Below are 72,089 nucleotides of genomic sequence, written 5' to 3'. Positions count from 1 at the left end.
ACTCAATAAACATGTTATGGTCATTTTTTAGAAAGCGTTTTTCAAAAATAAATTATAAATAATTCTGAAAAAGTCCAAGAAAATTTATGACACTGATTTATCACATTTTCTTAAATTAATTTCATACTTAAATTTATAAATCAATTCCATAATCTAAAAGTTTATTATGAAACTAGACTGCTCAAATTTTATTTTTTGTTTAGAAATTACCAGATTTGGTTTAATATAAAATTTTTAATGATTTTTCAAACACATAATGAAATCTGCCTATAACTCCAGATTTGGTTAAAAATCTGTATAACTTCGTACAAAACTCCATAATTTTTACAAAAATTCAGGGATGAAGTAGACATCATTCTAAACCACTTTGTAGAAGAAATCATCTTTAAGTTTTGAGTATAAAATTGTCTAAAAATTGGTACAAATTTTCTGGCAGATTCAAGAACCAAATAAATTCTTCAATCCTCTCTTTATTGGTATAAACTACACATGCAAGCCTATTTCCACAATAATACCATAACTTTAAGACTATTAATATTTTCAAATATTTGATATACACATCACATTATTTACATACACATATATAAAATTTCTATCTATAAATTAGTCATTTTATCATATGAATATAATCTGAAAATTTCAACAATTAAAAAAAATGAGAGGGTTGAGAGGGTTTTTTTACTGAATAATAGAATGGTGAAACGGTGGAAAATTTTAACTTCCTTAATCTCCCACTCCTCTTCCTCTCCTACTCAACTTAGCTACTTCATAGATTTCTTTTGTTTTTTTTTTCCTTTCTTCACCGAATGCTTGCTTGCATATCTATATACAATGAATGCTTGCATGCATATATATATACAATACTTGCTGAGCCCCTCTCTCTCTCTCTCTCTCTCTATCTCATCATTCTCTCTTCATTCTATGAGTTCAATTTCTCTCAATTCCAAGAGTATAATGGGCACTCCTTCCCTATAATAACATGCAATCCAACATGTGGAAAGTTGCCACCAAAAATCTGCAAGGTTTGATTCTCTCTTTTTTTTTTTCTTTTTTTTTTTTGTGTGTATTTGTGTGGGTTTCTTAAAATTGATACATTAAGATTTTTAACTAAGGTATTTAGTAAGAATAATTATCATATTGAATCCTAGTTAAAATAATGTCTTTGTTAGTGATTGAATTGGGTTAATTTAAAACTAACTTTTACACTAATATATATTTTTAGATAGACTCTGGATAAAATTAATTAATTAATTTATTTTCTTTTAAGAATAATTAAATGTGGGTTTTCACATGAGCTGCCTCAGCATTGCAGTTCTAGGTAGCGGAACCACGTGGTGGCCGAGTTGTAGACGGTTCGGCTACAATCGTTGAGACAAATGGTCCACGGGATCGCGATGTGTAGCCGAGATGACAAACCGTGCACCTCACCCGCTCCAGGTGATGCGGTTAAGGCTTCAACCGTATCATACTTCCTCTAGATAATCGGTTTGTCTCAGCGCAACGTGAAGGTGATAAAAATTATGCTTGTGGTGCACAAGTAATAGCTCGGTCTAGTATTCTACGTGGACCAATAACAAGAAGAAAGGAATCCACTCCTAGTACGCGTCAATACCGTTTGGCGGTGTGACAAATACTGTATGGTAGTTTTGGTCTCTACACGTGTAAGAAATGTAGAGGAGAGCACAGCCGCCTATCTAGAGAAGGACAGCAGAGGTAGTGCACCCACAATCTCTGAGACTGCATGGCCAGTCTTGAAAAGGAGGAGCATGAAGACGTTAAAGGTAAGCAATTTTGAAGTCCTTTGCTTTCTCTCTTTTCCAAGAAAGCTAACTTGACTGTCTGAGGGGTTTTCCAGCAAACCCACCCGCTGAGTGGCTCACCTTCATTTTGTCTACAGTGCGACGGAGTCCTAACGGAGTGCGACGAGCTTGGAAGCAAGGAGGTACGGAATGACGTGATTATTTCTCTCCCTTATAGTTGGCACCGTCTGTGGGAAGTTCTTCGACAGACCAACCTTGTTTTACAAGCTTTTTTGGCTGTTTTCCATGGCGAACATTGACGAAACATCATTGTCCGTCGTTGACGGTATCACTCTAGAGTCAGTCTGAAGAAGAGATGGCCTTTCCACCATTCTGACCATGGCAGGCCTAGAGACCTCCTCTAAAGGGCTATGTAGAGACGCGTGAGACAAACGCATGAGGAGCACTGACCATTCGCAGAGTCCTGAAGGGCGCCGGCGGCGAGGAGAATCACATGCTCAATGCTTAGAGCACAAGCTCAGAGACCAGGACGCCTTCATTCGGAAGATGACAGTTGAGATGGAGACGTTGAAGAAACAAATAAAAAAAAAAGGGTGTTGTTAGAGCGGGAAAGCACAGTGAGCGCACCCAACCTCGTTGCTCAGGAAACCAGCACCAACGGGGGACGCCCTTCCTCTCCATCACCAGGAGCTACGGCCTTGGAGATTCCAACCCATCGATGGAGAGATCATGCATGCGTGACAATAGCTATCGTCCCTCGTGTCTGTCAACGACGTCGAGATACTCTTACTCTGCCATTCGGAGGACCTGAGGGACGTCTTAGAGGAACATGCACGATGCAGAGAGGCCCAAAGAGTGTCGACGTTGCAAAGGCTGAGCCCCAGAATCCGCTGCAGTGAGGAAGTGGCCATGTCACTCCTCAGAATGGTGGTTCCAGCATCGGTGGATAGAGACTTGGCAAGACTCACCGCCACCCTGCTATCTCTTGAGATTGAGAGCACACCCCTCCCTGTCGAATTCCATCCACCTAAGTTCATGCTGTATGATGGCAGGACGGATCTGTACATGCACGTTAACCATTACCGGCAAGTAATGGCATGCCATCAGTGTAACGATGCCTTAATGTGTCTCATATTCCAAGCAAGTTTGGGAGAGTTGGGCCTGAAGTGCTTTGAAAGGCTCCGGGAGGGCAGTATCGAGCGGTGGTAGCAACTAGCGGAAGCCTTCATCACCAGATTTAAGACCAATACCAGAACACCAAAGGAGGTCGACCACCTCCTGTGCATCAAGATGGAATCGGGTCGTTCTTTGAAGGGGTACAATGCCAAGTATTGGGAGACCTACAATGAGATCCTCGGCTGCCCCACTAATTTGGCAATTGCCCAATACAAGCGAGGCCTACCAGTTAAACATATATTGTGAGACTCGCTTACAATGCACTAACCCATAACCATGGAATCGTTGATGCAGTGGATTAATGAACACATCTGAGTTGAAGATGATGCCGCCACCACCACCACCGCCATCGCCATCGCCATCGCCACTGCCACCGCCACTGCAATCGAGAAGGCAAATCTAGTTGCGGTGGACAAACATGTGGCTGGGAAGGCTCATTCAGTGGGGCAGGAGGAAAATTTCCCTAATAACCGAGCTGGAGAACAACATCGTGGTGCTAGCCGTAATGACAGAAACAAAGGCAGTGGGCATGACCGGGCTAATGCTCCTCACAATGAAGAGAAAGATGCCAAGAGAGAACTAAAGGCACGGATCGGCATCACCACCATTTTTAAGATTCAAATTTGTCGCATCCTCAGTGAAATCTGAGGTGAGCCATTTGTCCGTTGGCCAGCAAAATTGGGGAATACGCAGAGGGGCTTCAACTTAAGGTACCGCTGCATTTTCCATGAAGAAAGGGGGCACCGCATGGAGGACTGCATGTCATTGAAGCAACATTTAGAAGAGTTGGTTGTGGCTGGGCACTTGGACCAGTACATAGACGAAGGTATGAGGGCCGCTCTACAAGGACAAGCCGAGCCAAATGGGCTAGTTGTCCTGGATGCAGCACCTCAAGGAGTCATCAATGTCATTCACAGTATCATAGAACTACCTCGAGTATGCGAGCTCAGGGGAATGATTAAGAAGGCTGAGCACATGAGGGAAGTGCTCTCTGTTCAACTTATCGTGAAGAAGGGGAAGATTGAGATAAACGACATCATGACCTTTTCAAGTAAGGACTTGGAAAGAATTCAAACCCCTCACAACGATGCCTTAGTTGTAACACTTCGCATCAAGGACTTTGACATCAAAAGAATACTGATTGACCAGGGGAGTTTGGTCAAAATTATGTACTGTGATGCATTCAAACAGATGAAGTTGGATGACAAGGACTTGGCTTTAACAAAATCTCCTTTGGTCGGCTTCAACTCTCAACCGGAATGGCTGATCGGGAAGATCATATTGCCTGTCAAAGTGGGGTTAGTAAAAAAGCAGGTCAAGTTCTAGGTACTGAAGGTTCCATCAACGTACAACCTGATCTTAGGGAGAGGCTGGTTACACGCCATGCAAGCAGTGACTTCTACCTATCATCAGGTTATGCACTTTTCTGCCCCAACCGGGCAAATCTAAGAGATTTGGGGGACCATGTAATGGCCAAACAATGCTTCATCGTAGTAAATGGCAGCCGAGCTGCTATAGGTTTTGTCCAGATGATAGAAGGACCAGAAGGAAAAGAAGTCCTGGAAGATGTGGAAAAAACGATCGAGGAAAAATTGGTGGAGTTTCGGATTGATGAGAATGATCTGAACAAATTCTTTCTCTTGGTTTCATCTCTGACCAGCTCTGAGCGGCTAGATTATGAAAACTTTTTGGTTTCCAACATTGAAGTCTTCACGTGGATGCCTTACGATATGCCTAGTGTCGACCCTAGCTTCATTTGCCACCAATTGAGTGTCTTTTCGAACGCACAGCTGGTCATTCAAAGAACTCGGCGCTCAGCTTTATACCATGCTGAGGTAGTGGCCGAAAAGGTCAAAAACTTGCTGGAAGCTGTGGCAATTGAAGAGGTACATTACCCTAGATAGATCTCAAACAGGGTTATGATGATGATGAAAAATGAAAAATGGCAGGTATGCGTCGATTACAAGACGGTCAACCATGCCTGCCCCAAGGATAGCTTTTTCCTCCCAAGAATTGACCAGTTAGTGGATCTTACTGCTAGATACTGAAGGTTTAGCTTCTTTGACGCATACCGCGGCAATCACCAAATAGCCATGTATGAACCAGACCGTGAGATCACATCCTTCACCACGCCGAGAGGCCTGTATTGCTATAAGGTCATGCCTTTTGGCCTTAAGAACGCCGAGGCAACATTCCAAAGGATGGTGATAAAAATGTTTGCTCCTTTACATGGCCGCACCATGGAGGCCTATATCAACGATATGGTAGTCAAGTTTAAGGAAGAATCATAGCACCTTGGTGACCTAACTGATTTGTTCGCCATTCTCAAGTGCCACAAGTTGCGGTTGAATGCTTCTAAGTGTGAATGGGAACTAGAAAATTTCTGGGCTTTTTGGTCACCAACAGAGGAATTGAAGTTGACCTTTCACAGATCAAGGCAATCCAAGAGCTAGAACAACCAAATTCCACAAAGGATGTGCAACATCTTACCACAATAGCAGTCGCGTTGAACAAGCTCATCAGCCGGTCATTAGATTGTTGCGGGCCCTTTTCCAAGACTTTGAAAGCCAAGTTTTTCTGGGATGCAGAATCCGACCGCACTTTGGGGGACCTAAAGGCATATTTCTCTTTTGCCCCAATCTTGGTCACTCCATAACCAGGCAAAGAGCTTTATCTGTACTTGGCCATTTCTCAGCACGCGGTGAGCACAGTGCTCGTCTGAGCTGAGGGGATTTAGTAGCTTCCTATTTTCTATGTCAGCAAAACACTTCTTCCAGCCAAATCAAGATATCTTCTGCTTGAGAAATTAGCTCTAGGTCTCATGATGGCCTCTAGAAAGTTGGCACACTACTTCCACGCACACACAATAATAGTGCTAACCAAATTTCCACTGAAGGTGCTCTTTGAGAAGGCTGATTTTACGAGCATAATTTTGAAGTAGACGGCAGAGCTGAGATAGTACGACATCAAGTTCCAACTGTGAACATCCATCAAGGCACAAGCCCTGGCCAACTTTATGGTAGAATTTTCCCCTGGCACTCACCCTGTCTATGCTATTTGTTTATCTAGTGCAGACTTGGTATAGCCTGCGGTTTCAATGCCACAAAAGGAGGGTGATGTACAAACAATAGAAAGGCAAAATAGTATTGGGCGAATAGAGGAAGAGCTGGCCGACCCACTGAATGACAAGCTAGATGACCATGTAGAAAAGTGGCTTGCAAAGCCGACCTATGCCTTAGATTTAAGAAATTCTCAAAACCCATCTGACTGCTGGAAATTGTTCATTGGCGAGATATGGAAGCTCTTCATTGATGGAGCCTCTAACAGACATGGCGCCAGCCTGGGAGCTATATTAACCTCGTCAGATGGACTGACCATTGAGCATGCTATCACGCTTCGGTTCCCAGCGTCCAACAATGAGGCAGAATATGAAGCCCTCCTTGTCAGCCTGAAGAGCGCTCTGCAAGTGAAGGCATCAGAGCTTATGGTATTCAGCGACTCCAAACTAGTGGTCAATTAGGTCTCTGGGAATATGAGGCCAACGATGAAAGGATAGCCAAGTATCAAGCATTGATACGCGCTGAAATCAAAAAATTTACCGCAATAAGAATGGAGCAAATCGGCTACGGGGAGAATAGTCAAGCAGATGAATTGGCCGGCTTGGCATCTATGCAAACCACCTTTCCCAATCCTTTGATGATCGAGTTTTTACCTCGGCCTCGCATCGAAGAACCAAAGACGCCCGAAGTGCTCTGCGCCAACCTGGGACCATCCAGGATGGATCTTACCATCACCTTTCTAAAAGATTGAATCCTGCTCGTCCAAAAGAAGGAAGCCAACAAGATAAGGGTCAAGTCAGAGCGGTTTTGGATCTCTCTATTTGGTACCTTGCATAAAAAGTCCTTTACGGAGCCATTTCTGAAATACGTCCATCCCAACAAGGTTGAAACTCTCCTCTTTGAAATTCATGAAGGCATATGTGGTAGCCATATTGGGGGCAGATCACTGGCTTACCGAGCTATTTCTCAAGGCTATTGGTGGTTGTGCATGCAGGCCAACGTAGAGAAATATGTTTGCAAATGCAAAAAATGTGAAAATTTTGCCCCCCAGATCCACCAGCCAGCCAGAGAGTTGCTCTCCTTAACGAGGCTTTGGCCATTTGCACTTTGGGGGCTGGACACTATGGGATCACTTCCAACTGCTCCAGGTAATCGCAAATTTTTCATTGCCGCTAACGACTACTTCACCAAATGGGTGGAAGTCGAGCCATTGGTAGCCAAGATGCTCAACTGGAGAAACTCCATTCGCTTTGGCTTATGTCATGGAAACAGTCATACATCTAGAGATCGGCATGCCAACCATCCGGTCCGAGAACTTTAAGCTAGACTTGAAGGATGGAGCTATTGCCTTAGAAATAGACCTTGCTGAAGAAAGAAGGGAAAGGGTGCTAGTTCATATCGTGGCCTATCAACACGAGCTCTCCAAGAAGTACAACAAGACCGTGCATCCAAGACTATTCAAAGTTGGGGACTAGGTCCTGAGGAAGGTAATGGGCAATACACTAGTCCCTGGAGAAAGAAAACTAGGCGCAATTGGGAAGGGCCATACAAGATAATTGGCCTGGCTAGCAAAGGGGAATACCATCTGGAGGATTTGGATGACAAAGCTATCCCAAGACCATGGAATGCGGCCAACCTCAAATTGTATTACTTCTGAAATGTAATCCTTTTTTCTCATTCTAACTTAGCCTTTCGGTGTTGCATGTAATGTTTAATGAGCAATGAAAAGAAATGTTTTATTCCTCTTTGTATTTTGGCATTTTATGTAACCTTTTTTATTAAAGCCTTTCTTGATGTGTCTTGCCATTCAGAAAGTTAGGTGAAATAATGCCCAGTTTGGGGCTTAAGACCGAGCTGATTTTGCTCAACCCTAGGATTAATTTTTCCCGCCATGCTAATAGTTGGTGTTATCCCCAATTATTCTGAGTTGACTTTGCTCGTCCTTCCCGAGCTAGTTTCGTTCGTTGTAAGGGAAATTGGTGTTGTCCTCAATTTTGTCCATGCAAACCGAGCTGACTTTGCTCGTCACCCTGAGCTGATCTTGTTCGTTTTCCTGAGCTAGTTTTGCTCTCTTGGAAGCAAGTTGGTGTGCTGTCCAACTTAGGATTTGAAATGAGTTGGTTTTGCTCGTTGCCTCGAGCTGAATTTTTGCTCATTGGGAAGGCAATTAACGTAGTTCCTAACCCCAACCGAGCTGACTTTTGCTCAGGGATGTTGTGTTTCCCAAGATTGACAGATTATTTTGCATTTGCAAACATTTGAAAAAGTTATTGGAGCAGAAATTAGCTTGGCAAGATAAAGTGCATGTCTGCACACTATGAGCAAATTTAATCTCGGCGATATGCAAATTTAACACGATAGAGTTGAGTCGAGCAGTTTTATCTTGGCCATTATAAAAGATAGGATTACAATCATTTAGACAAAGCAGTAAAATTGAAGACGAGTGCATTGGGCTAGCAAAAAGTTGATGATTTTCATTCCTAATATAGACCAGTTACAAAAGTGGGGTTTAGAGCCCAGTTACATACACAAAAATGAAAACGCAATAGCCTATCTATGCCCTAATCCACATTTATAGCATCTTCCAAGTCGGCCACTTCCTCTTCAGCGACATTTTGTGTAGTCTCAGCACCGAAATCTAGCCCTTGGTCAGCATTTAGATTGGCCTAGTCACTGCTGGGAGACGTCTCTTCAGAAATGGCCGCTAGCACAGTGTTGTTCGTTGCCTCAGGAGATAGCTCCCCTGCCGCGCTAGTCGTTTGAGCTGCCTCAGTTAGCTTTTGCTGCACGGATGCGGCGTATGCCCGCATGCACAAAGGAATGAAGGTAGGTGGGAGATTGTTGAAGACATCAGACTCTGGCGTCTAGCCAAGTTTCTCTGTGGTCGCTTTCCAGCCACACTGGAAGAAAATATCCTTCATGCCCTCTACCTACTGTTTGTAAACCTTTTCGCCTTCTGAGAAGCCATGGTCCTCTGCATCTTGAACCTTTTTTTTAGCTTGGCTTTGTGAGCAACATAATGTTTTTGTAGCTCGATAAGATACCTTGCCTTCTTGGCTTGAATTGCCTTTTGCTTATCCTCCTTTGCCCTAGAAAGTTTTTCGGCCATCTGGTCTCGCTCGGCCATCAACGCCTCGTGCGTGGCTTCCAGTTTCTCCAGGTCGACCGTCTTGGTCTTATTGTCGACAACGGCCTCCCACTGTCACGACCCAAACCCGCCTCTATAGGTTTAGCATCGTAACTGGCCAATAATCCTTGGATTACCAAAGACCTCTGATTTGAATATCATAAAATGTAAGGGGCTGCAGAAGTAAATGTACAAAATACAATGTCCATAGAGCTGTGTAGACATATATGGGGATAGAAAATTTAAAACTTATATAATAGATATGTTGTCAAACTTCCATATGTCAAGCATCACCATATAGATAGCATCATAAGGGACTTAGCCCTATGTACATATATCCAAAAGCAAAAACAAATAAAGACCAAAATATCCTTAACATAAGCCACAACAAAACTTGACGTCTTCCAACGGAAACATCCTCGGGAGGCACAAAAGGCTGGCTCACAAAATTCAACTCGAGGCCATCAACTCAAGGCCTGGTCATGTGCTGGATCACCTACATACATAATATAAATAGTGAGTGCAAGCCCAGTGAATAATAACAAAGTAAAGGGGTTAAATGAATGATGTCCTATATTATCAGATTTAGAAAACAGACTTCATAACAGAAACAGATTCATAATCATATTCTTATTCAAATCTTATACAGACATCAGAGTTCATGCTTAATCATACATGGTACATCCATTAGCGCTTACAGAACAAACACAGAGCACAAAGGGTCATGCTTGCTAGTTCTAATAAGGAACCTCCGGTACTAGGAACTTGTAACATACTTGGGCCACAGTATTGTTACCCCGGGCAAGGGCCATGAGACCACGATATTCTTACCCCCGAGCAAGGGCCATGAAACCACATTATTATTACTCCCAAGCAAGGGCCTTGTGCTCATAGACCGCAGTATTGTTACCCCCGGGCTAGGGCCTTGTGCTATGGATGCCACGAATACTTTTCAATATATGGACAATCATTCATTGATACAGAACATAGCATTTCAAAAAACAGATCATTTCTTGTCATATCAGATAGGAAAATACTTAAACGTGAACATAGCTTTATAAAGTTATTACTCATAGATAGTTGCACAGATAGCTTGATAGCAACCAATGGATCAATAGCTTACGGCGCGTGACGTACACAAACATAACAGATACACATACTGAAACACACGCTCGGATTGTATGTAGCTTACTTCATTTCATTCTTTGTGTTTTTCTAAGTCTTAGTCTAATTATTATGTCTTAATCTTGGCTTTGGAATGCCTTGGATGCAATGAGGTTGCTAAAATGCACTTGGAGACACTTAGTTAAATATGTTGAAAATAGGGGCCTCGCTCAAGTGCAACTTCCTTCGCTCGAGTGGACATCCAAACATGTGAGTGGTTACTCAAGCGCAACTTTTTTCACTCGAGTGGTCTATAAACTTTGCAAAAGTACTGGTTGTTTGATTTTTTCGCTCGACGGTCGCTTGAGTATGTGACTGAGGTCTTCGCTCGAACACAACTCTTGTCGCTCAAGCAGTTTGCAAAACATGGAATCTTATGGGAGCATCCAATTTATGCTCGAGCCAACTTTTGGTCACTCGAGCGGAGGTGCAAAACACAGAATGGCTGCTCAAATGCAGGATCTGTCGCTCGAGTGGGGGAGCAAAATTCTGGAATTTCCAGATTTGCTTCTAAGCTTCAAAACTTGAATTCAAACCAATAAATCATGTTCTTTTGGGCTAAAAGCTCAAGGAAACTTGTGTAAATTTGAAAAACATCATGAATTCAAAACCATTTCGCCAAATCAATGCCCAAAAGCTTGAGAATTGTGTAAAATCAAACTTGGTATGTCATAAACATAACATGTATGAAGTATCTTGGCTTCAAAGGCTTCAAAACTTGTTTAAATGAGATGTTAAGCACAAAAACATGAAGAACTCTTAAAACAAAGACAAGAGAGTACATGCATGTGAGAATTCTTTGAAATCAAACTCAAAATGTGGTGAAATGAACATGCATACATGATATGATCTAAATTCTCTTAATTCTAGCTCAATTCTCATATCAATCGATCTCTTTCACTTGAATTCTTACGTGAACTAACTCAATTATACAACTAGGAGTTTGATTTCTTACCTTAGATGCTTAACTGTGTTCTAGAGGTTCAATTGCTTGAGTTTCCAAGTCCAAACCTTCAATTCTCTACAATTTTTCCACTATCCCTTGAACTCAAACTCTCTCTAGGCTTCTCTCTCTCACTCCCACGTCTTTACTCTCAAGGAAATGAAATGAGAGTGTTAAAAATGTATTCTAGAGCCCAGCTGTGCCTTATATAGGCTCAATTAAGAAGGCTTAATTAAACTTGGCTTAAACTAAGCAAATGGGTATTATTTATTCTAATTAATTCACTCTGAATCGACTTTCAATTAAACCTACTATAATGTTCTATAAATTCCAACTAATTCATAATTCAAGTCAATTTCGTGATCGGATGCCGATGAGGCCTTCAGTTCACAGAACAGAATAGAAACACAAATAGATGTTCCTGCAACTGACATATATAAGCGCAAATAATGCAATGCATGTGTAATTGACTCAGGATTTCATCTTAATTACTTATTAGGCATACTTAATCATGGCTTAATCATGGTTTAATAGTTAATCATGGGTTGGGGTTGTTACAGTCTTCCCTCCTTAAAAAGTTTGGTCATTCAAACTTGAATTACCTTCATTTTGGAAGAACATCAGGTCCGAAGGAAACAAATCATGGTATCTTTTCATCATATCTTCTTCTATCTCCCAAGTTGCATAGGACCCTCCGTGGTTCTGCCAATCAACTTTTACCAATGGTATTTCTTTGTTCCTCAATCTCTTAATTCTACGATTTACAATCTAAATTAGCCTATCTTCGTACGTATAGTCATCTTTCAGAAGTACGTGAGTCGTTTCAATCACATGGAGTGGATCTCGTAAATATTCCTGAAGCATCGAAACATGAAAAACATTATGCATATGTTCCATAACCGGAGGTAAAGCTACCTGATACATCACTGGATTGATCTTCTCAAGGATTTCATAGGGCCCAACATATCTCGGTGCCAATTTGCCTTTCACTCCAAACCGCGTTTGTCCTTTCATAGGAGTTACTTTGATGAACACATGGTCTCCAACTTCATATTCTTGATCTCTTCTTCGGACATCCGCATAACTCTTTTGGCGGCTTTGTGCAGTTTTCAATCTTTGTTGAATCAATTTCACATTTTCAGTTGTTTTTTGCACAAGTTCTGGTCCCAACTAAGGTCTGTCACCTACCTCAGCCCAACAAATTCGGTAATGGCTTTTCCTACCATACAAAGCTTCATAGGGAGCCATACCGATACTTAAATGGTAGCTATTGTTATACTCAAGCTCGACTAATGGTAAGTAGGTCTCCCAATTGCCATGAAAATCTAAGGCACACATTCTGAGCATATCCTCTAAAGTCTGTATTATTCTTTCTGATTGACCTTTTGTTTGTGGATGATAAGCAGTGCTTAGTCTCAGTTCAGTCCCCAAAGCCTATTGTAAACTCTGCCATAATCTCTAAGTAAACTTGGGATCTCTGTCAGATACAATACATACCGGCACAACATGTACTCTCACAATCTCATTGACATACACGTTGGCCAACTTATCCGCATTATACAAAAAATTGATGGGCAAAAAGTGGACAGATTTAGTTAAACGATCAACGATGACCCAAATAGAATCCATACCTCAAGTAGAGCGAGGCAATCCCATAATGAAGTCTATGGTAATATGCTTCCATTTCCATTCCGGTATTAAAAGCTGTTGAAGTAGTCTACTGGGTCGTTGATGTTCAGCTTTAACTTGTTGGCAATGCAAAGATCTGGCTACAAAATCAACAATGCTTTTCTTCACGCCAGGTCACCAGGAATTCTATTTTAGATCCTTGTACATTTTTGTGTTACCCGGATGCATAGCAAATTTCGAACTGTGAGCTTCAGTCATGACAGGTTTCCTCAAGTCAGCACAATTCGGTACACAAAGTCTATTATGAAATCTCAACACAATATCATCATACACAAATCCCAGCCTCGGTTTTGAGTCAAGGTCATCAACAATCTTCTTCAAAAACTCATTGTCAAGCTGTTTCTCCTTAATTTATTCAATGATTGCAGGTCGAGCAAAAATGGCGGCTAAGATCCCACCCTGTTCATGCAATAAAATTTCAATCTCATTCTTTTCCAAGTCATACAACAATTCTTTCTGATAGGTGAGCAAACATGACAAATTCCCGATTGATTTTATGCTCAATGCATCTGCAACAGTATTGACTTTCCCCGAATGGTACATAATTTGCAAATCATAATCCTTTATCAATTCCAGCCATCTTCTCTATCTCATGTTCAGTTCTTTTTTGGGTAAAGAGATATTTCAAGCTTTTGTGATCAATGTACATCTCACAAGTCACTTTATACAGGTAATGACGCTAGATTTTCAGAGCGAAAACCACTACTGCAAGTTCAAGGTCGTGGGTCGGATAGTTCTTTTCATGTGGTTGAAGTTGCCGAGAAGCATAAGCAATCACCTTTCCATTTTGCATTAGCACAAACCCCAAACCTTTATACAAAGCGTCATTGTAAATTTGAAATCCATTTGTACCATTAGGTAAAGTCAAAATTGGTGCTGTTACCAACCTGGTCTTCAACTCTTGGAAGGAAAATTCTCTTTGATCATTCCAATCAAATAATACATTTTTCTGTGTTAAGTGTGTCAATGGCATGGGAAGTTTAGAGAAGTCTTTTACAAATCTGCGGTAGTAGCAAGCAAGTCCTAGAAAGCTTCTGATTTCTGTCACATCGGTTGGTCTTGGCCAGTCTATAATGGCCTCAATTTTTTGTGGATCCACTAATATGCCGTCTTTGTTAATTACATGTCCCAGAAAGGCTACACTGTCAAGCCAAAACTCATATTTGGAAAGTTTTGCATACAACTTTTTCTCTCTCAGAATCTGTAAGGCAGTTCTCAGATGGCTTTCTTGTTCCTCCCTGCTTTTGGAGTAAATCTATATATCATCAATAAATTCAATGACAAATTCATCAAGAAATTGTTTGAAAACCCGATTCATTAGGTCCATAAAACGCTGCAGGCACATTTGTTATCCTAAATGGCATTACCAAAAACTCATAGTGCCCTTATCTAGTTCTGAATGCAGTTTTCTCTATGTTTTCTGCCTTAACTTTTAACTGGTGATACCCAGATCGAAGGTCTATCTTAGAGAACATTTGTGCTCCCTGCAGTTGGTCAAATAGGTCATCTATTCGAGGTAGTGCGTATTTATTCTTGACAGTCACTTTGTTAAACTCCCGATAGTCTATACACAACCTCAATGATCCTTTTTTTTTTTTTGACAAACAAAACTGGAGCACCCCATGGCGAAGTTCTCGAGCGAATAAACTACTTGTCTAACAATTCTTGAAGTTGAGTTTTCAATTCTTTCAGTTCAGAAGTCGACATTCTATATGGGATTTTGGAAATCAGTTGTGTTTCGGGTACAACATCAATAGTAAACTCAATTTACCTATCATTTAAGGCTCCAGGCAAATCATTTGGAAATACATCAGTAAATTCATTTACTACGGAGATGTTCTCTACAGTAGGACTGTCAAAGGTCATAGTCAGAACACAACACATATACCCTCTAAATCCCTTCTTAAGTAGTTTAACAGCTTTCATGGCAAAAATCAAGTATGGGGAAGGAACTATCCCATTCCCAATAAACACAAACTCAGGTAATCCTGGTGGACAAAATATAACAGACTTATTCACACAGTCAATAGTTGCACAGTACAATAGTTGCACAGTACTTCATTAACCAGTCCATACCCAATATGTAGTCAAAATGATCAATCCCAAAGGCAATAAATCAACATACAACGTCACATTGCCGATCACAATATCAAATGTTGGATAAACTTATGCACATATCATAGAATCCCCAAATGGCATAGATACAGACAACAAATAATTCATAAGTTCCAGTGGTCTAGTTAATTTCTAGGAAAAAGCGTGCGATACAAAGGAATGCGTGGAATCAGAGTCTATCAACACGTACGCATTCTAAGAACAAATAGAAATTATACCTGACACCACTGATTTTGTATTCTGCACATCGCCAGGCACTAGTGTAAATACTCGGCCTTGCCTCGGAATTTCTCTCTCGGTATTGGCTCTTACATTTGTTCTTGGTGCAGCGGTGGATTCAGCTAAACTTGCCGTAGGATGGGTAGCATTGTCGAATCTCATCGGAAAATCTCTAATCATGTGGCCAGTCTTGCCATAGTGAAAACAAGCACCAAATGCACGGTGACACGCGTCTTTATGCTTCTTTCCACATTCTGAACAAACTAGCATAGACCCACTACTTTGGCTTGAACTGCTTGAGGATCCAATATTTTGCTTTTTGTTAGTAAAGAATGAACGACCCTTCCAAAAATTAGTTCCAGGTCTTTTACTCCTCCATTCTGTTGTTGGTGCTTTGGCTTGTTTCATTGTTGCTAGGGTGGCCTCTGCCATCAATGTTTTGTCCAGTACCTCCACATATGTAGGCATTTTTAGGACGCCTACTTGATCAAATATATCCAAGTCTAAGCCCCCTTCAAATATCTGAGCCTTTTTGTAATCTGTATCGACCATGTGAGGAGAAAATTTGGCCAACTTGATAAACTTAGCCTCATACTCGGCTATTGACATCTTGCCTTTCTTAAGTTCTTGAAATTATGACACTTTTCGGTCCCGGAAGTATTGAGGAAAGTACTTGTCATAGAAGATCTCGTTGAATTGAGTCCTTGTCATGTTCCCAGTATTATTTCGAATTAATAACCACTATCTTCAAGCTTCATTTTTAGATTATAGGTGGCCAATAGAACTTTCTGAGTCTCAGAGTTGGGAAACACTTCAAATAATTTCTCCACTTCTAATAACCATGTCTCTGCCTTTAAGGGTTCAATACCACCCAAGAAAGTTAACGGTTTCATCTTCATGAACTTCTTAGTTAAATTTATAATATCATTGTGATCCAGCTCAACTTGGATCGGAGGAGGCGAAGGTTGTTGTCTTTGTTGCTGTATCATTGCCTCAGTTAGGGCTGTGAGCATTTGTTCCATTCGGCTCATCCGAGCCTCAGAAGATTCAGCTGTTTCATCACTTCTTGTATTTTTCATTGCTATAGGTAAACAGGATAATAATAAACATAAGCATAATAGTCTTGTTCTGAGTGTTCAATTCCAAATCAATTTGCCTCACATCAATTCATATGTGTTCACATCAATTCAGTTTAGTTCGTGTATGTTCTCATAGTTCACACACCCACACATGCAGATGGAATGGCCCTAATTGTTTTCTAGGACATTCAATAGCTCATATGGACTTGTGCGTGCGGTAGAACACGTGCTCTGATATCACTCTGTCACGACCTAAACCCGGCCCCATAGGTTTAGAATCGTAACCGGCCAGTAATCCTGGGATTACTAAAGGCCTCTGATCTGAATATCATAAAATGTAAGGGGCTACGGAAACAAATGTACAAAATACAATGTCCATAGAGCTATGTAGACATACATGGGGACAAAAAATTTAAAACTTATATAATATATATGTTGTCAAACTTCCATACGTCAAGCATCACCATATAGATGGCATCATAAGGGACTTAGCCCTATGTACATATATCCAAAAGGAAAAACAAATAAAGACCAAAACATCTTTAACATAAGCCACAACAAAACTTGACGTCTTCCAAAGAGAACCTCCTTGGGAGGCACAAAAGGCTAGCTCACAAAACCCAACTCGAGGCTATCAACTCAGGGCCTGGTCGCGTGCCTAATCACCTACATACATAATATAAATAGTGAGTAGAAGCTCAGTGAATAATAATAGAGTAAAGGGGTTAAATGAATGATGTCCCATATCAGATTTAGAAAACAAACTTTATAAAAGAAACAGATTCACAATCATATTTTTATTCAAATCTTATACAGACATCAGAGTTCATGCTTAATCATGCATGGTACATCCATTACCGTTTACAAATCAAATACAGAGCATAAAGGGCCATGCTTTCCAGTTCTAATAAGGAACCACCAGTACAGGGAACTTGTAACATACTTAGGCCAAGGTATTGTTAACCCCAGGCAAGGGCCATGAGACCACGATATTATTACCCCCGGGCAAGGGCCTTAAGCTCATAGACCACGGTATTGTTATCCCCCGGCTATGGCCTTGTGCTGTGGATGCCAGGAATACTTTTCAATATATGGACAATCATTCATTGATACAGAACATAGCATTTCAGAAAACGGATCATTTCTTGTCATATCAAATAGGAAAATACCTAAACGTGAACATAGCATTACAAAGTTATTACTCATAGATAGTTGCACAGATAGCTTGATAGCAACCAATGGATCAACAGCTTACGGTGCGTGACGTACACAAACAAAACAGATACACGTACTGAAACACGCGCTCGGATTGTACTTAACTTACTTCATTTCATTCTTTGTGTTTTTCTAAGTCTTAGACTCATTATTATATCTTAATCTTAGCCTAGGAATGCCTTGGTGCAATGAGGATGCTAAAATGCACTTGGAGACACTTAGTCAAATTTTGTGAAAACAAGGGCCTCGCTTGAGTGCAACTTCCTTCGCTCAAGTGGATGTCTAAAGATGTGAGTGGTTGCTCGAGTGCAACTTCCTTCGCTCGAGTGGTCTGTAAACTTTGCAAAAGTATTGGTTGCTTGATTTTTCCACTCGACGATCGCTCGAGCGTGAGGTCTTGGCTCGAGCACAACTCTTGTCGCTCGAGCGGTCTAAAAAACATGGAAACTTCTGGGAGCATGCAATTTACGCTTGAGCCAACTTTTGGTCGCTTGAGCGGAGGTGCAAAACACAGAGTGGTCGCTCGATCGGAAGAGCAGAATTCTGGTATTTCCAGATTTACTTCCAAGCTTCAAAACTTGAATTCAAACCAATAAATCATGTTCTTTTGGGCCAAAAGCTCAAGGAAACTTGTGTAAACTTGGAGAACAACTTGAATTCAAAACCATTTTGCCAAATCAAGGCTCAAAAGCTTGAGAATTGTTAAAATCAAACTTGGTATATCATAAACATAACATGTATGAAGTATCTTGGCTTTGAAGCTTTCAAAACTTGTTCAGATGAGATGTTAAGCACAAAAACATGTTGAACTCCTAAAACAAGGACAATGGGAGTACATGCATGTGAGAATTCTTTGAAATCAAACTCAAAATGTGGTGAAATGAACATGCATGCATGATATGATCTAATTCTCTTAATTCTAGCTCAATTCTCATATCAATCCATCTCTTTCACTTGAATTCTTGCATGAACTAACTCAATTACACAACTGGGAGTTGATTTCTTACCTTAGATGCTTAACTGTGTGCTAAAGGTTCAATTGCTTGAGTTTTCAAGTCCAAACCTTCAATTCTCTACAATTCTTCCACTATCCCTTGAACTCAAACTCTCTTTAGGCTTCTCTCTCTCACTCATACGTTTTTGCTCTCAAGGAAATGAAATGAGAGTGTTAAAAATGTATTCTAGAGCCCACTTATGCCTTATATAGGCTCAATTAAGAAGGCTTAATTAAACTTGGCTTAAACTATGCAAATGGGTACTATTTATTCTAATTAATTCACTCCGAATTGAATTTCAATTAAACCTACTATAATGTTCTAAAAATTCCAACTAACACATAATTCAAGTCAATTTCATGATCAGATGTCGATGAGGCCTTCAGTTTGCAGAACAAAACAGAAACACAAACAGATATTCCTACAGCAGTCATATATATGCACAAATAATGCAATGCATATGTAATTGACTCAGGATTTCATCTTAATTACTTATTAGGCATAATTAATCATGTCTTAATCATGGTTTAACAGTTAATCATGTGTCAGGGTTGTTACAGCCGTAGGCTCTGCTGCACAGAAATCATGCGTTCGTGGACGATGTAGTTTTTCTGCGCGGCCTGCAACAAATAATTAGTTGGTGCATTGAAACCGAGCAGTAACTTTGTAACAAACAGGTTCGGTTACTTACCAGAAAAATAGACTTCACAGCTGACCTGAGGATCTTCAGGTCGGAACGGTCTTCGTGTTTCTTCGTATCCGCTGGAAGGAGCAGACCCTTGTTCATGTTGAATCCAAGGGAGTAATCTTTGTCAGCATAGATAGAATCAGTTGTGGTCATTGCTCTGCCCTTATACTTTAGCTCGGGCGACCAGGCCAGAGGGGCAGTGGAGCGAGTGGACTGCTCCGCTAAGGGTTGTTCCATCTGCTCCCCCTGATCAGTAGACAGCAACTCGGCTGTAGATTCATCGACCAAACACTACTTGGTCGAAGTTTTCCTAGGCCTCTTCTTTAACCGGTACGCACCTTGTTCGCTGGCTAGAGCCAGCACTGGGCCAGACTGTTGTGCGACTTGCAGGGAAGACTGGCCTCATGCCGTTTCCATCGACTAAGAATTGCTCGGCTCGCCAGTGATCATGGATTTGATGGCACGAATTTTAGCCATTTCCTGCTCGGTGATTAATGGGACAAGTTTGATTGGCGGAAGGGTTGGGTTCAGCTCTGGAGAGGGGGCACGAAGAAAATCGGTGACCCTGTTTTTGCGCAGTGCAGTATACCGGTAGCTCAGTTGGTATCCGAGTAGCTTTTGGGGCTCTCGTTCCTTGGGCAGATACCGTAGAGCTACTTTGATGGCCTCCTGATTGGCTCAAGAATAATCCTCCGCCAAAACTATGTAATCTACACAAAAAATTCCAAGCGTTAGATTGGAAAAATGGATCAAATGAAAAATGTAAACCGTGCTAGGTTGCTCACCAACGCTTCTGAAATTTTTGCTTATGTACTAACCCGGTATGGGCGCCTCTGTGTCCTCATAATTGTCGGACACCTATAGAAAATCTTCGTCGTTTAATTCTTTGTCCGAGTTACCTTCTATAAGTTTTGCTCGGCCTTTCCTAACCTTGAGGGACAAGCAAAAGCCTACCTTATTTTTGCTAAGTATATACTGGTGGAATATCTCAGCAAGGCCAAGGTTCAAACCGAGGATGTGGTTCATCACGACCACGCCATTTATTATCTTGCATGTGTTTTGGAGACCTGGGTTGGGCACAACCTAGTCTACCTCAAAAGCTCGCAGACTAGGGGCTGGATCGGGAAGCGAAGGCTACCCTCGAATGTAGACACCATGGTGATGGGACATGTATCCAATTTGCCCCAGGGAGTGTCTCCTTTTTTGGCCAGCTCTAAGCGGACGTTGTCTGGAATGTTGAACTCCCTACAGAACTCGGCAATGGTGCCTAGTGAACTAACCATAAATCGGTATTTTCCCTTTTACCTCGGTCTTATTTTTTATGAAAAAATAGCTCGGCAATAGGCCCTGGTGATTATCTGCTCAATCTTTGAGCTTCACCGAATATGATGTTGATGTGTGCCTCGTCAGTCCTAGTTCATTCTGCATTATTAAAATTAAGTGCAATTGTTAGCATGACATCAATTGTGCGGCTCTCAAAATATGCCTAGCTCGGCAAAAGTTATGCTACGCTCTCAGTCTTAACTCGGTTTTTGTTTAAGTTAGGTGGTGGAGCCTAAGATGTTAGGCTGGTTTTAGGCCTTCATCCTAACCACTTGGCACTTATCTCGGCTAGATGTCCCTACAAGCTTCTAGCACTGTCACAGTCACTTGGAGGGACCACAAACCAGTTTCAGCTTGACTCAATCCTATTTTTGGATCTAAAATTAGGATTTGCTTAGTTTCATCTAGGATTTGTGTTGTTTATCCTAAATATGAAGTTTATAAGATGGAACTGAGGGGAATGAGGGGCATGGTGGCCCCGCTTATGTTTTCTATTCCGATTTTACCTAATATCCATGAATATCTATCAGTTTTACCCCACGAGAGGGGCATCAACAGTGTATCAACAGTCCTGAATAAAAAATGAAGAACATGAAGAACAGTGGTGCAAAGATGAAAGAGACAAGGAAAACTTACATATTCGAGAGGCAAGTCGAGGTCCAAACAATCTAGACCTCTAGTGCGATGTCCTGGATGATTGAAAGCACTAGAAACGGTGCGAACGACGGCAATGATAGCGATGGCGATGGCGATGGCGATGGCATGGGCTCTGAGGAAACTAGGGTTTTCACTTGAGAAGGCACTACAACAAATTTGGGATTTAAAGACGAAACAAATTTGTCCCAAAATGTATATATTTCATCACCTAAACTAATTACGACGAACATTTTTCATCACCCGTTTTGTCTCCAAAGGGTCGTCGCTAAAGGGTCTTAGAGACAAAAAAAAAAAATCGTCATTGAAAATGATAAATTTGTGATTAATTTTTTTGTCTCCAATACACTTTGTTGGGAACATACTTGTAAGTAATTAGCGACAAAATATTTTGTCATTAAAGAAGAAATTAGAGACAAAAGTATTTTGTCATAAATATAAAAAATAGAGACGAAATAATTTTGTCACGTTTAATATAAACGAAGACGAAATTTTTTTGTCAAAGAAGCTACCAATAGAGACAAAAACAAATTCATCATTAAAAATGATAAATTTGTGACGAATTTTTTTGTCTCCAATACACTCTGTTGGGAACATACTTGCAAGTAATTAGCGACAAAATATTTTGTCATTAAAGAAGAAATTAGAGACAAAAGTATTTTGTCATAAATATAAGAAATATAGACGAAATAATTTTGTCATGTTTAATATAAACGAAGACAAAAAAAATTTGTCAAAGAAGCTACCAATAGAGACAAAAACAAATTCATCATTAAAAATGATAAATTTGTGACAAATTTTTTTTGTCTCCAATACACTCTGTTGGGAACATACTTATAAGTAATTAGCGACAAAATATTTTGTCATTAAAGGAGAAATTAGAGACAAAAGTATTTTGTCAAAAATATAAGAAATGGAGACAAAATAATTTTGTCACGTTTAATATAAATGAAGACGAAAATTTTTTTGTCAAAAAAGCTACCAATAGAGATAAAAACAAATTCATCATTAAAAATGATGAAATAATGTCAAAAAAAATTCGTCACACATTGAGGGTAATAGTGACAAAATGTGACAATATTTTTTATCATGACAAATTCATTTAGCGACGAAATAAAGAATTTATGACAAAATTAATCATCCACCGAAGCCAAATAAGAGACAAAAAAACCTTCTTTAGGGATGGAAAACTTTGTCAATAATTTCATAATATTTTTTTCCACATTATATACCTATTTTATCAAAATCTAAATTTTAGTTCAACAAATATGACCATGTTCATGTGGAAACCTGTTGAATATAAGAATTCCATCACAACTTAACCTAACCTGTTATCAACACATTTATGAATTAACAAAATGAAAATATCCATTCATCATTACAAATAATTTCATCCTGATATAATAAAATAGTGAAATATCCACAAAATATCCAAAAGTTATAACTTGTTCAATTCCACCAAAAATCCAACAATAACTAGTGTAACTCCAAAAAGTATGTGTATCCTTATCAAACAAAAATGAACATTCAAACAAATTACATCATTGTTGCACGTCAAAAATGCCACCCCAATCCAATCTGCAAAAAAATAAATTAAAAGTTTTAGTAATTAATCAATTATACAAAAGATTAAAAACATTAGTAACTCATCAATTTACAATTAGATCAATTATACAATTTATCCCTGTAACAGACTTTTTTTGAGATTATGAGAACAAAAAATTAATTTTAAGGCAAATTCACAAATGGTGCATCCCATTAACGTGCCGTAAGTTCATACAACTTATATTGGTCCCTCCTAAGGTGTTTCTATTGGTTGTTGTACAAATCTGTAATTGTGTGATAATTTATCATTTCGACAGCCTTTTTTCAAGCTTTAAGTATAGAGAAAAAAAATATATTTTTTAGACTAATTCACAATTTATACATCATGTGCACCTGTACAAATTAGATGTCATATGCATGTTTCCATTACTTCCTAATTCTTCAAACATGTATTCTTTTATAAAATTTGTTATACTAAAGTTAATATACTTTACCAAGAAGTATGTCCACTTGTGGATGAGTCCCCTCCACTTCCAAAGTGTCCAATGAATCCTTTGGTCCTCAAAAAGTTGACAACATCAGCCATTATCTCCCCTTGCTTCTTCTTACCCTCTTCAAGATCTTCTATTTTATTGTTCTGCATTTGTATTTGTTCCTTTTGTGTCTCTATTTGCATCTCAAGGCGCTTCACATAATCATTTGTTTCAGCATATATGGTAGTGGCTCTCCTAATAGAGGATGAAGGTTTCATGCCAAGTCCCTTCACATAGCCAGACCTTGGCTTTAGGACTTTGATTAATAGCTCTTCTGCAGTCAAAGGGGTTGATCCCGGCTGTGAGAGGTGATCAGCCTGTGTCTGTATCATATTTTCCTATCCAATATAAAAAAAAATTAAATAATTATTAGAAAATTAAATAAGATTATAACAAATAGTATTCTAAAATTTTGTTAATAAAAATTGCAATATATACTCACATAATTACACTGAGCTTGAGATGAGATCCACTCATGTGTTTTTTCATTATAGTGAGTTTCCTTGTACAACTCTGCTAGATCAGGTAGCATCTTCTTTTCTCGTGCCTAATTCGATAGACCAAATATTCAATAAATAAAGCTAAGAATCTAATATAATTCTGAAAGTGCAAGGATATGTACCAATTTTTCTACTCTAACAGGGATTGACCTAGAACCACACCTATGTTTTGTATACATCCTTTCTCTATTCGCGATGTTGGCCTTTGATTGTTCCTATAAGGAAGATGACCAATATAACAATGAAATGTATCATTAGTAAGACAAATATGTTGGCTTTTGATTGTTCCTGTAAGGAATAATGAACCAATATAACAATGAAATGTATCACTAGTAAAACAAATTTAATGGTTGATAATAAAGAAAATGCATTGTTCCTCTCTATCATTTTCCTATATATCATTTCAACTTAAAAGATATTTCAAATTATTCACTAGTTTCATTCAATTCTGTGAAAAATAGATTAGAGGACTTGTTGAGATTTCATCATAAGATGGTTTTTCTCGGTGAAAAAAGAAAAACGAGTAATTTACACGGTTCACAAATAAGGGGCATATAAGCATGGGCAAGATAGATTGTGAAAAAATCCATTTACATTTCACAAGATATGGAACAATTACTGATACCAAACTCATAACCCTTTCTTTCTTTCGCAACTCTATCAAATCTAAAGTTTTGTCTCAATACCCTATATTAGTTACTTAGCTAGTTGCTTACCATTATCATGAAACTTCAGACCAAACCCAAGAACAAACAAAAAATTAATACAATCATAGAAACTGAAATCTTAGTTCTTTATTCTATGATGCGAAAGATGCACTTTAAGGAACCATAAATTAATCTCCTATTATGCGAGCCTTCCAATCCATGTTTAATAGTTTCCCTTTCTCATTTTTCCACTTATTTGGTTTTTATTATGTTCCACTTACATGCCTAGAAGATAAAGGGAAAAGAATACATATGGAATTTCACAGCAAATTGATTGTGTTCTTTCTAGTTGTTTTAGAATCTCTCCCTATTCTAATCAAATTCTTTCTTCGCTAACATAATAAAAAAGATGAAAATGTTACCAGAAATTCTTTAGTGTTCCACTTTTTATCAATAAGATCTATCCACTTGGTAGGATCGACATTCTTCGGTGGGTGGTTTCTTGCATACTCCTCCCCTTTAGCCTCCTTCAGCTCCATGAATTGTTTGTGCAGCCTATAGGTATGGTTACTCAATCTCCGACCAAATTTTGTGTTCATTGCCTTCTCTATATCAACAGGGTCTCCTTGTAAATCAAATTGATCCTGCGAAAAATAGATAAGTCATAGATAATTCTTATAAAAAATAAAATAATTACAATAAATAATTAAGATTTCTAACCTATTATAAAAATGAGTAAAATCTCCTATAAGTAGACAACGAACTTACATTCAAGCGTTGAAACATCGCCTCCTTAACGGAGGCATCAACATACTTCCACCTACGAACACTTGGATTTGGTAAACGAGTTCGCACTTCTACACCAATCTTTGAGGCTAGTTTGAGGCATAGTCCCCTACCGGTGCACGAAATTCTGGAGGGATAGGCACGCTAAGCTTTCCATCTCTATCAACAAGGGCTTGAACCTCTTCGCCTCGAGTCGGGCCACGAGCACGCTTAGCAGCTGATATTGTGAAGCCATAATATTGAAATAGTATGTGAACAAATTTAATTAAGATCTCAAATCAATGTAAATAAAGAGTGTGTCTTACCAATAGTATTACCAGTAGTCACCTCAAGTTGAGGCTCCACATTGAGAGGTGGTGGCGGATTGCTAGTCACCTCAGGACGTGAAGAGGTATCCCCCTCTTCTAATGCGTGGGTCAATGCCTCATGATGAGATTGTGAACGGGCTCTCGATGGTATCTCTAACAACTGAATAACATAATAAAATATGAATATATTTACAAAGATATACATGTCTATGTGTGTATGAATTGAAAGTAACAAGAAAGAATATATTTCACAATGCATAAATGTATAGTACCTCATGCTCAAACGAATCATAGGATTCAGTGTCACTGCCATCTTCAGCCTCTGACGGTCGATAATCATCGTCATTTTCCTCAATTGGTATTTGTTTTTCCTTCCTCAATTTCTTATGTTGAACCGTAGCCTTCAAACAAGTTGTTATATTCTTCACTCCTAGAGCATTCATTCTCTCACGATTTTTATTAATATTCTTCATTCTTTGTTTCTCATAGTTTGCTACCTTCTTAGTTGCGGTACTTGGTTTGGTCAATTGCTTTTTTGTAGCGTCCATTTTGCCCAACTATAAAGCATAATTGAACATTTTTTTGGTGGATACGCATAATTGAACATTAGATTTAAAGAAAAGATAATTATATATTTCTATACATAAAGCATAAAGAAACAACAATCTCAACAAGTGGATATGTCATATAGGCTCTAAATCATTGAAATATGGCTAGAGTGATATGGATGATTTTTGTTTTTACCATTTACTTATCATAGAACAAATTAATTACAAAGCCATCAGACACACAATATGACCAATCAATGATAAACCTACATAACAGTGGATGAACCCCACAACTGAAATTCAACTACATTAATTAAGAACAATGTTCATATAGAAAGTGCAAAATAACTACAAATCCTAGTCTACATCAAGATCCATATCGTAATCCACATCAGGTTCGTCATACTCTTCATTTTGTTTGTCAGCTCTATTCTCTATCATTGTTTCATCAGATGACCTAACCCTTGTAACAACTTCTGCTTCAACACCATCTCTATAACATTGAACATTATGGCCGATGTCAATTGGAACAACATCGGTAATATTTTCTTGTTGGAACACATCGTTTTCTTCTGGTTCATGTAATGATTCTCCATCACCTACCTCTGGTACATTAAAGACACCCCTATGTTGCACTCATTGAACGACTTGCCAAGGTTGTCCCCATTTGGTATCATTTAGGTAAAAGACTTGCTTAGCCTGGCTAGGCAAGATGAAAGGGTCGTGTTGATACCACCGACTTGTGACATCAATACTTGTGCAATAATCATCAGTTCACAATGCTCTACTTCGACCTGTGTTTCCTGTGTTGTACCATTCACACTGGAACAATACAACTTTGTTATGACACATGTACTCCAATTCCCAAACATTGCACAAGTGACCATAAAATTCATGCGTCACTCCCTCATGATCCCCTTCCGTAAGCACACCACTATTCTGACTCTTACGGCGATTGTCTACTTCTCTTGTACGAAATCGTACGCCATTGATTTTGCAACCTGAGTACTCTTTTACTAGAAAATTTGGGCCATTTGCTAACGACCATAAATCATCGGTTGCTTCTAGTGACTTTTCTTCTCTCAATATATTTATCTACATTTACATATAACGTACATTAAGATAATAAAAATAAATTAATAAATGATCAAATCTTATACAAATTTTTAATCATGTCTTAAAATTGAAAATGCCTTACCCGCTCTTTGAACCACATGGGAAACTCTTGTTGTTGTATACGGGTTATGCCTTGGTCAGATGGAGTCCGTAATAGATTTTTGTGTATCCTACTCAAAAGAATGTGATTATTATGCACTGCTAACTGCATTAACAAAGCTAAGAATACACATATTTAAATGAAAAACATACTCTAGATACTTCTCTATCTCGGGGCTATTGTTCAACAAGAACCAATGAGCCATATCACGATATTCTTGTGACATATCAGCATCCCTTGTGATTAGGCCAATAGGACGGGCAGTTTCTGTGAATACAGTTAACCCTTTGCGACGTTTGCCACGATCTTGATTTCGTTCGGGTTGATTATGTACTGTTTCGATCCCATCAACATACATTGAACAAAAAGTAATGCACTCTTTGACAATGTAAGCCTCTGCGATTGAACCTTCTGGTCGAGCTCGGTTTGTAACAAACTTTTTTAAAGCTCTGAGAAACCTTGAAAAGAGAATTAGTTAAGAGCAAGGTTACACATGCAACATATAATTACGAACCTTTCAATTTAACAATTGCCTTTCAATCCGGTACATCCATTGATATTGCACCGGTCCTCCAAGAATAGTCTCACGCGGCAAGTGAACGGCCAGGTGAACCATCACATCAAAGAAGGCTGGAGGAAAGATCTTTTCAAGCTTGCATAATATGTGTACTATACGTTCCTCTAATTTCTCAAGTTCATTACGGCGCAGTGTCCTTGAGCACAAATCCTGGAAAAAGCTACCTAACTCAAATAGTGTTTTACTAATCTCTTTGTCTACGTAACCACGCATCCCAATTGGAAGAATCCGTTGTATGAGTACATGGCAGTCATGACTTTTCATGCCTGTTAATTTACCATTTCTCACATTCACTGATCTTGATATGTTTGCAGCATAGCCATCCGGATACTTCACTGATTTCAAGAATTCAAAGAAACCCTCTCTCTCTTCAGGGGTCAATGAAAGGATTGCCCTAGGTTTGACATAAGTTCCATCAGGACGACGTGTTAACCACAACTCTTTCCTTATACCCATATCTTCCAAGTCCATCCGTGCTTTGTCGGTGTCTTTGTTCTTTCCATCAATGCCTATCATAGTTCCAAAGGTATTTTCACTAAAATTCTTCTCGACGTGCATAACATCAATGTTGTGTCGAAGCTTCCATTTCTTCCAGTATGGTAACTCATACAAGATGCTTACCTTTGTCCAATTTGGTGCCTGATGGAGTCTTTTCTTATTTCTTAGATGCTTTCAATATGTGACACCTGTCACTCTGTCCAATTGCTCTAATATCTTTTCCACTGGTAACTTTAAAGATCTCGTTCGCTTCTCATGCTTACCATTGTAAGCCTTACTCTTTCGCCTTTCGGGGTGGTTTTGAGGCAAGTAGCATCGATGGTTAGTGTATGCAGTCTTACCCTTCAAGGATTGAAAATATGGTTCATCATTGCAAGTGTAGCAAGAATAATGACCCTTTGTTCTCCACCCAGATATGTCACCAAATGCGGGCCAATCGTGTATAGTCCACATCAAAGCTGCACGCATCTGGAAAGACTCACCAGTTACGGCATCGTAAGATAATGCACCATTTTCCCACAACTCATTCAACTCATCCACCAGAGGTCTCATGTAAACATCAATATCGATCCCTGGTTGTGATTCTCCAGGAATAAGTAGTGACATCATAAGAAAGGGATCTTTCATAACCAACCAAGGTGGCAAGTTATAAGGAATGAGTACTACAGGCCATAAACTATACGAGTTGCTCATGTTCCCGAAAGGATTGAACCCATCAACAGCCAACCCTAGCCTCACATTTCGAGGCTCCAGGGCAAACTGAGGATGTTGCACATCAAATTCCTTCCATTCATCACTATCGGCGGGATGTCTCAATACTCCGTCATCTATACGTTTCTCCTTGTGCCATCTCATGTCCTCAGCAGTCTTTCTTGACATGTACAATCTTTTCAACCTTGGTGTTAATGGGAAGTACCGCAACACCTTATGGGAAATCTTCTTACCCCTGCCACGATTGATCTTGTATCTGGATGCCTTACATTTTGGACATTTATCTAACCTTGCATTTTCCTTCCAAAAGAGTACACAATCATTTATACAAGCATCAATTAACTCATATGACAAGCCCAAATCACGAAGTATTTTCTTAGCTTCATAAAATGACTTTGGAACCAAATTATCTTTTGGTAAAAGTTTTGTTAAAAACTCCAATAGTGTGTTAACCGACTTATTGCTCCAGTGGTTTGTTACCTTTATATTAAGCAGCTCGATGACAAACTTCAACAAAGTGTAGTTTATGCAACCTAAGTACACCTCACGTTTGGCATCATTCAATAGTTTATCAAACGTTTGTACTTCCTCATTCTGGGGTGCATCGTTGGGTTCTCCTCTTATTCAATCTTCCACTAAGGCATCAATACCACCTAAAACCTCATCTTCATCAATTGTCATTTCATGATGAGCCTCATTTGATACACGTGGTTCCCCGTGCTCATGCCAAATAGTGTACGTTTGCATAATCCCATATTGAAGCAAATGAATTTGCACATTTCGAAGATTTTGGGAATAATAGTTCACACAGTTCAAACATGGGCATAGAATTTTACCTTCCTGGTCAACAACTGCCATTGCAAATTTGATAAATGATGTCACCCCATCAATAAATGGCTGACTCATTCTTCCATCAGGTGTCTTACCCAATGCAATCCAACTCTTGTCCATGTCTGATCACAAATGAAAGATCAAGTTTTTTTTTGAATTTGTTTATGTCATAAAACGCATCATGTGTACTATTAACCTATTCCATTTAGGAATGCACAATGTGTATCATACAAAGAAAATCATATGACGTTGTCTATCTCTAATCTTTCCTTAGTTCTCCAAGTATATAACATAGATTGAGATGGAACATATTTAAGTAGTAAAGTTGCAAAGTACAATGTAGACTAATGCATTTTCAAATTGTTTGAATTTGGCCAAAATAGAACAGATTATGAACCAGACATCCTAACAGATTATGTACTAGACCACTGAGAGCAGCTACTGCTGTCCAAATACCTTGATCAAAGTATATCAAATTAGCTTTCACTTGACTCATGACTAGTTCTCTCTAAATCTACAAAATACCTTGATAAAAATTTGCCACAAATTCAGAGAGTTTCATTTCCCATTACTGATCAACTAGCATATCACCCGTGCTATGCACAAATTATGTTTCAATTATCTATATATGTGAACTAGTAGTAACCCGTGCTATGCACGGATTATGTTAACAAGATCAATGTCTTATCTTGAATATTTTTGGAAATATGTTTCTGTTATTATTTATTTATTTAATTTTTTTGGGTGGTGAAATAGCTATCATAAATTTTGGATTTGTTTTCATTTTTTATTTGAGATGATAAGTGGGTGAAGTTTAGGATATTTATGTTAGGCTTTTTCTACTATCTATGTATAGGGTTTGTTGCTGTAAATTGATGATGGATTTCAATGAATAATTTTTCTTGGGTTTAGCAATGATGGAATTCTTCTGTTGTTTTGAACTTGGATTTGTTCTATTTATTTGTTTAATTGGATTTGTGCTATAAAATTATTTTTAGCTTTCTGCTTTGGCAATATATATAGGTACCAAATGTTTGAAAAAATTCCTGAACCAGTATAACATCATGTTCTTATAAGATCAATCTAGGTTGTATGATTTATGTGCTAAATATTTGTCCAGTGTGTACTAATAAAAGGGGCACATGTATCTTCTCATTTTATACCATAAACAGAGGACTTCGAAATTTACATTAGATCTCTGCTTGTTTCCTGTGAAAATCTTTCAAAACAATCCCAACCCAGAATTCCTGCACCTCTCAAACTTCCACGAATCAAACCCCGACATTTTTCCAATGCTTTAATGCTAAATTTTGGTTTTTTCTTTGGTTTTGTTGTTATTTTTACCAAAATCAATGGCTTCTTTTAAGCAAGTACCCAAATTATTTTTCTTCTTTATCAAATCGAGCCATAATTTCTACAGGCTTCTAAACTACAATAACCTTCACATAATTGCATGGTTAGTCAAGAATGAAACAACCTTCAAATTTGGAGTAGATACAGGGATTCTTGAGCAGCATGTGATTTTAATCAGTATGAGTAGATGGGAGTATTATGGGAAAGGATAGAGTAGAAAAAAAAAATGGTTCCCGACAAGTTTACAACATTAGTACATTAAAAGGAATAAAAGAAAATTTGCTCATTTAGGAAACCAGTTATTTTTGAAGAAATAAAAAGAATCTTAGTTGATTGGACTGTTTATAGAGACAATATTGATTATGGTGTGTAACTGTGGCTTCAGATTTCTCTAATAACGATATAATTGGAAAAAAAGATAATTAGGCACAATATTATTTGTTCTTCCTTTCATTACTTCTATTTTCTTATTTTTATTGCCGTCGTTTTAAAGAGAAGGTGAACTTAGAGTTACTAATTCTTTCCTCTATCCATCCATTAAGTTTTTAGGAGAGATCTTTGTATACACTACTTAACTTATCATGTAACAGCATCATACTTGATATGTTCTTCAGTAACTCTAAGTTCAAACCAAGCCATGGAATTATTTATCTTCACTTTGACTTGTACACTAACAACCACATGTTCTCTACCTTTTGTCGTCTTCCATGGTAATTTTCTAATTTTTCTCTATATTTTTTTGTCATTTTTTATTATGTAGTCATTAGCTAGCTACTTTGTCCTTTGTCAGTGCTCTGCTCTCACTATGCTCAATTTGGTTCAATTAATTTACTGTTTGATGTTTAAGTGCTTTTACCAAGTTGGTTTGTGGAATGTAATAGTTTGGTTGTTTTGGATTGTGGCTTTATGAAATTTTCTATACCCTTATTTGATGTGCTAAAAGCTTAAATTTTTAGGACTATTAGCATTAATACGAACACGGAAATTGCTTTCAAGTCACTACTTAATTCATGACTTGTTTGGTAATGTTGTGTGTTTAAGGTTGGTTGGTTGTTCTTAAATTTTGTCTTCCTTAAGTTAGTGATTTTTGTTATTTTTGTCATTCTTTAAAGAAAAAAAGTCATACCCATAATGTGCTTTCTGTGAATTTCCTCTATTAAACTTTAAATAAATAACACCTATTTCTTTTTTCAAGAAGTGTGTATATACAGGCCATTGAATTATGTAGTCTTTTTCTTTTTCAGGTCAGTTTGAATTATGCAGTCTAAATTGTTCTTGATTATGATAGTGGGTGATTTCATCCTGGAACCATAGTTCTAGATCGCGGTATCGGGTAACGTAACGGTATCGATCGCGGAGTATCGGTATCGGTAGTATCGATCGGTACGTATCGAGTATCGGGCGTCGTGACTGTGAAATTTCAAAAATCATTAGCAATTCATCTAAAACTCAATTTTATGCATTTTTTTTGCCTCTTTTAGCCTTAATTTATCACATTTTAATCAAAATTTTGATCTGTAGACTCTAATTTAGTTAGTAATAATAATGATATGTAGACTCTAATTTAGTTAGTAATAACAGTTTTCAATTAATAAATATTGTAATTCTAATTTAGTTAGTAATAATAATGCATTTAAAATAAAAATCAAAAATCAAAAATATTAAACATCTTTACTTAACAATTAAACCTCTTTAAAAAAATCTGACAGATTAAACCTCTATAAAAAAAATCTGATATAAAAATAATCTGAAATAAAAAGATTTGACAGATTAAAAAATTTAAAATAATAAAAAAAATCTAAAATAAAAAATCTGACAGATTAAATCACTTTAAATAATATATATAAAAAATATATATATATATTGAGCATATGTGCATTTAAAATATATATAAAAAATATTTTTATATATAAAAAATTATATATTCTATGCCGATAATATAATATATATATATATAATTATGAGAGACTAACTTAAAACAAAACAGAGCATCACATATTATAAACAAAACAAACCAAACCGCTAACTTAAAACAAAACAGAGGATAATATATATATGCCGATTATATATATATATAAACAAAACAAAAATCATGACTTAAAACAAATTATAAACAAACCGCTGGCTTTTCTAGCCAAAAGAAAAACAGAGCATCAAACAAAACTATGACTTCTTCAGCCAAAAAAGAAAAACAGAGCATCATACTTATATTAATATCTTGAAATTTTCATTAAACATCTTCAATGTGTTTCTATAAATATATAAGTTATCATTTCCATTCTTCTTACATTGATAACATTTCTCCAATATGTCTGTAATGCTTTGATAACATTTCATTAAAACTCATTATTTATACATATATATATATATATATATATTTATTTGGGGATGAAAATAATTTTATAAAATTCACAAATATATATTTTTTGGTGTTTATTCATAGTTTTCCTATATGTTGATGACAGAGACAAATTGTGAAGTTTATTTATTTATTTATTTATTTTGATTCAAAGGAAAGTAATAAACAGGAGTTCACAAAAGCAAAACAACAAGCAGAGGGTTCATCCCTCACTACACTAACACCACACATATCATCAATGATCAAAGGTGTGACTTCAGGTGGTGAACAAGCAGAATGGTGAACAATGAATATACAAACTCTACAAGTAGAATAAAATAGATATCAAGCAGAATGAAAAAACAAAATTGCAGATTCATTGTACATGTTGATAAACCAAAAAACTCTACAATGAACAATGAACAAGCAGAATGAAAGGGTACCGTGAGAGCCTCTTCCAGTCAGATTGTGGAAGAATGCTTCAGCAAAGAGCTGATCCCTCAGCCGTGGGTTGCAACAGTAAGCACACCAGAGGAAGAGCAGAGGAAGTTTGATGGTCTTGAAGATCACAATCTTTCAACTTGATGGTCTTGACACAGCCTTTCAACTTCTCAGCCTTTCAACTTCTCAGCTTTCAATTTTATTTGGTTTCATTTTTTGAAAATGATTTGGAGTTATTTGTTTTTTTTAGATACACTTAATTTAAATATACTTAATTATCTTTTTTGAGTCACATCAGATATCTATTTTTCTATACATATTTTTGTAAAAAGTAAAAACGTATAGTTATTTAGCACTTCCGAAACTACCAGTAAGTTGATATTAAAAAAATTTACTTTTTATAATGGCATAAATAATTTATATATGATTTTTTTGAAATTATTTTTAATTTAATAAAATATTAAATAGAATAAAAACAAATTTCTTACAAAATAAAAGTATTTGAATAAAAAAAGGTAAGAAATTTAAAATTTAAATATGGTATTTTCATTTAATCTGAAAATAATTCTAGATGAACAATAAATTATCACCTACAACCCCCCCCCCCCTTTTTTAAATAAAAAAGTTTAACAAACTAAAAAAATCAACGTTTCTTTCTAATTTATTTTAGCAAAACTAACTTTTTAACAATTTGAGCCAAAGATATTCTTATTCTTTATTTTAATTTCTTTAATTGACAATTGAAATTAAAAAAAAAAAAAAGCAAAATCCACCATGTTTGGTAAGTACTAAAAAAGTTATGTTTTGTTCTTTTGTGAAAAAAAAAATTATATTAAAAAATATTATTGTTCAAGTCCTTATAGTTTAGAAGGACATAATTTTTTTTTTTATAAAATTTAAAACCAAAAAAAAAGAAAAAAAATTTAATAGCGATTAATAATTTGAACACGTGTATTTAAAACAACTTATATTTAGACCAATAATATTATGATAAATTATTATGACACATGTGAATATTGATCTCATTCTAATTGTAGTAATATATTTTGAAGAAGAATTTAAATTTAAAATTTTATTTTATAATTTAATAAAGGATGCAAAATTTTATCAAAGTTAAATTTTTTATGCAAATTATGAAAACAAAAAAGATTGAAATTTAAAATTTAAGTCTCACAATTTTATCACAATTTATTTATTATTTTTTAATTTATCACAAATTTATTCATGTAACTTTAAACCCCTTTACTAGAATTGCAAACTTAGGTGAGCTCAACCCAAGTAACTTGAGTTGAGCTTAAAATTTTTTAAAGATTGAATAACATAGTTTTTAATTAAGTGAGAACCTATGCAGAAATTCAAAAATTCAAATTAAATTTGAGTGGATTTGGGCAGAACCACCAAATAACTTGAGCAACCAAAACGAAATTATATATATAAATATATGAATTATTTGCTAATTTATTTTTTAAAATAATAAATTAGATTAATTAAAAATTTAATATTAACGAATAAAAGAAAAGCAATATACTTGAGATTTCCAATAGAATTTTTATTGAAAATATACCTTTTAGAAAGGGATCATCGAATAAAAGGTTGTTTGGGAAGTGTCATATTAGCTCACTTTTTTTTTTATAATCTTTTTATCTTTTTTTGGTCACATCACATCTCTACTTTCTACGCAGCATTTCGTAAAAAGTAAAAAAAAAAATATTTAATTATCTTTTTGGGTCACATTATATCTCTACTTTTCTATACATATTTTCATAAAAAGGCAAAAAGTATGCTTATTTGACACTTCCCAAACTACCACTAAGTTGATGTTAAAAGAATTTACTTTTTATAATGGCATACATAATTTAAATATGATTTTTTTGAAATTCTTTTTAATTTAAAATTACAACAAAATATTAAATAGAATAAAAGCAAATTTCTTACAAAATAAAAGTATTTGAATAAAAAAAAGGTAAGGAGGAAATTTAATAATTTGAACACATGTATTTAACACAAATTATATTTACACCAATAATATTATGACACATGTAAATATTGAACTCATTCTAATCGTAGTAATATAATTTGAAGAAGAATTCACATTTGAAATTTTATTTTATAATTTAATAAAGGATTCAAAATTTAAGGAATGAATATTGATCTCATTCCAATTATAGTAACATAATTTAAGTAAAATCCAAATTTGAAATTTTATTTTCAGAATATAAAATTAATTTATAAACCAATCATATTGTAACACGTATTAACAAAAAATTAAACAAAATGAAAAGAAAATGAAAAAAAAAGAATTACAACTTTCAACCTTAATGAAATGACAATATTTTGAAATTATAATAGTATATAGATAAATCATGGAATATATTATTATTTAAAACTTATGTATTGTGGGATAAATGATTATAATTTTAAATTTAAATTAATAAAATACTTTCCATATTTAGTGCCCCTCAAATTTGAAATTTGAAATTTGAAATGGATTGGTGTACTTTCTAGTTTTTATTTTATATTTTATATATTTGATATACTTTCCATTTGAAAGTCATAAATTAAGAGATATTAATTAATTAATATTATTATTTATTTATTTTTCTTGAATGAAAGCTATAGAGGATTTTTTTAATTATTTAAAATCAAAAAATTAGAAATTTTAGTTTGAAATATTGAAACTCCCACAAGACTTGTAGTTACAAACCCCATTTTACTTATCTATACTTCTATCTATAGTATATATTAAGCAAAAGGGGGTTTTTAACCCCAAGTCTTGTGGGAGCTCCAATCTCTTAATCTAAATTTTCTAATTTTTTGATTTAAAAAAATAAAAAAATCTTAGCATTTATTAACTTCTCCTAACTCCCAAGTCTTACCCTCATTATAACACTTTAATGCATTAAGAACAAGCATAAAAAAATTATTTGAAATCCAACACATATGAATTCCTTGAAAAGTCCCAACACATATGATTATTATCACTCATAATAACACGTTAATGCATTAAGAACAATCATAAAAAAAATTCTTGAAAAATCCAACACATATGATTATTATCAAAATATTAAATTTTAATATAATATAATAAAAAAAAGACATTTAATTTCTTGAAAAGTCTAACACATATGATTATTATCAAAATAATAAACTTTAATATAATATAAAAAAGGAAAAAAAGAAGATATTTAAAAATCGTAATTCACATATATAGATAATTGTAAACACAATCCGTGCATAGCACGGGTGATATGCTAGTCTATACTATATATTAAGCAAAAGGGGATTTTTAACCCCCAAGGCCTGTGGGAGCTTCAAAATCCCAATCTGAATTTTCTTAATTTTTTTCTTTAAAAAAAAAACTCAACATTTATTAAATTCTCCAAAGTCTTTTTGACTTCCTTTTCAATGCTCTACTCTATGATTGGAAAAAAGCCTATAGGCTAATGTGAACTCTTCTACAATTGAATACTTTAATTAAAGCCTATGCACACCAAACTTATTAATTGAGTCCCCTATGGCCCAATGAAAAATTCTGCCATCGTGTATTCCACATGCAATATATATATATATATATATGTATGTATGTCTTGACCCATTAAATTGTAGTTTCCATTCTCTATGATTAGAACAAAGGCTATAGGCTTATGTGAACTACTCTACTATTGAATGCTTTAATTAAAGCCTATGCACACCAAACTTATTAATTGAGTCCCCCATGGCCCAATGAAAAATTCTGCCATATTATAAGTGTATTATGATGTTTGCGTGTATTCCACATGTAAAATATATATATATATAGATATGTCTTGGCCCATTAAATTGTAGTCTATCTATCTATCCATCTATACCATATATTAAGCAAAAAGGGGTTTTTAACCCCAAGGCCTATGGGAACTTCAATACTCCAATCTGAATTTTCTAAATTTCTTATTAAAAAAAAAACTTAGCATTTATTGATTTGGTCAAAATCCTCTGATTAGCATTTATTTACTTTTCTCAATCCATATCTCTTTTCACATGCCTGCATTTATTGATTTGGTCAAAATTCCCCGATTAGCATTTAAAATTTCCTCATACAAATAATTATAGATACAATCCGTGTATAATTACTGCAGTACTCTTTTCAACTTCTCCCATACACTATGATTAGTGATAAGATTTTTAAATTATTTTTATAAAAAATCTTAAAAAACATAATTTATATATTAAAAAAAATTTAAAACAAATATAAATATCTATAATTATCATATGGATAGCACGGTATTATGATGTCTGTGTGTATTCCACATGTAATATATATATATATATATATATGTGTGTGTAGATGTCTTGGCCCATTAAATTGTAATTTTCATTAATTAAATTTTTTGTTTTAGCTCAGCATTTATTAAATTCTCCAAAGTCTTTTTGACTTCTCCTATATACACAGCCTTTTTAACTTTTTATTTTTATTTTTAACAAATATAAATATTTAAAACAAATATCTAAAACAAATATAAATATCTATATCTATCTATCTATCTATGCTTACTATATATTAAGTAAAAGGGGGTTTTTAACCCATAAGGACTGTGGGAGTTTCAATATCTCAATCTGAAATTTTTAAATTTTTTATTTAAAAAAAACTCAGCATTTATTGATTTCGTCAAAATTCTCTAATCAGCATTTATTAACTTTTTTCAATCCACATGTCTTTTCACATGCTTGCATTTATTGATTTGGTCAAAATTTCCTAATCAGCATTTAAAATTCCCTCGTACAAATAATTATAGATACAATCTGTGTATAGTTTCTTCAGTACCTTTTTTCAATTTCTCTCATACACTATGGTTAGTGATAAGATTGTTAAATTATTTTTATAAAAAATCTTTAAAAACATAATTTATATATTAAAAAAAATCTAAAACAAATATAAATAACTATAATTATCCCGTGCATAGCACGGGTGACATGCTAGTACTATATATTAAGCAAAATGGGGTTTTTAACCCCAAGCCTTGTGGGAGCTCCAATCTCCCAATATAAATTTCCTGATTTTTTTATTTAAAAAAAAAAACTTAACATTTATTAACTTCTCCCAACCCCCAAGTCTTACCCTCATAATAACACTTTAATGCATTAAGAACAAATATAAAAAAAAAATCTTTGAAATCCAACACATATGAATTCCTTGAAAAGTTCCAACACATATGATTATTATCCCTCATAATAACACTTTAATGCATTAAAAACAAACATAAAAAAAAATTCTTGAAAAGTCTAACACATATGATTATTATCAAAATATTAAACTTTAATATAATATAATAAAAAAAAGACATTTAATTCCTTGAAAAATCTAATACATATGATTATTATCAAAATATTAAACTTTAATATAATATAAAAAAGGAAAAAAAAAGAAAAAAAAAAGACATTTAAAAATCGTAATTCACATATATAGATAATTGTAAACACAATCCGTGCATAGCACGGGTGATAATAAAAATAAATAAATAAATAAATAAAAGTGGTGGTTGGGTGCTGGTGGGGTGGTAGCGATAGTGTTGAGGTAGAGAAAAGGAGAAGGAGGCGATACTGATAGTAGTAGTGGTGGGGGTAGTAGAGGAGCTAGAGGTGGAGGTGTGGCAGTGAGGAGATAGAGTGATGATTCTGGAAATGATAATATGATAACATTAGTTTAAGTAAATCTTTTGTGTTGTTATTTTCTATATTTATTTAAATATTTTCATAATAAAAATAAGGATGAATGCATGAATACATTTATTGAATACTCGTGTATTGTGCTTTGTATGTATACATACATCTATTTATCTATATCTATCTATACTATATATTAAGTAAAATGGAGTTTTTAACCCCAAGGCCTGTGAGAGTTTCAATAGTCCAATCTGAATTTTCTAAATTTCTTATAAAAAAAAAAAAAAACTCAGCATTTATTGATTTGGTGAAAATCACTTGATCAACATTTATTAACTTTTTTCAATCCACATATCTTTCTACATGCCTGCATTTATTGATTTGGTCAAAATCTCCTGATCAGCATTTAAAATCCCCTCATACAAATAATTATAGATACAATCCGTGTATAATTACTGCAGTACCCTTTTCAACTTCTCCCATACACTATGGTTAGTGATAAGATTGTTAAATTATTTTTATAAAAATCTTAAAAAACATAATTTATATATTAAAAAAAATTAAAATAAATATAAATATCTATAATTATCCCGTGCATAGCACGGGTGATAAGCTAGTGTAATATATATAGATAGATAGATTTAATAAGAATTTATATTTGTTTTAGATATTTTTGTAATATACAAATTATTTCTTAATTTTTTTTTTATAAAAATACTTTAACAATCCCATCAATAACCATAGTGTATGGGAGAAATTGAAAGGGGTGTAGGCGTAGGTATGAGAGAAGTCAAAAAGGCTTGTGGGTTGGGAGAAGTCAACAAATGCTCAGTTTTTTTTTTTAAATCAAAAATTTTAAAAATTAAGATTGGTTTATAAAAATAATTTAACAATCCCATTAATAATCATAGTGTATAGGAGAAGTTGAAAATGATGTAATTTTGCTTGAATGAAAGCTATAGAGGATTTTTTTAATTATTTAAAATCAAAAAATTAGAAATTTTAGTTTGAGATATTGAAGCTACCACAAGACTTGTGGTTATAAACCCCATTTTACTTATATATATATATATTTAATAAGAATTTATATTTGTTTTAGATATTTTTTTTAATATACAAATTATTTTTTAAATTTTTTTATAAAAATAATTTAACAATCCCATCACTAGCCACAGTGTATAGGAGAAGTTGAAAAGGGTGTAGGAGTAGGTATGAGAGAAGTCAAAAAGTGGCTTGGGAGAAGTCAATAAATGTTGAGTTCTTTTTTTTTTTAAATAAAATTTTAAAAAATTAAGATTGTGATATTGGAGCTCCCACAAGGCTTGTAAGTTAAAAACTCCATTTTCCTTATATAATACTAGCCCATCACCCGTGCTATGCATGGGATAATTATAGATATTTATATTTGTTTTAGATTTTTTTTAATATTTTTTATAAAAATAATTTAACAATTTGATCACCATAATATACGTAAAAAGTTGAAAAGGGTACTGTAGTAACTATACACGAATTGTATCTATAATTATTTGTATGAGGGGATTTTAAATGCTGATCAGGAGATTTTGACCAAATCAATAAATGCAGGCATGTGGAAAGACATGTGGATTGAAAAAAGTTAATAAATGCTGATCAGGGGATTTTGACCAAATCAATAAATGCTGAGTTTTTTTTTAAATAAAAAATAAAAAATTTAGAAAATTCAGATTAGAATATTGAAGCTCCCACAGGCCTTGGGGGTTAAAAACCCCCTTTTGCTTAACACGGAATAATTATAAATATTTATATTTGTATTAGATTTTTTTTAATATATAAATTATGTTTTTTAAGATTTTTTATAAAAATAATTTAACAATCTTATCATTAAGCATAGTGTATGAGAGAAGTTAAAAAGGGTACTACAGTAACTATACACGGATTGTATCTATAATTATTTGTATGAAGGGATTTCAAATGCTGATCAGGAGATTGTATCAATAAATGCAGGCATGTGAAAAAACATGTGGATTGAAAAAAGTTAATAAATGTTGATCAGGGGATTTTGACCAAATCAATAAATGTTGAGTTTTTCTTTTTGTAATAAAAAATATCAAAAATTCAGATTCAGATACTAAAACTCCCACGGGCCTTGGGGGTTAAAAACCCCTTTTTGCTTAATATATAGTATAGATATAGATAGATAGATAGATATAGATATAGATAATATAATATAGATAGATAGATGTGTTGAAATTTTCAAGGAATTTTGTTTATGCTAGTTTTTAATGCATTAAAGTTTAATTATGAGGGGGTTTTGACCAAATCTTCCAAAAGGCATGGGGATTGGGAGAAATTAATAAATGCTGAGATTTTTTTTTTAAAATCAAAAAATTAGAAAATTAGGATTGGGATATTGGAGCTCCCACAAGCCTTGGGGGTTAAAACCCCCTTTTACTTAATATATAGTATAGACTAGCATATCACCCGTGCTATGCACAGATTGTGTTTACAATTATCTATATATGTGAATTGCGATTTTTAATTGTCTTCTTTTTTTTTTCTTTTTTTTAAATGTCTTCTTTTTTTTCCTTTTTTTATATTATATTGAAGTTTAATATTTTGATAATAATCATATGTGTTAGACTTTTTATGGAATTAAATGTCTTTTTTTTATTATTATATTATATTAAAGTTTAATATTTTGATAATAATCATATGTGTTGGACTTTTCAAGAATTTTTTTTTTTTTTTTTTTTATGCTTGTTCTTAATGCATTAAAGTGCTATTATGAGGGATAATAATCATATGTGTTGAGACTTTTCAAGGAATTCATGTGTTGGATTTCAAAGAATTTTTTATGTTTGTTCTTAATGCATTAAAGAGTTATTATGAGGGTAAGACTTGGGGGTTGAGAGAAGTTAATAAATGCTAAGGTTTTTTTTTTTTTAAAAAAAAAAAAAATCAAGAAATTTAGATTGGGAGATTGGAGCTCCCACATGGTTTGGGGTTAAAAATCTCTTTTTGCTTAATATATAGGATAGATAGATAGATAGATAGATAGATAGATATAGATATGGCACATACCATTTATATGACACAAGGACCAAAGTACCGGGACAATTGCTGCAATTTGGCCTCATCTAAATTAAAGGGATTTAAAAAGTAAAAAAAAAAAGATACTAATATTAAAAAATGTTCACTAAAAAAATATAGATTAAAAATTAAAAATTAATTATTGAAAACTCCATACTAAACAAGCTAATGTTTTCTATTAATTTCGAAAATTAAAAAATTATTATTAATTTTTCCTCTGTTTTTTTTCTCACAAAAGAAAAGCTTTTTTTTTTTTTTTGTGGAGAGGGGTTTTGACTTGCGATTTTTCTAAAATGAGTGTTCTAGACGGAAATGGTAGAATTGGTTTAGACAATGAGAAAAAGTGCTTATGCAAAGGGTGCCTTCACTATGAGAAAGAATAGTCAGTTTTGCATAGGGTGCTTTCTTGGATAATAGCTTCAATACTGGCATGCATGACGGGCTTAAGTGTGAGACATATGAGAGGGGTTTTAGTGCGAAAATAAAAGAAATGGTTTACAGATTGTCTTCTTGCTTCACGACTTCAATACTTATGAGAGAGGAGTAGGCTCAAGTGTGAGAGAGAAATGAGGGTTTCTAGGAAGTATCTTCTTGGGTCACAACTTGAGTGTTTGTGCACATGAAAATGAGTGATAAGGGTCAGAGTGTGTCTCTTGAGGTGACGGTTTCAATGCTCTGAAACACAAAACCATAGCATTTTAATAAAGAGAAATAATTAGTGATAAAATATTTTTGTCTCCTTAAATACAAGAACAGAGAATTTATTATTGGTGACGAAATATTTTTGTTTTCCACAACATAACCTTATGAGACGAAAAATATATTCATCGCGCAATCAATCAGAATTTATTAGTGACGAAATATTTTCATCTCCCACAACTTATTCTTCCAAGACAAAAATATATTTGTCGCCCATTTAATAGAAAGATGAAACGGCATCGTTTGCATGATGGAGTGTTTATTGATGATGAAATATTTTCGTCTTCCATAACTTATCATTCCTAGACAAAAATATATTTGTCGCCTAATAAATGGAAATATGCAACGACATTGTTTAATAGGTAGGGAATTTATTGGTGACGAATTACGTTCGTCGCAAAAAATATATATATTGTGACAAAAATGTTCGTCTCCAATGAGCTAAAATAATTCGCGCCAATGCAAATGAAATTGGCGCTTGAATTTTGCAGACGGAATTTTTTTTCGTCTTCTATACGTTTGAGAAAAATTAAAACAAACGACAAAATTAATAGTTTGTCATCTTTGGGTTAAATTTTAAGTCACCAAATTTTGTCACAATAGCCTAGATTTTTTGTATTTTGTTTCCTTGTTTAATTATTATTATTATTTTTTTCTTTTTGTGGAGAGAGATTTACTGTGAGAAAGAATAGTAGCTTTGCACAAAATGTCTTCTTGGATAACAATGTTTGCATGCACAAACGGCTTAAATGTGAGAGAGAATAGAGAAACTTCAGTGCGAAATAGAAGAGATGGTTTATAGAGATTGTTTTCTCGAGTCACAGCTTCAATACTTTTGAGAGAGGAGACTCAAGTGCGAGAGAGAAATGAGGATTTGTAGAGGGTGTCTTTTCGGGTCACGACTTTAGTCTTTGTGTGTGTGTGAAAGTAAGTGATTAAGGTAAGAGCGTCTCTTAGTTTCTGACGACATTTTAATAAAGAGAAATAATTAGTGAGAAAATATTTTTCTCTCAAACTCATATGTTCGTTGCCTAATCAACAAAAATACAAAAACAATGTTGTGTGGGGATGGAGAATTTATTGGTGATGAAATATTTTCGTGTCCTTCAACTTAACCTTATGAGACGAAAATATATTCGTCGCACAATCAATCAAAATGCAACACGACACATGGAGAATTTATTAGTAACGAAATATTTTTGTCTCCCAAAACATATCCTTCCGGGACAAAAATATATTTGTCGCCTAATTAACAAAAAGATAAAACAAGCATGAAGGGTTTATTGGTGATGAAATATTTTCGTTTTCCATAACTTATCCTTCACAGGAAAAAAATATATTTGTCACCAAATAAATAAAAAAATGAAACGACATCGTCTAATAAGTTTGGAATTTATTGGTGATGAATTCCTTTTGTCGCAAAAAACTTTAAATTTTGTGACAAGAATGTTTGTCTCCAATGAGCTAAAATAATTGGCGCCAACAAGAAAAAAAATTGGTGCCTCTTTTTTTTTTCTGACAAATTTATTTTTTCGTCTCCTATAGTTTTGAAAACAATTAAAAGAAACAACAAAAGTAATATTTGGTCATGTTTGGGTTACATTCTAAAACAAAAATAAATTTTATCACCAAATTTTAAAAATTAATTATTGAAAACTCCATACTAAACAAGGTAATGTTTTCTATTAATTTTGAAAATTACAAATTTTTTATTATTTGTTTCTCTGTATTTTTTCTCACAAAAAAAATAGCTACATTAATTATCTTCTTCTTCTTCTTCTTTTTTTTTTTTTTTTGTTGGAGAGAGGTTTTGACCTTCGATTTTTCTGAAATGGGTGTTCTAGACGGAAAGGGTAGAGTTGGTTCAGACAATGAGAAAAAGTGCTTGCGTGCAAGAAGGGCCTTCACTGTGAGAAAGAATAGTGGGTTTGCATAGGGTGCCTTCTTGGATAATAGCTTCAATGTTGGCATGCACGAAAGGCTTAAGTGTGAGACAGAAGAGATAGGCTTTAGCGCGAAATAGAAGAAATGGTTTACAGAGTGTCTTCTTGAGTCACGACTTCAATACTTGTGAGAGAGGAGTAGACTCAAGTGCGAGAGAGAAATGAGGGTTTGTAGAAAGTGTTTTCTTGGGTCACGACTTCAAGGTCCGTGTACATGAAAATGAGTGATAAGCATCAGGGTGTATCTCTTGGGGTCACAGTTCCAATGCTTTGAAACACAAAACCACGACATTTTAATAAAGAGAAATGATTAGTGATAAAATATTTTTGTATCCTTCAATACCAGAACAAAGAATTTATTATTGGTGATGAAATATTTTTGTCTTCCACAACTTAACCTTATGAGACGAAAAATATATTCGTCACGCAATCAATTAGAATTTATTAGTGACGAAATATTTTCGTCTCCCACAACTTATTCTTCTGAAACAAAAATATATTTGTCGCCTATTTAATAGAAAGATGAAATGACATTGTCTGCATGATGGAGTGTTTATTGGTGACGAAATATTTTCGTCTTCCATAACTTATCCTTCACAGACAAAAATATATTTGTCGCCTAATAAATGGAAATATGCAACGACATCGTTTAATAGGCATGGAATTTATTGGCAACGAATTATGTTCGTCACAAAAAAAATTATATTTTGTGACAAAAATGTTTGTCTCCAATGAGCTAAAATAATTCGCGCCAATGCAAATGAAATTGGCGCCTCATTTTTGCACACGAAATTTTATTTTCGTCTCCTACACTTTTGAGAAAAATTAAAACAAACGACAAAATTAATATTTCGTCATCTTTGGGTTAAATTTTAAGACAAAAAATTTTGTCACCAAATTTTGTCACAATAGCCCAGATTTCTTGTATTTTTTATTGATTTTAAGCATTTGGTGACGAAATTTGGTTTTCCTCTCTAAAAATAATACATTTGGAGACGAAATTATTTCCTCTCTAAAATTTTTTACAATGGTGACGACAAATTTCGTCTCCAAAATGGCGCCAAATCTTCCACCAAATTTTCCAAGGGCGGGAAATTGTTTTGTGACGACAAATAAAATTTAGAGACGAATAAAATTTTTGTCACCTATTATTTTATTTGATTTTAAGAATTTGGTGACGAAATTTGGTTTTTGTCTCTGAAAATAATATAATTGGAGGCGAAATCTTATTTTCATCACTAAAACGTGCATATTTGGAGACTAAATATTTTTTCGTTACGCGTTTTCGTCACCATAGACCTTTTTTGTTGTAGTGAAGAGATGAACAGTTAAGAGGTTGGGGGTGTAAAATAGGCTATTTATGGGGAGAAATCCAATAGGCGAAAACTTTTCAAATTTTCAGTATGATGATGACAGCTACGAGGACTACGCGGAACCTCTAGGGAAACACCATTTGGCATGGAGGTGACAGGTTATTAGTACAACTGATGGACTGATAGTGCGGCTGACTGATTGATGAGAAGATTACTGACACAAGTCTCTACATCCGACCAAAGTGGATAACTTAGTTAGAAAAGGTAATCCCACTCACGCTCAGCTCGGATTGGATTAAGGGGCAATTGTGAGGGAAACTTATATCGAGCATTGGCCAAATTGGTTCCCTACGGAATGTGGCACTGGGCCAGACTAAGTTTGTCTAGGGTGTCGTGGGCCGAGTTGGCCCTGTACAAAATATAGTGCTGGACCGAGCTGGACCCTCACGGAATACTGCGTCGGGGCAAACTAGGCGGGCTGAGCTGCCTCAGTGTTGCTGTTCTAGGTAGCGGAATCATGTGGCGACTGAGCTGTAGACGGTTTGGCTACAATCATTGAGACAGATGGTTTGTGGGAACGCGGTGTGTAGTCGAGATGACGACCCGCGCGCCCCATCGACTCTAGGTGATGCGGTTAAGGCTTTGACTGCATCATACTTCCTATGGAAGATCGGTTAGTCTCAGCGCAATGTGAAGGTGATAAAAATTATGCTTATGCTTTACAAGTAATAGCTCGATTCAATATTTCACGTGGACCAATAATAAGAAGAGAGGAATCCATTCCTGGTATGCGTCAATACCATTTGGCTGTGCAACAAATACTGTTTGGTAGTTTTGGTCTCTACATGTGTAAGAAATGTAGAGGGGAGCACAGTTGTTTGTCCAGAGAAGGACAACAGAGGTAGTGCACCCACAATCTCTGAGACTGCATGGCCATCCTTGAAAAAGATGAGCATGCAGACGTTGGAGGTAAGCAATTTTGTGCAACTCTCTCTCTCTACAGTGCTCTGCCTTCTCTTTTCTCCAAGAAAGCTAACTTGATCGTCGAAGGGATTTTCCGGCAAACCCACCCGCCAGGTAGCTCACCTTTATTTTGTTTACAGTGCAACGAAGTCCTAACGGAGTGCGACGAGCTTGAAAGCAAAGAGGTGCAAAACGAGGTGAATATTTTTCTCCCGTACAAGATGTAAAAAATTATGTTATCATATCTTTTACATTGAAATGTATATTTTACTTTATATACAAAGGCTTAGTGAAATATATATGTATATATATAAGAACTGCTCAGCTGCTTGAGGTTTATATTTCTTTCTGATTTTACTATTTAATTTTGAATAATTTACTAATGTCACTATATGTTGGGGGAAGGTTTTTTCGTAATTACATAAACAATCTTCGTCAAATATGTAACATGCTTTTTCGTAATTACGTAAACATTATTGGTCAATTATGAAGCAGGTTATTTTTTTTATTTTTAGTTTTTGTAATTATGCAAACATTCTTGGTCAATTACGAAAAATAAATCTTTTTTTTTTTCATATTACAAATACACCCATAAGATTCATTTAAAATATGAATCGATTCTATAATACTATAAATTACAACTATCATTTGTTATAAAATTTAATTTAACACTATACTTAGGGGGAAAAAAAATTATTCTTCTATGCAATCATAAATTATCAAAATTTTTTATTGAAAAATATTTTTCATATCATTAAAAACTATTAATTGACTTAATAATTTATTTATTAACGAAATGGTTACCTGAAATTTTTTTTCATATCATTAAAAATTGTTAATTTACTTAATGATTTACTTATTAATAAAATTGGTCATTTGCTATGTGAGTATGACTTATATATTAATAAAATTAGTCATTTGTATATATATATATATATATATATATATTTTCTTCTTTTTCTTTATTAGTTTAGTGAATTATCTTAGTAATTTCTTTAGATGAGAGAATTATATTAGTTTTGTTTTTAATATATTTACCTGTTGAGAAAAATTACATACCATAATTTTTTTTTTATAAATATATTCGGAAGAAATGTTAAAGACTCATAAATTCACCCAAAACGATATCGTAATAGAATTGGAGTCTACATCATTGGGTGTATAATAAATCAAAAAATGATACATATCATACCACATAATTCTATCATATATATGTAATGATTTATTCTATTCAATTTCATAAAACAATATTTTAATTTAAAAAAAATTATCAAAATACAAAACTTAAACATATTATAATAATAGCCTGTGCCTAGCATGCGCCTTTCTAAACTAGTATATATATAAGAGATGCTTTGCTGCTTGTGGCCTTTTTTTTGTTTTTTTTTTCTTCTTATTTTGCTCTTAGCTTGTTCTGAACGTGCTAATTTTCCTTTTAGTTTGGTTGGTGAAACAATTTGGATGGTGGCCTTTTGGAAATTATGTAATAAATTTTGGTTGCTTTTGTTGAGAATGTTTGCTTGGGGTTGCCTATTTTGGGTAATTCTATTTCCACACACTAATTCCACTCAGTTCACACATTTATTAATGAAAAATTTCAATAATACAATTTTGTCCTAGAATAAAAATACCATAAGACCCTCATTTTCCTCTACTCAAACCTTATTTTCTAAAACGCTACAACCATCCTCTATCGCCAGCACCACGCCACCTCTCTCATCTGCCATCCCCTCCCATCGCTCATTTTCTTATCTGGCTGTGATCACTTCTTGCCATGAACCATACACTCCCACAAGTCTCTCACCACGAATCACTCAATGTTGACTGTGGATGTCTAGGATGAAGCGGAATGAGCTAGAAGTGGCGATGATTGTGACGATGGATGGTTGAAAGTGACGACAATGACAATAAAAGATGAGTGGATGCATGTGGGGGGGGGGGGAGGACTCTGTTTGATATAGTTTTAGAATATGTTTTCAAAAATAAATTAAAAAAAAACTTCTTATTTCAATATGGTTTTATCTTTTTAGGGGCTAAAACATTTAACATTTAATAAATATTTTTTTGGTATTTATTTTTGTCAAATTAATTTATATTTTTCTCATAAAAATTTCAAAAAATTGATTAAAAAATTGAAACCAAACATAGCCTTAGGGTTTTAAAATTGAAAATGAGGGTAATATTGGAATATATAGATGTGTACTGAGAATTTCTATTTTTATAATGTGTGTATTGAGAAAGTGTTCATTAAGTGTCTGTACTGAGGGTAATTAGTGTGTGGAAATAGAATTGCTGGCCCATTTTTCCTTTGACTTGTTTTTGAATTTCCTGTTTTACCCTTTTATTTTGTCAAATTTACTAATGGTGTACTAATTTGAGTGAAGGTTTTTTTTTCATAAATACGCAAACAGTCTTAGTCAATTATGAAACATAAATTTTTTATTTTTTAACAAATTACAAATACACGCATAAGGTTTGTTTAAAATATGAATTAGTCTTATAATACTACAAATTACAACTATCGTTTGTTATAAATTTTAATTTAACACAATAATCAAAAAAAAAAAAATAAATGACTACTTTCTTATGCAATAATAAATTATCAAAATTGTTTATTGAAAAATATTTCTCATATTATTAAAAACTGTTAATTGGCTTAATACTTTATTTATTAACAAAATGATTAACTGAAAGACATTTTTCATGTCATTAAAAATTATTAATTGAATTAATAATTTATTTATTAATAAAATTAGTCATTTTTTATGCGAGTATAATTTATTTATTAATAAAATGAGTAATTTGTATAGCGATCCCGGTTGTCCCTTTACTGTTCTGTTGTATTCCGGACTCGGTTCCGTGAAGTTGGTAGTTGTATCTATCTTGTTGTCATCCTTTAATTCCGTTTGTTTGAGTTATAGGATGTGTTGGGCTTGTTTCGAACAGGTGGGTTGAACCTTGGTCTGAAATCTTGTTGCCGGGTTTTTAGTCGTTTTGCTCGAGCGGGTCTTTTTGCGCTCAAGCGGATATTGCACACTCCCAGTTTTTCGTGTCCCTGCAAAACTTCTGCAAGTGTGATTTTTACGCTCGAGCGGGTACTCTGGCGCTCGAGCGGGTAGTACCTTTGGGTGTAAGTTCTGGGAGGGGGAAATCTACGCTCGAGCGGACTGGTTTTCGCGCTCGAGCGAATTTACTATATTCTTGTGTCTTGGCGCTCGAGCGGGCCTTTTTGCGCTTGAGCGGACCTAGTTTTTGTTCTTGACGCTCAAGCGTTGTGTTTTCCGCTCGAGTGGGAATGTCGTATATCAGTTGGCTGTGGGGCAGTTTTAAATCACTTTTTCTCATTTTTTCTCTCTCTTACTTTTCCGAAAAAGCCATTTGAGAGCCTCTCACTCTAGAACCTTGCCTTCTCTCTAGGTATTGATCTAGTAGGAGTTGCTTCCTCACCTTTGGCCTTTACAAAAAAGTTGTTGATCGTCGAGGGCTATCTTTTGATCCGAGAAACTCGTGGTTTGGAGCAATTTCGTTTTCACCATCTTTTTCGTTGGGTGTCATCTTTTGAGGTAGGGGTTCCTACTCACTCGTATGGTCTTTGACCTAGATTTTTAGCTGTTTTGATAAAGTGGTGAAGTTGGGAAATTTTGGGACTTAGGGTTTCAAAATGGGTTAAAGAGGGTTTTGTGATTTTGGGCTCATAATATGTGTTTTGGGTTTCAAAATGATGATATAGTTGTCGGTTGGTGACATTGGAACCTTTGAGTTGATATTGAGAGTTGGGGGTAAAGGCCCTAAGTTGTTGTTTAAAATTAATTGGTATAATTAATTTGGAAAAATTGTAACTATATGGAATTGAGTTGGAAATAATGAAATTGACTCATTATATGGTTGAATAGTGGAGTTGGATTTATAAATCGCTCACTTTTGAAAACATTGATATTTTATCTGTTGGAGCTTTTATTATCTGTTTAGAAATAATTGCATGGGCTACCGGTGGAGGGTAGTTTTGATTGTTGTAGACAATGCATGGTGATTAGGCAAACTAAAACTAATCAATTGGATATGTCATAGAGTATGACGGTTGATAGGATACATTAACGTTATGTATTGATTGATTGTGTATATGACCATTGTGTATATACGTTGTGTGTGTGTGGGAGGAGATAGGGGATGTACTCCACGGTTTAGGGTAAGATAGGAGATGGACCTCTAAACCGGATGTTGTTTGGGCGGAGATAGGGGATGGACTCCACTGATACAGCTCATATGCTTGTCAGATAATGTGTTGATATAGCTCATATGCTTATCTTTGGAAGTGTTGATACAGCTCATATGCTTGTCATTGGAAGTGTTGATATAGCTAATATGCATATCTGTTGAAATGTGGATACAACTTGTATGCTTATCTGTTGAGATGTTGATACAACTAGTATGTTTATCTATTGTAAAGGTGGGAAATGTTTAATATGAGTCATTGTCTCATATAAGTGGTTGGCCAGGTTCTGAGCCGTTGATGTAAATTGTGAAACTGATAAGAAATGGAAACTGAAAAGAAATGGAAATGGGTTATGAGTTGGTTTATGAAAACTGAACATTTATCAATTGCTAATATCTTAGTCATTGCTCATACTGTGTTTTGAATATCTCTACTGGGCATTGGCTCACCCTTTTGGGGACATTATTTTCAGGTACAGGTAGTATGCTACCTCCAAGGCCATAGCTTGGATGATGATGAGAGTTGAAGACTCTTTTTGTTTATTTTGATGTATTACATGTAAATTCAAGCCAAGGGCTTAATATGTATTGAGTTAGTACTCTTCTTTTTGGTAACCAAGTGTTAACTTGGAAAGCTGTAAGCCCTTAGGGCATTTGCTTTTGTTGCTAACATGTAATATAGTTGTAAGAATTACTCTGATGAATTGAAATGGTTGATTTCTTTTGTATCAATGCATGTCTAAAATGTTGGGTTTTATGTATTATTTTGAGGGCGTTATAACTTGGTATCAGAGCGTATCGGGTTCGAATACTTTGGGTACGTGGGAAGTGATTAGGATCACAATGGGTTTGTCTCGCTTGATAGAGACTTAGATGTAGTGTCATATGCTATGTGCTTAATTGATAACATGCTTATGTGACTATGTGGGTATGGAATGTAGTTTCTAGGATGTTGATTGGATCCTTGGGTTTCTGGGAGTCTTGTTGGAAAAGCACTTGATCAATGCTGTTTCTAACCGGAACTCTAGTAACGCCTCGGGACTATCTTTGTCCGGAAATGAAATTCGTAAGTGCTTATGTGTTTATGTGCTTACGTGGAGTGAATTACAGTTGTCCATGCATAAGGACGCAAGTGTTATGGCTTCGGCACATTTGTGAATGTGCTAATAGTCTTGGTTACCTTTATTAGGATGTCAGGACGAGGACGTGGTAGGCGTGGCAGGCATGGTAGGCAGGAGGTACCTTTACCGGATGACATTCCGGCAATACAGGAGGGAGTTGGTCAGGCCAACGTGACCGAGCCAGCGGGTCAGCAGGCTATGGGCGCCTTGGCCCGAGAGATAGCGGGAGCTTTGGGTATTCTCAGAGCTGAGAATCAGGTTGCTGTGGCAGAGCCTTCTTTCTTGAAGAGGGAATTTGTAACAACCCTCATTTTTGACTTAGTCATACTTGCATACATTATGGATGATTTTGTTTTAATAAGTGCATTTGCGAATCTTGTCCTATTTTGCTTGAACGATTTCTTACATGCTTTGTTCTTCACTGGTGTGTTGCCGAGGCCATCTTAAGCCTAGGCACCTTCGAGGCCTTTGTCACTTAGAACTGTCTTGGAACCCCGTCGGTTGACCTCCATCTTCACCCTGGCATATTAGCCGAGATGTCACCGCCTAGGCCGAGATGTGCATCATATGGGCCAAGATGTTAATATCTAGGCGTTCTAGATCCTTGATCCTTGCATGAGTGATTTTGTTCCTGGAATGGTTTGACCTAGACCGAGGTGTGACACCTTTTGGTCAGGTGTTGTCTTCCCAAGCCGATGTCCTTTCCTCTTGATTGCCGGAGTCTTGCTGTTAGCTGATGTCGTTGCTTGCCGGTGTGTTCGTGCCGCCTAGCTTGCTGAGTACGCTTTGTCTTGGTCTTGTCTTGTCAAGACAGTCACCTTTTTGAGTTGAGCCTATCAACCGATGCCACGTGTCCCAGCAGAGGGTTAAGTCACTGGCTGTCGAGAAAAACATATCATTGGGTATCAGATCTTGTATTTTAGAGAGAGAAGCTCTAGGGAGAAGGAGGAGAAGTTGAGCTAAAGAGGGTGACTTCCAAGCTTGATTGTTGGAGCTTGAACCGTTAGATTCGGGTTTTGAGGTTAGAATCATAACCTATTCTTGTTGTTCTTATTGATCATCTAGTTGCATTGCACGATCAGACCTGTTCGGCACATCATGCATTGATTTAAAGTTGGTTTTAGAAAGAGAAAACGATTTTCATGTGTTTTTGAAGAAAAGCTTCGTTTGATCCGAAAGTTTGCGTCGAAACTCATGCATTTGTGTTTGTTTTGATAAGATCCTTGAGTATGGGTACCCAGGTCCACGTTTTCGTAGTTGTGGCATGAAATCTTAGCTTTTGTATAGCAAGTTATGATTTTTTTTGCATTCATCTTTCTTCTTGCTCATGTTCTTTATGTTTATCAAGAGGGAAACTCAGATTTTCCCGACTTCGCTTTCGACAGTGGCCATCGAGGCTACACCTCGGCGAGGAGGTGTGGGACCTCGTCCTAGACCTGGTAGTTGCCCAGCGTGTATTTCCAAAGATAAGGAACTGTGTTTTGATTCGATTTAACTTAGTTTTGAAGAATGCCGAGGTCATTTGCATGTAAGCTAGATTTGTCTTGAGTAATGCGTTCAATAGACTTTGCCATGTGTTGTAGGACTGGGACTTGCCTTGACCCCGACGTTGGAAGGACAAGGTGAGTGGTATTTTTAATAAAGCTATGTCATGTATTTTGATAAAGACCTTGCCTTGCCTTGTTTGAAAGTATTTGTTAAGCATGAATAATTGTCCCTATTTCGTATATCAAGTATTATCTTGTTTTGATGACCTTCTTGGAAAGTCCCTCGTGCTGGAGGACTCTAAACTTTCGCAGCACATCTTGTTTTGAAAGTCCCTTGTGCTGGAGGACTCTAAACTTGAGCAGCACCCAAGTGTTAAAGGGCTACGGGCTCTTGTAACGTAGGTCCCTTGTGCTGGAGGACTCTAAACTTGAGCAGCACCTAAGTGTTAAAGGGCTACGGGCTCTTGTAACGTAGGTCCCTTGTGCTGGAGGACTCTAAACTTGAGCAGCACCCAAGTGTTAAAGGGCTACGGGCTCTTGTAACATAGGTCCCTTGTGCTGGAGGACTCTAAACTTTCGCAGCACATCTTGCCTTGAAAGTCCCTTGTGCTAGAGGACTCTAAACTTTCGTAGCACCTTTGTTTGAGATGTCTATCTTGCTTTGTCTTGTTTTGCCATGGACGATTTACCACGTGGGTATGTTTGCCGAAGTGTTATTATTTGTAATATGTGATGCTAGCACGTATCCCTTGGAACTGTGAAGATTTGTTAGATGGACGAGGTCCATTCCTTGTTATATATATATATAGATTTTGTCTTGTATTGTTTTTGAAAGGATTTCGGCTATTATTCATGCAAACCCCTTTATTATTTATGCCATTCACTGAGTATCCAAGCTCACCCTCTCTCTATATATGTAGATGATGAACAAGAAGGCGGCGACGCCTAGATGTGATTTCGGGAGCTTGTTTTTGGGTCTTATTTATGTCGGCATAACCTGCACCTAAGCTAGCAGTCTTGAAAATCATGCTTCTCGACTTGTAATATTTGTATTTTGAACACATCGGCTGAGAAGCCTTTTGATCAAGATATGTGTTTTGCGTGATTGTTATGTCGGCAAAGAAGATGTCGGCAACCTGGCAAACTGTGTACTTAAATCTGTAGTTTGTATAATTTGTTTATGTCGGCTCGTGGAGCCCTTTGCTAACACGAAAGATGTAACCTGCACTTTGCTTGTTTGTTATTAAGATCATAACCCATATGTGAATGGTTATTATCTCATGTGACTTATGCACTGCTCTTATGGACCACTTGTCTTTTAGATTATTGCTTCCGCACTTGTGAGCCCCCTATATCTATACTCTGATTGTGTGTCAATTGTAGGAAGTTGGCCTTCGGTAATCACGGATTACTGGCCATCACGGCACCAAACTACTAGGGGCAGTTTGGGGTCGTGACAGAATTCTTTCGGTCTAACCCGGACGAGTTTGTTGGGGATCCGAAGGAGCCACTTAAGGCTGACGAGTGGTTGGAACAGATGGAGAAGACGTTCGAGATGCTTGGCATCGAGGACGGGACTTTGAAGGTGACCTTGGCATCCTTCCAGCTGAAGGGAGATGCGGGTCAATGGTGGAAGTACGAGAAGGGCAGTGTTGGTGGTGCATGGGAGGCATTTGTGAATGCTTTCCAGGAGAAGTTTTTATCTTCAGCTGCAAGGAAGAAGCTGAGGGAACAGTTTTGCCAGCTTAAACAGCAGGGCTTGTCAGTGGCCGAGTTTGAGGCTACTTTTACTATTCTGTCTAGGTTTGCACCTGAACTGGTGGCGTCCGAGGAACGTCGTTGTTTTGAATTTGAACGGAAGTTGAGGCGTGGACTCAAGCTAAGGGTTGGAGGGTCCTTTATTCGAGAGTACAGACGTTTGGTTGATGTTGCTGCTCATATGGAGATAATGATGCAGGAGGAAGACGAGGGGCAGAGAGGCTCCAAGAGGAGCCAAGATGGTCAGAGTGACAGCAGGAGACAGAGGGGTTCTAACCCTCAGCAGTCTCAGGGTGGTTTGGCTAGAACGACCTTTCCAGTACCGAGCGTGGGCTCTGGGAGAGGTGGTCAGGGAGGTTTGACTTGTTTTGCGTGTGGCCAGCTGGGTCACAAGTCTTCGGTTTGCCCGCAGAAGGGAGGCAGTCAGCGAGCTGCTTCTTCATCAACTAGACCTCAGGGCCAGAGTCAGGGCAGGGGCCAGCCTTTATCTTGCTATCAGTGTGGTCAGCCTGGGCACCTGAACAGGTTTTGCCCACAGTTGAGTGCCACTTCGGGCGCGTCTGGTTCTAGGCAGACGCAGAGTTATCAGCCAGCTCAGTCAGTGCAGGCCTCGAGGGCCAATCAGGGAGCTTCGTCATCCCAGTCAGTGCAGCAGTCTTTTGCTCCTAGAGGTGAGCAGGTAGATTAGGGGCCTACAGGGCGCGTGTATGTTGTTACCGCGCAGGATCTAGTACCGGCTCCATCAGTTGTGAGAGGTACCTTCTTGTTTTGCAACTCGGTTGCTAATGTATTGATTGATACGGGTGCATCTCATTCTTTTGTGTCTGCTGCATTTGCATCTATTTTGGAATTAGAGTTGGCACAGTTAGCATCTCCTATATGTGTAGTATCGCCTGTTGGTGGTGAGTTGATCCTGAAACAAGGTGTTAGAATTTGTGATATAGAGGTCGCCGACCATAGGCTTCCTTTTCCTTTTGTTGTCATGCCCATGAAGGGTTTTGATGTTATTTTGGGTATGGACTGGCTATCGTCGTACCGAGCTGTTATTGATTGCTACCGCCAGAGGGTCACGGTTTGTACCTTGAGCGGGGAGTGTTTCCATTTCTTGGGGGATCGGGTTGGTAGTGTGTTGCCACCGATGTATGATCCGCGAGGGCAGAATAAGCTTAGTGGTCTACTTGCTAGCTTTATGAGTGGTGAGTGTGACGAGACCCAGATTGTATTGCCGAGGGTGGTTTGTGAGTATTTGGATGTTTTTCCCGAGGATCTCGTTAGTTTACCACCTCACCGAGAGATAGAGTTCTCTATTGATTTAGTGCCCGGCACAGCGCCGATTTCTATGGCACCTTATCGTTTTGCCCCAGCCGAGTTGAGTGAGTTGAAGGTTCAGCTCTAGGAATTGCTAGATAAGGGTTTTGTTTGCCCTAGTGTTTCACCTTGAGGAGCACCGGCCCTCTTTGCTAAAAAGAAAGATGGTACCTTGAGATTGTGTATAGACTACCGGAAGTTGAATCGGGCTACGGTCAAGAATAAGTACCCTATGCCCCGTATAGATGATCTGTTTGACTAGTTGAAGGGTTCCTGTTGTTTCTCTAAGATAGATTTGAGATCGGGTTACCACCAGTTGAGGGTCAGGGAGGAGGATATTCCTAAGACGGCATTCCGTACGCGGTATGGCCATTATGAGTTTCTAGTGATGCCATTCGAGCTTACCAATGCACCGGCAGTCTTTATGGATTTGATGAACCGGATCTTCCGGGAATTTTTGGATCGATTTGTAGTCGTTTTCGTGGACGACATCCTTATCTATTCGCCTTCTGAGGAGGAGCACGAGGAACACTTGAGAGTGGTGCTTGAGTTGCTTAGAGTCCATAGGCTGTACGCCAAGTTTGGGAAGCGCGAGTTCTGGCTAGGAGAGGTCAAATTCTTAGGCCACGTAGTATCCAGGGAAGGGGTGTCTGTTGATACATCCAAGGTAGAGGCAGTGCAAGACTGGGCACAGCCTAAGAGTGTGTTTGAGATCCGCAGTTTTCTGGGATTAGCTGGGTATTATCGTCGGTTTGTGAAAGATTTCTCCAGGCTAGCTTCGCCGTTGACTAGATTAACGCAGAAAGGGGTCAAGTTTGTGTGGAGTGAGACTTGCGAAGAGTCGTTCCAAGAGTTGAAGGTTAGATTGACCACCGCTCCAGTTTTGATTATTCCGGAGAGAGGGTCGGGTTACGCGGTTTATTGTGACGCCACACGAGAGGGTTTGGGTTGTGTGTTGATGCAAGAGGGAAAAGTGGTAGCTTATGGCTCACGTCAGTTGAAAACACACGAGAAGAATTATCCTACACACGACCTAGAGTTAGCAGCAGTGATCTTTGCCTTGAAGATTTGGAGGCACTACCTTTATGGCGAGAGGTTCGAGGTGTTCTCGGATCACAAGAGTTTGAAGTATCTGTTTACACAGAGAGACTTGAATTTGAGGCAGAGGAGGTGGATGGAGTTCATTGAGGACTATGATTTTGAGTTGCACTATCACCCGGGAAAGGCCAATGTTGTGGCCGATGCCCTTAGTAGGAAATCCATTAGTGATGTAGCTTATATAGCCATCCGGGAATGGGAGATGTTAGGTGCGCTTGGCAAGTTTAACTTGCTTCTGGGTGAATCAGCTGAGGCTGCGGCCTTGTTTTCGGTTGTTGCGCAGCCTACACTTGTGACCCGAGTGTTAGAGGCACAGAGAGGTGACCTTGAGGTAAAATCCCTCCAAGAGAAGATCTCAAATGGGAAAGTTGAGAAGGGTTTGACGGTGTATCCCGACCAGAGTGTGAGATACCGAGACCGTTTATTTGTGCCGGAGTCTTGCCGAGAGGAAGTACTCCGAGAGTTCCATCATTCACGTCTTGCGGTGCATCCGGGAGGCACTAAGATGTATCGGGATTTGGGTTGCCAGTTTTGGTGGTGGGGTATGAAGAGAGATGTGGCCGTTTTTGTGTCTAAGTGCCTTACTTGCCAGCAAGTGAAGGTCGAGCATCAGAGGCCAGCGGGTTTGTTGTAACCCTTGCCTATTGCTGAGTGGAAGTGGGAGCATGTCACTATGGACTTCGTTGTAGGTCTTCCGAGAACTCAGCGGGGTAGTGATGCCATTTGGGTGGTTGTAGACCGGTTGACTAAGTCGGCGCATTTCATTCCTATGCGTGTGAGAGATTCGATAGATCATCTTGCCGACTTGTATATTCGGGACATAGTGAGATTGCACGGGGTCCCAGTGACGATCGTCTCAGATAGAGATCCTCGCTTTACTGCTAGGTTGTGATAGAGTTTGCAGAGTGCCTTGGGCACTAAGTTGACCTTTAGTACGGCTTATCACCCTCAGACTGACGGGCAGTCAGAGCGTACTATCCAGATCCTTGAGGATATGCTTCGAGGTTGTGTCCTTGACTTTAGTGGGACGTGGGAGAGGCATTTGCCCTTGGTGGAGTTTGCCTACAACAACAGTTTTCAGTCTAGCATCGGTATGGCACCGTTTGAGGCCTTGTATGGCCGACCGTGTAGGTCTCCAGTGTGTTGGGCCGAGGTGGGTGATGCACCTTTGTTGGGTCCGGAGTTGGTTAGGGAGACGACGGAGAAAGTTGAGCTTATCCGTAGGAGGCTTGTTACAGCCCAGAGTCGCCAAAAGGGTTATGCCGACCGTAGGAGGAGGCCTTTGGCGTTTGAGGTAGGTGATCATGTCTTCTTGAAAATATCACCTAAGCGGGGTTTGATGAGGTTCGGGAAGAGTGGGAAGTTATCCCCTTGGTTTATTGGTCCCTTTGAGATCCTTGACAGGATTGGCGAGGTTGCTTATCGTTTAGCTTTACCGCCGCAGTTGTCTGGAGTGCATGACGTGTTTCATGTGAGTATGCTTCGGAAGTATGAGCCGGATCCGTCCCACGTGTTAGATTGGACCGACTTGGAGGTAGATGAGGATGCCTCGTATGAGGAGAGGCCGGTTCGGGTCTTGGATAGGCGGGATCAAGTCTTGCGTGGCAAGACCATTCCTTTGGTAAAGGTTTTGTGGAAGCATCACGGAGTGGAGGAAGCCACTTGGGAACATGAGTTGGAAGTCCGTGAGAAATATCCGGACTTGTTTGTTGATGTGTGACCTTGTATTGGAATTTTTGTAATATTGTTGAACGTTAAGAACATTGTATGTGTCTTACGTTGTAAAACATCGTGAATGTTTTGGTTAATGGAAGTTTGTTTTAATATTGTGTATGTTAAGTATATTGTGGAAATGCAAGCATGATGATAATGTTGCATGTGTTATGGAATTGTGGAAAATGAGTTGAAATTGCTAAATTTCAAAGGAATGCATGTTGATAATGCAAGTTGTTATGAATAATGTGTTATGCCTCTTGAAAAAAGATGGGATTGACCGGTAATGGGTCGGGTTGGTTAATATTGTGTTGTAACATTGTTGAAAATGGAGAAAACCTGTTTTTGAAAAAAAACTTGTGTTTAATTTCGGGGACGAAATTCTTTAAAGGGGGGAGGTTATAGCGATCCCGGTTGTCCCTTTACTGTTCTGTTGTATTCCGGACTCGGTTCCGTGAAGCTGGTAGTTTTATCTATCTTTTTGTCATCCTTTAATTTCGTTTGTTTGAGTTATAGGATGTGTTGGGCTTGTTTCGAACAGGTGGGTTGAACCTTGGTCTGAAATCTTGTTGCCGGGTTTTTAGTCGTTCCGCTCGAGCGGGTCTTTTTGCGCTCGAGCGGATATTGCACACTCCTAGTTTTTCGTGTCCCTGCAAAACTTCTGCAGGTGTGATTTTTATGTTCGAGCAGGTTTCCTTACGCTCGAGCGGTAGCGCTCGAGCGGGTACTCTGGCGCTCGAGCGGGTAGTACCTTTGGGTGTAAGTTCTGGGAGGGGGAAATCTACGCTCGAGTGGACTGGTTTTCGCGCTCGAGCGGATTTACTTTATTCTTGTGTCTTGGCGCACGAGCGGGCCTTTTTGCGCTCGAGCGGACCTAGTTTTTGTTCTTGACGCTCGAGCATTGTGTTTTCCGCTCGAGCGGGAATGTCGTATATCAGTTGGCTGTGGGGCAGTTTTAAACCACTTTTTCTCATTCTTTCTCGCTCTTACTTTTTCGAAAAAGCCATTTGAGAGCCTCCCACTCTAGAACCTTGCCTTCTCTCTAGGTATTGATCTAGTAGGAGTTGCTTCCTCACCTTTGGCCTTTACAAAAAAGTTGTTGATCGTCGAGGAAATTTTGGGACTTAGGGTTTCAAAATGGGTTAAAGAGGGTTTTGCGATTTTGGGCTCATAATATGTGTTTTGGGTTTCAAAATGATGATATAGTTGTCGGTTGGTGACATTGGAACCTTTGAGTTGATATTGAGAGTTGGGGGTAAAGGCCCTAAGTTGTTGTTTAAAATTAATTGGTATAATTAATTTGGAAAAATTGTAACTATATGGAATTGAGTTGGAAATAATGAAATTGACTCATTATATGGTTGAATAGTGGAGTTGGATTTATAAATCGCTCACTTTTGAAAACATTGATATTTTATCTGTTGGAGCTTTTATTGTCTGTTTAGAAATAATTGCATGGGCTACCGGTGGAGGGTAGTTTTGATTGTTGTAGACAATGCATGGTGATTAGGCAAACTAAAACTAATCAATTGGATATGTCATAGAGTATGACGGTTGATAGGATACATTAACGTTATGTATTGATTGATTGTGTATATGACCATTGTATATATACGTTGTGTGTGGGGGGGAGGAGATAGGGGATGTACTCCACGGTTTAGGAGAAGATAGGAGATGGACCTCTAAACCGGATGTTGTTTGGGAGGAGATAGGGGATGGACTCCACTGATACAGCTCATATGCTTGTCAGATAATGTGTTGATATAGCTCATATGCTTATCTTTGGAAGTGTTGATACAGCTCATATGCTTGTCATTGGAAGTGTTGATATAGCTAATATGCATATCTGTTGAAATGTGGATACAACTTGTATGCTTATCTGTTGAGATGTTGATACAACTAGTATGTTTATCTATTGTAAAGGTGGGAAATGTTTAATATGAGTCATTGTCTCATATAAGTGGTTGGCCAGGTTCTGAGCCGTTGATGTAAATTGTGAAACTGATAAGAAATGGAAACTGAAAAAAATGGAAATAGGTTATGAGTTGGTTTATGAAAACTGAACATTTATCAATTGCTAATATCTTAGTCATTGCTCATACTGTGTTTAGCATATCTCTACTGGGCGTTGGCTCACCCTTTTGGGGACATTATTTTCAGGTACAGGTAGTATGCCACCTCCAAGGCCATAGCTTGGATGATGATGAGAGTTGAAGACTCTTTTTGTTTATTTTGATGTATTACATGTAAATTCAAGCCAAGGGCTTAATATGTATTGAGTTAGTACTCTTCTTTTTGGTAACCAAGTGTTAACTTGGAAAGTTGTAAGCCCTTAGGGCATTTGCTTTTGTTGTTAATATGTAATACAGTTGTAAGAATTACTCTGATGAATTGAAATGGTTGATTTCTTTTGTATCAATGCATGTCTAAAATGTTGGGTTTTATGTATTATTTTGAGGGCGTTACAATTTGTATATAAATGTATTGTCTTCTACTACTTTATTAGTTCAGGTTTTTTCTTTCTTTCTTTTTATTTTTTTTATTTTTTAGATAGGGGGAATTGTCTTATCTCTTTTATACTAAAATGTATATTTTATTTTGTTTATCTTTTTATCTTCACAACTTCTGCAATAATTTCGATCATTTTAGTCTTACTAAAAAGAAAAAGATTATAATTATGTTAAAATGATAGGACTTATTATATTTTTTCAAATGCAATTTATATAACTCTATCATATATATAATGATTTATTCTATTCAAAATTTTAAAATTATCAAATTAAAACTAATATATATATAAATTTCATTGACTATAGGCTTCATTAGTAACAGTTGTAAGTAAACTCTCAAAATTTATTTTTGATAAAAGGAAAGGTAAATTTTACATAAAATAAATAATTAATGAATATTATTTAAATATATATATATATATAAACCTCCATTAGGATTTTGCTTAGGGTTGGGTCGCCCTGCTAAAATACTGAAAGTATAGTTTTCGGCAGGAGTTTTTTTAAGGCTCATCCAAAGTAATTGGAGCATATGATTCCAAGGGAAATGTCCACTATTAAAAAGTCTTACTAATTTACTCATAATAACATGGTAGGATAGATATCAATTTTTAATTTATCACACACTTTAAAACTCCTTTACTATATTACCGTAGATGAATTTATAATTTTAAATTATAAGTTTCTAATAAATTGCTATCATTTCCAAAAATACTGCTTCTAATTATGTGAATATGATAGGGGATATAATTTAGAATAGGGGGACAGAAGAAAAGGGACAAGATATGTGTGTAGACACTCCATTTTGACTAATCCTAAGATTTCGGGTGCTTTCAAGCCTCCAAATGATGAAATGATACCTACTTCATCTTTAGAATGTTTAAGGTTGTTTAGAATTATTGTATAAGCTTATTTTGGTCAAAAATCAACTTTTTACAAAAATTGACCCCTAGATTGGTTTTTAGCCAAAAATCAACTTCATATCCTTGGAAAGCTCAATTGTGCTCTGATTGATCGTATTTTTCAAAATTAGTGATCAATTTTATCAAAAACATTGATAAGAATGCAATTCTAGTTTACTTGTGCCACAAGTAGGCCAAGAGCATAGGGACACGCACTTGTGCATGTATGCATGGCACATTTACCAAGACAAAATGAGCATGCACACATTAGATGTGAGTGCACACGTTGTTTGTACATGTGCACCATCATTGCATGTGCGCACATTGAAGCATCGCAGAGTTATTTTTGGTAAATCAATTTTGGTACAAAGTTGGTGGAAACGGCGAAGGGGGAAGCTATGAAACCCGAAAAGGGTTCGAGAGGCTTCCCCCAACTCTATAAGTAGTGCCCGTCTTCCTTTCTTTGAAGGGGTTAAGAACTTGGAGCCTTTTTTCACACTTTGAAGGCAAACACCATCCCTTTCTCTCTCTCACTGCCTTAGCCACGAAAATGCCTTACCTGCAATAGCTCTAAACACTGATAAACACCTAAGGACTGAAAAACAACAACCCTAACTTGGAATTGAAGCTTGAGGGAGGCTTGTAGGCAAAGAACTCGGTTTTTCTTGCTCCTTTTCGCGTTTGTTCTTCGGTTTTTCAAAACCAAAAGGTAACTCTCTGTTCTTTTCATAGTTTAGTCCTTTTTTTTCTTTCATTTTGGTATCCAAGAATGCTAGGTTGTTAGTTTGTCAATCTATCATTCCTCTCACTTTCTCACCTCTTTTTGCATATTTTCTTTCTTTTAATCAAAACAGCATGTTGTTAGGCTTTGTTTAATCATGTAAAGGTCATGCATAAGTCTAATTTGATCATCATGCAATATGAGTTTATTTTTTCTTTGTTAGCTCCCTTCCTCGTCAATCTAGTCAATGGTGAGGTTAATCTAGAGAAGTCCTTTGCAAATCGATGGTAATACCCGACTAACCCCAAGAAATTACAGATTTTTTTTTTTAAATTCGGTAAGTACCCAGTACAGGTACGACATGTTTGTCAACTGGGCTTAGGATTGCATCTTGTATGTTTAGTTGCCTATTTTAGGACATATTTACTTTATATATTGCATGTAAAACGCGTGAAGTGGGCAATTAGGTAAGTCTTTGCATCATTCTTGGAATGTGCTTGTGGTTACCATTGTCTTTCAAATAATGCAAGTTTCTATGCTCTTCTATGCAAAGTTGTTTGTTTTGTATGCTTGTTGTGAATATTGTGTATCTTAGTTTATATTTAAGGCCATGGATTGTCAAAAATCCAATTTTTTTAACAATATAAGAAAATTATATTTATTATTATTATCATTATTTATTTATTTTTATAAATACAACGTTATTCATTTAATGTAAAATACATGATATATACTTTTTCTTCAAATCACATTGTTTAGGTTAGTAAATGATTTTTAGGTCTAAAATGAATTTATGTGAATAATTAACCACTAAAGTCATAAAATAAAGAGTGAGTAGAGGCTAATCTTCAGATTGGGCAAAACGGGGGTGCTCGCACGTAAATGGCCTTCCTCTTTTGTACCTAAGCTCCCGAACTTGGAATATTCTTGGTTATGATGGACTAGGCCTTAACCTAGTTTTCATCGTTAAAGGTTTCTTAATTCCTCTTTAAACATTAAGAGGTGACTCTATCAGTAAAGCAAGTTGGTGTGGGAAGCAATGCCTTAAATTCGAAAACGGCACGACACTCACAATCTGGTATATAAATTAGATAAAGTTAAAGGTGGTCTTTTCTTTTTCTTTTTTCTTTTTTTTTTTTTTTTTTTTTTTTTTTTTTGAGAAAGGGGAACAATAGAACTTACAGCTACCAGGTTGTGTTTAAGAAAGAACAAGAGCTTGAATAGAAGACAGAACATCCACTATCCAAACCCTTACACCTTCAAAATGAATCGGCATTCGAGCTAAACAATAAGCCACTTGATTAACCTCACAACGAACATGCAAGACCCGGTGAGACAAAAAACTACCCAACACATGCCTTATTTTCTGAAACAAAATGCCCATAGGAAGATAACTCACACTCAACGCCATTAATTTCACGAAGCACATAAAGGCAATACGCTTCTAGATGGATGACATTGAGACCCAACTCTTGAGCAAAAACCAGCCCACGAAGAACTGGTGCTGCCTCTAAGCATTCCACATCAGTCATAAATGGAACACACTCAGAAACCATCATCATACCCTGATCATTCCGTACAACCACACCGAAGCCAGAAAATCCACCAACCTTGAAAATTGCCCTGTCACAATTCAGTTTGTAACATCCAACCATATGGGGGGTTCCACCCACTCGGCTTCACCTTTCTTTGAATGTTGACAAATTTAGTAAGGCAACTTATTGCCGAAGATGCAACCTCAAAAGGCGACTTATGTTGTCCCCTAAACACACATTGATTCCTGTGAAGCCATAATCCCCAACAAATTGAAAAGATCATGCCCATGGCATTAGCCTCTTGTTGATTAAACAATCTCCAAACCCAATCAAAAAAATCAACAGCTTCTACCACATTCCCATAAATTACTTAGACCAGCTTCCATCCAAACTTCCTCCTCAAAATCACACTCAAATAAGTAGTGTCGAATTGTCTCCATCCCATTGGCACACAAGTCACATGTACTTGAGAGTTAAGCTCTTTTATTATTATTATTATTATTATTATTATTATTATTATTATTATTATTATTATTATTATTATTATTATTATTATTATTATTAAGTTGGCATTCACCAGTGTAGACACCCTATTTTGGTTGGCCCTAAGACTTTAATGCCTCTATCAATCACTCGATAATGAAAACCAGGAATGCACAAGACTTCGATATCTTCAGCAAAAGCCATTCTGAGAGCGGATTCCAACCTTACACCCATTTTGGCCAACTATTTTTAAACATTAATACCATTTTCAAAATGTTTTTAGGTTTATAGAATCCAATCATTCTGTGATGTTCAAGCTCGCATTTTAATCAAATCTTTGTACTTTTTGAAATCAAGCAAAGACAGAGTCGAAATGAATGTAAATGAGGAGAATCCTTTTGAAACACCCTGTTTGCACCACATTTTGACCTTGGACATACAAAACATGACCAACCATACAATTTTAGTGCATGCCCATACAAATTTGGCATGACAGTACACTAAAGGTTTGGCCGGACATATTTTGATTGGCTGGACAACTGTGGCAACAAATAGAGCAGTTTCCTAGAAGATGGTTCCCTATGCATGTGGAAAGGTGCCACCTCTACAATTCTCAGGGGAATTACGGAAGGCACCTCCTGGCCTAAAAATACACCTCTCTTTCTATGAAACCCCGTATTTTTGAGGTATTAATATTTTAGTGAGATGTATTGGTGGTAGTTTGGTAGTGAGATTTTTAGATGAGAATCTAACTTATTTTTCTCTATTTATTTTATCTCTTTTTCTCTCCACCTCATTATTATTCATCTCCTTTGTTTTATAATATTTTTTTTTATTATTCTTGGGCACCAAGTAAATTTTATTTTATTATTTTTTCATAATTTCCTTACTTACCAAGTAACCATTATATATTTATATATACACTTATACCCTAAAATCTTTTTTTTACATTATATTTTACAATTTCCAAGATTTGTACACAAAAAAAAAAAAATATAAAACAAGTCCATCAATTTACCATCACATGGCTAGCTATCATACCTCCTAGGCTATAATCATTGTAGTTTAGTACAAACAAATCTCTTTCTTGCCCACCAAGTAAAGTTCCTTTCTTTGGCGCCAAGTCTTTCTTTTCTTTTGTCACAAGCATCTTTGCCTATAAATTGAGCTCACCTCTTAACTTCTTTCTATGGTTCTTCCCATCTCTCTCTCTCTCTCTCTCTCTCTCTCTCTCCATTTGTTATATAGATTTAGAGTTTAGATTAAGAGTGTTTAGAGTGAGAGTAAGCATTTTCATATTTGAGGAGAGTTGTAGATTTTGTGAAATCTTATATAGCTTATGGCTTAGAATTTGAAGATCCATGGAGAAATATCGAGATTCGTGTGTTGACGACGGAGGAGATTGATTTAAGGTAATTCGGGTGGCATACAATATGATTCCTTTAAATCTCTTTGCAAAGAGTGTTTATTTTAATTACCGTAAATTTGTACTCCTCTTGATTATTCTGATCATTTGGAAAATTCTATGGAATTATTTTTTGTTAATTCATTTGATTACTCTGGTCATTTGATAAATTCTATGAAGTTGTTTTGTGTAGTTAGTGTTGATTTGTCTGGCTAAATGACATGGAAATGCTCCGTACATGGATCGAGTAGACCTTGCCAATAGCTTGCACCAATAACCCGGATAAGCGGTTGTGCTTGGGTGAGGTGGGTGAGGCCGGTCACTGGTCATGTACCGAGTAGGACTGGGTATTTGGTTCTGCATAAATTATCATATGTCGAGTTGACTTGTTTGTGCAATTTGGTAAATTGCTTGATTATCGAATCTAATCGACTGTGTAATTGTTGGATCTCTGTTGATTTAATTTCTGTCCGAGCCTTGTTATTTCTATTGTATTGTATACTTCCCGAATTAATTTATTTTTCAGGTGTGGAGCAAATTTAGTGGCGATTGGAGTTGAAGCACCTAAAGAGATTATTTGAGTTGGGGATTTTTTTAGTCCACAACTTTATATTATTTTTGGAGATGTGTATAATTTATGTTTTGGAGACATGTGAGTTAATTATTTTGGAGACAATTTGTATATTTGAGATTATGAGTTATCTACAATTATACATTTGAGATTGATTTGATTTATTAATGGCCCGGAAGTTGGGGCGTTACACTTTCATTAGATAAAGAGGTTGGAAGAATTGCAAGAGCATAAAGACACCCAATTGATGTTAAAGTACTTGAATTCTCACTCTCTCTCTCTATATATATGCATACATATACTTACAAACTCCATTGAAGAGCATAGACTTAAGCGTTTGCTAGAGATTGAAGATTGGATTAAGAAACTTGAGGGTGACTAGAGTGAGCATTGCCAATCAACCTTTGCCAGAGGTAATCTCATGAACTTTCTCATTGCTGTCTCTTCTACTTTCTTTTCCTTTCTCTCTTGCCAAACACTCTATAATTTTGAATTCTATATTGTTTAAGACATGATTAGACCTGTGGATAGTGGAGGGGATTTGCCACCCCTCCATAGGAATTGTTGGAATACCTAAATTCTTGTTTTCTTGCACTTTCTTTCTTACTTTCTCACCTCTCAAACACTCTATTTTCTGAGTTTCTTTGAATGTTTTGAATAAATATGGACTTGTATAGAGGGTATTTGACTGAGGCTGAAATGTTCAAGGCTAATAATTAATATTTCTTAACCTTTTTCCTTGTATAACCTGATACATTTTCCAAGTATTCCATCTGAATTAGGTTGGGCGAGCCACAAATACAAAAATGAGTTAAAAAGTGGAACCACAGCCAAAAAACACTCATCGCACATGTAGAGGAACTTTCCCGTATGTGCTTCATTGCTACCCTGAAGCTGCCTTCATTGCCTTGATTCGCATGTGTGGAGGGTCATTTCTGTACGTGTAGCGCTAACCTCTGCATATACGGCCCACCTTGGGACGTGTATGCAACTTTTTGGAAATTATTTCTAGTGTCTGCAAGGATAAATGGGAGAAAGAAAAGCTGTTTGAGGGTTCAAATTTTTTTCTAAAGAACAAGAAAGAGTTTAGTGTTTTGGAGCTTTGAACTTGAAGGATTGGAGGTCTTCCACGGCGATGTCATCTTCTTCCTCTTCTCATGCCTCCATGAGTGGCTAGTCCTTATTTTTCTAGGGTTTTGATGAAACCCCAGCTAAGTAAATGGGGATTTTCCCTAGAGTTTGATTTGTGTAGTAGTTTTAACAAGTTGTAAGGATGTTTTAGAAAATATCATTTCTTTGTATCTCTTTAAGCATTTTGCTTTCTATGATTGTTGAATACTTTCCATGCAATTGTTTTCTTTGTGTTCGTGTTCAAAGTATAAGATGATTCATACTACGAGAGATGAGTCGTGTTACTACCGTAGTTTAGAGTGAACGATTCGTACTACTTGAAATGATTCATACTACTTGAGATGATTCATACTTATACATTGAACACAACAATCCTCTTGATCAATGTTTCTAGCTTGCAGTTGTGAAACATTTGGTGGTTCAAACTATATCACAATTCATTTTCTATTTTACACCTTATTTATGTAATTAGTGGTGGATTCATTGCCCTAGGATTTCCCCAAATCAATTTCACCAACATTAATATTTATTATCAATTTGATTTCTTAATTTCAGTTTAATTCTTGTTTCAATATCATACCCAACAATCTTTTTATCAAATTAATTTAGGAATCTTGCAATTTAAATTGGTTTAATTTCACATTAGTCCTTGTGGATTGATACGTAGACTTGCCATTATTCTATGGAGTTTAGGTACAGTTTAGTCTTTATTTTTGGTGTGCTTAAAGACCCATCAAATTTTGGCGCCGTTGTCGGGGATTTATGGCTAAATTAATTAATTTAAAATTAGATTCTTATTTTAATTTTTAGTTTAGGACTTTACTTTAACTGTCAATCTTCTTGTGTTGATAACTATGCAGAACAAGAGCGAGCGAAGCAAACGCTAAAGTACAACCGAGCTTAGAATAAAAAAAAATTGTAGTACTAAAAGCAAACATCCACAAGCAAAACACCAAAGTGCTAAAAGCGAGAACACAAGCAGAGGTCGGTGACAATGGTCTACATGTCAAGCATTCGCGAGGTGAGTAAAGAGTATTCGTTAATTGCCGTAAGTATCCATTTTTTCCTTGGCATTTTGTTAAATCAGATAACGCACAAGAGTCAAAACTTGGTGTGTGTGTGTGTGTGTGTGTGTATGAGTGGTGTATGCACGAACGGCGTTTTTGTTGCCCCAAACTGTGGAGTTTAGACCTTAAACTAGAAAAGTCTCTTAGGAACCTTAGAGCCTTTTCCTGTGTCCTTTGGCTTGAATATCTATATCTAGATCCAATAGAATTAGGTGAACTGAATCCCATACCGAATGGGCGAAACTTGACCCTCAAGGATTACTTCACACCTACTACATACACATCACTATCATGCATTCAGTTACTGAGCACCATTGCTGCCCATTATGAGATCAAGTCCAACACCATTCAAATGATTCCATCATTTCATGGACATGCTCATAATGATCCATGCAAACATCTACACAAATTTCTAGAAATTTGCTCTACAATGAAGATCTAGAATTTCATTAATGGGGCCCTTAGGTTGAGACTATTCCCATTTTCACTCAAGCATAAGGCCAAGCATTGGTTAAACTCCTTGACTGTAATTCTATCACAACCTGGGACCAATTACAATAGAACTTCTAGGGAAGTACTTTACCATTGGTAAGACCAATCAATTGAGGTAAGCCATCACAAATTTCACTCAAAATGATGGTGAGCAATTTTACAAGACATGGGAGAGACTTCAAGACCTTCTCCAATAGTGTCCTCACTATCAAGTGCTCGATTGGCAACTTGTTCAGATCTTCTATCATGGCTTAACTGAGTCTTACTGCCAAATGGTGGATTCATCATGTGGTGGGATATTTATAGCGAAGAGTGATACAAAGGCATGACAATTATTTGAAAACCTTAGTGATAATTCTCTTCACCATGCTTCCGTAGCTCAGCGAGTCCTGCAACCCTTGTCTAGAGCCCCAAAAAGAGGAGACATTTATGAGGTCAAACACAATGTTGAGTTAGCCCAACAAGTAGAGGCGTTGTCCCACAAAATGGACCAGTTGCTTGCTTTAGGGCTTGCTTCTGCTCAAGTACAACCTCAATTCAATGAGGCTTGTGCTATTTGTACAAGCCCTGCTCATGACTTGAGTGAGTGCCCTTCAGCACCACAATTTCCAGAGTTAGTCCAAGAGCAAGTGCATGTCGCTTAAGGATTCTCCAAACTTGATACTCTAACACATAAAACCCATGATTTCATAGAGACTCGCATCACAAGGTACACTTCTCTACCACCAATGTAGAATTTTAATAATTTTTCCAATTAATCATCTTACTACCTAGCAGAACCGTACCGACAACCACCAACCTCACCTGCTTCTTAACTAAATTATGCCTTTGAGACCTAGATACTGGAAGTTCTATCAGAGCTTAAGGGGCTAGGACTAGTAGTTCATTACCACACTCACTCCATTACCAAGCT

At 36.4% G+C, this 72,089-nt stretch overlaps 2 protein-coding genes across 2 annotated transcripts; both read right to left on the bottom strand.

Annotated features, from left to right (window-relative positions):
• Positions 1-22,584: 22,584 nt before the first annotated feature.
• LOC145804104 (uncharacterized) lies at positions 22,585-25,351 on the bottom strand. The gene is made up of 6 exons (XM_082897703.1): positions 25,200-25,351; positions 24,854-25,075; positions 23,907-23,999; positions 23,727-23,831; positions 23,246-23,622; positions 22,585-22,784 (listed from the first exon to the last, which is right to left on the bottom strand). Coding segments are annotated over exons 1-6 (816 nt in total). The 5' UTR covers positions 25,218-25,351; the 3' UTR covers positions 22,585-22,783.
• A 3,187-nt stretch (positions 25,352-28,538) lies between these two features.
• On the bottom strand, positions 28,539-30,026 carry LOC145803465 (uncharacterized). Its single transcript, XM_082896740.1, has 2 exons — positions 29,726-30,026; positions 28,539-29,608 (listed from the first exon to the last, which is right to left on the bottom strand). The coding sequence occupies exons 1-2, from the start codon at positions 30,024-30,026 to the stop codon at positions 28,539-28,541; spliced, it is 1,371 nt and encodes a 456-aa protein (XP_082752866.1).
• Between the last annotated feature and the right edge of the window lie 42,063 nt (positions 30,027-72,089).

The sequence above is a fragment of the Camellia sinensis genome, chromosome 12 (assembly GCF_055761805.1).
Source record: "Camellia sinensis isolate YWXY chromosome 12, ASM5576180v1, whole genome shotgun sequence".
Taxonomy (NCBI): domain Eukaryota; kingdom Viridiplantae; phylum Streptophyta; class Magnoliopsida; order Ericales; family Theaceae; genus Camellia; species Camellia sinensis.
Note: the sequence above shows the minus strand (reverse complement) of the source record. Positions and strands in the feature narration are given on the sequence as shown.

Excerpts from the sequence above, each read along its gene's own strand:
- LOC145804104 (XM_082897703.1), bottom strand. Across the intron at positions 24,000-24,853 it reads GGAACACTAAAGAATTTCTG|GAACAATCAAAGGCCAACAT; the intron begins GTAACATTTTCA and ends TCTTCCTTATAG. Across the intron at positions 23,623-23,726 it reads CTCAAGCTCAGTGTAATTAT|GAAAATATGATACAGACACA; the intron begins GTGAGTATATAT and ends TATATTGGATAG.
- LOC145803465 (XM_082896740.1), bottom strand. The coding sequence starts at position 30,026 with ATGGACAAGAGTTGGATTGCATTGGGTAAGACACCTGATGGAAGAATG. Across the intron at positions 29,609-29,725 it reads TGAAGATGAGGTTTTAGGTG|GTTGCATAAACTACACTTTG; the intron begins GTATTGATGCCT and ends AGGTGTACTTAG.